Source organism: Diadema setosum, chromosome 11 (assembly GCF_964275005.1).
Source record: "Diadema setosum chromosome 11, eeDiaSeto1, whole genome shotgun sequence".
NCBI classification, from domain to species: Eukaryota; Metazoa; Echinodermata; class Echinoidea; order Diadematoida; family Diadematidae; genus Diadema; species Diadema setosum.
This window is the reverse complement of record NC_092695.1, coordinates 19092881-19158663: the sequence shown is the minus strand read 5'-3', so window position 1 is coordinate 19158663 and position 65783 is coordinate 19092881. Positions and strand designations below refer to the sequence as shown.

The 65783-nt window shown below is 41.3% G+C and overlaps 2 protein-coding genes across 2 annotated transcripts in view; one reads left to right on the top strand and one right to left on the bottom strand.

Annotated features, from left to right (window-relative positions):
* The first annotated feature begins 13410 nt into the window (after positions 1-13410).
* Positions 13411-61241, top strand: LOC140235331 (protocadherin Fat 1-like). The gene is given in 28 exon segments (XM_072315357.1): positions 13411-13428; positions 14225-14542; positions 15260-15485; positions 15987-16126; positions 16657-17146; positions 20841-22336; positions 22719-22896; positions 23708-23929; positions 24453-25082; positions 25504-25718; positions 26128-26227; positions 30174-30388; positions 31287-31431; positions 31996-33062; positions 33434-33587; positions 34030-34275; positions 34886-35275; positions 35644-35858; positions 36254-36391; positions 37204-37347; positions 37816-38821; positions 39290-39481; positions 40427-40587; positions 41193-42222; positions 42693-42940; positions 44289-45036; positions 50146-50172; positions 55594-61241. Coding segments are annotated over 28 exon segments (10788 nt in total). The 3' UTR covers positions 56223-61241.
* Positions 61242-65134: 3893 nt separating this feature from the next.
* The window catches only part of LOC140235071 (E3 ubiquitin-protein ligase RNF14-like), a 9000-nt gene continuing 8351 nt past the window's right edge, over positions 65135-65783 (bottom strand). The window contains 1 exon segment of the mRNA XM_072315108.1: positions 65135-65783. This exon segment is cut by the window's right edge and continues 441 nt beyond it. The gene's annotated coding sequence lies outside the window, so the exon portion shown is untranslated.

Genomic DNA, 65783 nt, shown 5'->3' with positions numbered 1-65783 from the left:
TGATAGGTAGGTAGATGGATAGATGTATTGATAGATAAAAAGCTGAATAGAAAGATGTATAAGAGTGATTGATATGTAGATGAATAGGCAGAAGATAAATGGAAAATAGATGATAGATATAATAGGTGCACATTGTAGGTAGATAGATAGATAGATGGAAAGATAGATAGATCTAGATAGACAAATAGGTACAGTAGATAGATAATGTTTATACTGCTTAGGACCAAAAGAAACATTTTCACTTTCTGGCCGTGTCCCCTAATGGAAGAAGACTTTAAAATGCCCAGAAACCTCTGATACAAAATCGTTAATTCTGAACATTCTGGCATCACTATGGAAATCAAAATAACAGCTATCACATTGCCCTGTGCTTGAACTTCAGAAAAGCCAAGAGACACACGCGATACAGTAGAGAAATCATTGATGTTAGACACCAGTAGTGTATTAGGGAGATATTTGTAATCCGGAATGGAAATAAAAAATTGTGGAAAACCAATCAAAGTCGAATATCACCCTGATATGTTAGGCTTAAACTCAATTCAGTCGGGATTCGTGCTAATCCCTCTGTGGTTTTCTCTGCAGACTTTTGAACAAGAATTATGCTCAGACAATCCGTTTTGTGGCAGAAAACTAGAGCAGCTCATTATGGCTGAACCCTTCTATTTATTAAAGTGTACATATTGTGCAAATATGTGACCATTTACGGTGTAGTTTGGATGCAACTGTGTGTTTTCGAAATATCAGGGCAACAGATTGTAACAACTGGTGGTTTATGACAATGAGGAACTGAGAGTGTACATGGGAAAATGACCTTTTGGTTGCATTTCTGACATTTTCATTTATCAGTCACTGACATGTTTGTTTTTAGAAGTTGGAGAGTGAAAAATGTTGCCATTGGTTTAGACATCTCCATGGAAGTTCTGTGTTTTAGAAATATTTCTGTAATGAGAAGATCAATGCTGAAACGGACAAGATTATAGAATGTTAAATGCTTGCTGTCACTTTTATGGTATGAAAACTTAGTCAAAATAAAGATCAGATGTGGATTTAACTGTGATTTAAGCAAATTGGTATTGAAAATGTTCTTCGAATTACTATGGTACCGTTGGCCGGGATGGGGATGGGAATTTAAAGGATTTGCTTCTATACATTAGAGAGATTGCCAAAATGTTCTCAACCCCCCCCCCCCCCACTCTTTAGGAGACCCAAGCCGCAATTGAATTTGGTGTGTAAATGGCTCACAGCCTATGCCAACATGTCTTGTCCACCATGTTTTGAGTTTTGCTGGTCTGACATTTCTCCCAAAGGACTATTCTCCCCCCCCCCCATGCACACACACCGGCCTCTCCCCCTTTCTTTCCCCAGTCATCCCAAAGCGACAAGTGCACTTGACTCTGTATTCTACTCTATCCCCTCACGATTGTTTTCAGAAACAGCAATGCGATTGGCTGTTAATGAAACCAAACATTAAAGTGACCCAGCCAGACACAGGGCCCTGGAGGTCCCAGGGGTCCTGGCAACCCCAAAACACCGGTAGGCAGTGGTAGTGGCCATTAAGGGTGCCCCTCAATTCCCTGTTGTCTCTTCAAGCATTTTGCAACTTTCATTGTTGTTTCTCTGCGGTTGTATTTTTGTGGGCCATAACTGATACCACCACACCTGGCCACTGGTTTCACATCTTCCCTTACTGCTGCCCTCTTCCCTTCCCCCTCTTCCCTACCCCTGCCCTACCCCGCCGTACATGTACCTCCCCCCGCCCCCCCCTTTTATTATGAAAGATTTATGAGATCTTATCATCTTTCATATCCGCCCATCTCAAGACAAGATACAGACCACCATTTTTAACAAATAATGGCTTCAAAAACATTGATGTATGCACTAGATCTGGTATATTAAGGCATATTTGTGTTGACAGCTGCACTTTTGAGAATGACATTACTGGTGCCATTTTCATTAAATAGATAGCCAAATGCAAATACTCTGCGAAAACAAAACAAAACAGAACTCTTTGAAATAGTATGCTGAATTTTTAGATTCTGTTCTCCACAAGCAATGAAAATGTTGCGAGTACCATTGAGGTACTTTTGTTTATGATCATCACTCTTTTTTATGTTTTATGCCTCTTCCCTGAAGGATGCCAGTATGTTCTTGGGTTGTCCAACCCTCCATCTGTCTGTGCAGCCCATATCTTGTTATCATCATGATTTGAGAGTAACCATCAAGTGAACATCCCTTTTTTCCTGGTTTCTGTTTAGAAATCAAAACAAAACAAACAACCCTCAGGTATTTAAATTTTTTGAGTAATTTCATAAAAAGTGGTTGTCAAAATATTTTGCGCGGAATGTAGATGATGTCGGGTTGTTTCTTTCTGTTAATATAGAATACAATGCAACCATAAGATATTTATGATCCATTGCCACACACTCTGTGGCATTCCTGTCCTTTACGCAAATTAAGAACGTAGCTCATATTAACACTAAGTCGATGAAACTTCATACATGGCCAAAGATGCCTCAATTACTTTTCACTTATTTATTGTGTCAGCAGGGAGATGAAGTGATATGTTTTTGAGAATTATTTGAAACATATCCGCAACAAAACAAGTATCTTTTCTTAATCCCCTCAGGTATGCTTGCTGTTCCCCCCCCCCCAAAAAAAAAAAGGAGAAGTCATGAAGAAGATGTCAGGAACAATGAATAAAAGAGATTCTTGTTCAGACGTCAGTTCCTGTTTCATAGCAGTGAGTTCGTTAGTCCAGGTCACTGTCTGTCAGGCTTTCTTTTGTTTGTGCCGTGTCGTGTACCCGACTGGGGATCGCGCCCGAACATCCAAAATCGCCAGAGGCCGGATCATGCCCGATGTCACACGATCCAACAACATGTTGACTGCCCCTGTCCCTCGACAGCATCTGCTTGACAAAGCGTCGCAAGCTTCGTAGTTTGTTGACGGAGGGCAGCAGGCTTTGCTCCTCTAAATATCCTCAAATCTGGTACCTCATCTCATTAAGGTGATGCTGGGTATGTGACCCCTGACCCTGGGAATTTGTTGGAAATTCCAAGGGAAATGAATGTTTCTGTTTGTGACACCAGCAGATGTTGTTCTCCATCTCTAGTCAGAAATACGAATGCCCGAATATTGTGTTGGGTGAGATTTCGAATCACAAGAGGATTGATGTATAAAGCAGAACGACGTTCAAAAAGAACAGAGAAAATTGTTCATATTACATGTACAAAATCAAGGGGTGCCAAGAGATAGTGGAAATAGAGAGAAGTGTTGTTTTGAATGCACTGAAATGACAGAGATGTACATTAATATCTCAGTTTCACATGAGAATACTCGCATTGATATAGGGCAACAAAGACAAAATGAAAATGAGCTTTCACTTTCACTTCTGACAGAGAGAGACAGACAGACAAACAGACAGACAGAAACATATAAACAGAGAAAGAGACGGAAAGAAAAAGAGGCAGATATGTAGAAAGGGGGAGACTGGTAAGACCCCAAGATTTCCATGCAGACGCTGCAACAGGGCAGCTGGCAACTGGTCGATTGGCAGGACTCACGCACACTCCCTTCAGGAATAGATCCCAACTTTTCATCTCCTTGTCATAGAAGACATGGTAGAGGGCTGACTTTTTGTTTGGGATGGGGGGAGGGGGGTGGTAGTGGGGGTTAGGGATGAGAGAGGGAGAAGATCCAGAGATGGCTTCTCATGAAAGTAAGTAGATGAGGCTTTGATGATGGACAAGTGGGACTGACAGGGGGTGTTGGAGGGGGGATGACGATGTGGACGACATGGCGCGAGATGTTGTGAAAGCTGAAAGCTGAGGTGGTGTTCGGTCGTAAATGTCCGCTTGAATGAAGCCATGCAGATTCGTCACGACTCCGGAGGGAAGACCCCCTCTGAAACTTTCTTCTCCCTGCACAGCGACGTGGAGGCCATGGTTGGGGGTGGGGGGTTGTTGGTTAAAACGGCCAAGGCACAGATGGTGCCTTCGGGGAGAAATAACTTATGATGAATACAATGCTAGAGTCAAATTGGGATCCATGTTCGTAGATTTAGGGCACTCTCCGGTCTTGGTCTGCACCTCGTGTTTTGGCATTTGCTGTCAAGCATTACCCTTCTTCGCTTAATCTTATGTGCCACCAGTCCAGAGGGAAGAGGATAAAGGCTGAGGGGCATCCATCGAAAATACCCCTGGAGGACCACCTCCACCACAAAATTATGTCTGTGAGGGGTAATTGTGCCAGCAAATATTTTGGTATATTCCTGTCACTGATGGAAGTCTGATGCTCGTTTGAAGATACTAGCTCCTGTCATCAATTCTGTGTATTGCAGCTCTCGGAGGGGTATGCCATGTAGAACCTTGTCAGGTTGATGTGCTTGAGCAAATGTTTTTTTGGGGGAGGCAGGGGAATCGTGCAGGTCACGCCGTGTTTGGAAATTTCAGGGACATTTGCAACAATCAAGTGCACATGCATGTATAATGTGTGTATCTGTGCACAGTTGGTCATCAATCACGGAGTGCGACTCCACAGCGGATTCTTGTCTGTTCCTAGCTGTGCCTTCTAGGACATCTTTTTGAAAGAGTTCCTGGTACCTCCTTTATTCTCTGTTTCTTGGGCATGCAGGAATCTTGTAGGATTGGATTGGTCCACCAGGGGCAAACGGGTGAGGAACAAGTGTATTTGGGATGGCTCAGGTTTGAGTAATTCGGACATTTCTGCAGTCTTGTTGTGGTTGCACAAAAAGACAAAGAGAATTCTCCATGGAATTTCTCTGTGAGGGGTAGTTTTTCCAGTTTTGGTTTTGTCTTAAAGGCATAAAGAACTAGAGATTGGCACTTAGCTTCTTTTTCCTCCCTTCCCCCCCCCCCCCCCCTGTCATTTTTATATTCTCATTGTCAGTGTGTTTTGCTATGCATTTTGGATTTCTCCGCTCTCCTGCTCTGCTTTTGCACCTGTGCAATTTTCCTAGCTCCTTCAGTCGCTTTAAGCCATTTGCTCAGCCCGTGTTTCTATTCATCCACTTTTGGATCTCGCCCGCTCAATCCAAATAGCCTGATTGACAATATGCGTGCAATCTGTAAACTTCTCTAGATGGAAAGGCAGCCGTGTCTGTGTGGGCTGGAACAGGTTGCAGCATGCTTCTTCAAACAGCACTCTCCTTTGCAGGCCGATAATTCGTAACCAAAACAAAACGTAATGATTTTGAGGTGGGTTTTTTTTTTTTTTTTCCAGAGGTTTGAAATTTACCAAAAGAAGGAAAGAAAAATGTTTTGCTCCTGCCCAGAAGGTTGGTTCTATCTGAAGCCTTATGCTCGCGGAAAGGTTCCTGCACTTTTTCGTCCCCATGCAGTAGTGGGCCTAATGCAATCTTAAGTGGCACGGATGCAATCTAGTGTGTGTATACCGTTGCTCGCTGCATGCCTAATTTCTCGGCAGGGGTTTTGGTTCTGCTGCAAGATTTAAGGGTGGTTAGATGCCGAGGAAATATACAGCGGTATGGAGACAGTGTTGGGGGATAATCTCGCGTGGCCTTGTCTCAGCAGGGGGAGGATTCACACCAGAAAATTTATCAGTTTGTAAGCTCTCTTGGAAGGTTGGGGGTGGGAGTGTAGGTGGGGAATATGATTTAAGAACAGACATGACTCATACAGCTGCCTCGAAATATTGTTATGGAAGCAGGTATAAACACAGGAGAGGAAAATCATGACAAATTCATGGAAGCAGATACTGGTGCATATGTCTGAGACACTTTTGTGCATTGTGTAAATCCAGATTGATGCGTTTTGATTCCAAAATTGACAACCTGACACATTAGTGCACAAAATTAGATGTGGCAGATTTATTGTATACATGAATAGTTCCATAAACGAGCATGGAATTTTTACAATTGCAGTTGGACCGTGACCTCTGAAATATGTGTTAGTACTATCTGTATTGGTCAGCATTATATACTGTAAAATGAGGAATGTTTGCGTGCATTTTAATTTCGCAAATTTTGCGAGCGCCAAGATTCGCGAAATTAAGATGCACGCCAAAGTTCTCGTCTACACTATATGCATTGAATGCCAGTGGCAATTCGGGAAAGTTTCATGCCGCAAAAAAGGCCACCAGCTCCAATTCGCAAAAATGTCATGCCGCAAACATATCATGTTTGACAGTAAGTGTATTGCATACCTGTGCACTACTTTCTAAGAGCACAAAAGGTAGGTACATACACGTAATTCTTGATGTGTAACCATGTCCTGCCCAAGCCCCAGTGTGATTGCAGCGGCCTAGTTGCCTAGATTTTATGTCCGACTTGTGCCTGTGGTCTGCATCAGATGCAAGGGTTGTTAGCACTGCATTGTTCCACTTCTGAAGAGCAGAACTAGGGCGACAGGTCTAGCAAAACAATTTTTTTTTTCAAAGTTTCTGTTCTGTTCTGTTTTGTTTTGTTATTGAATACCGTCGTACAAAGACATGTTAGTCCTACATTGGACTGCCAAGGAAGTACTCATCCTAAATTGTAACTATCCATCCCACCTGGTCTGTTGTGTGTGGTTGGGACCAGGTATGGCAGTGATTCTAAACCCTCCTGCCGAGTTGTGCTCTAGTTACCCCAGACAGCATGCTGCGGCCACTTTCAGTCCCCGCTCCAATGCCTCCAATATGTACTCTCTGTCTCCCACCCTCACATGGATCCTGTTTGTTGATATATATATTGTTAATAATGTTCTGACACCACATCGTCGGCTTAGAACCAGAATGGCTTTATCACAATTTTGTTGGGGGAGGGGGTAAGTTATTGGAATCATGTTGAAGAGCTCAATCTCCTCCACATTATGGTGTCAATTTTAAATTATGTTCATTTGCAGTCAAATGTTAAAAATCAAAACCACATGGACACTAGTTTACCCTATATCTTGAGCATTGCTTGTAAATCTACCCATTCTTGATTAACCCGTTGAGGACGAGTCCCGAGTATACTCGAGCAAGTGTCTATGGGAAATGTCTGTTGTATCAAAATCAGCCCATCCTCAACGGGTTAATTAAACTTTATATTTCATGAAAATTTATCCTTTTCTTGTCATTTATGCTCAAATCTTAGAATGCGATAGCACCCTTTTGGTTCTCACCTGACGACATGAAAAAGTGGCGCAAAACAGTTTTTCCCCCAGCAACATTGTCATTACTTTTGCTGTGTACAGCGAGCGACGAGCCAGCTGCCTTTATATTTGTTCACTCCTTGGTCAGACCATGGACCTAGTTGTAGGTCCATGGTCAGACTTTCCTTATCCTTGCCTTGTCCTAGCTTCCTTGCTCTGGAAATGCTGCACTCGCTCGCTCTCTGCGATATAAAGGTAGTCGCCCTCCCTCCGCCACAATGCAAAATTGCTTGTCACTGTTTCACTCAATCTGCTTGACGCATCCGTGATTATTCTGTCCATGTGCCCTTCCCCCACAAAGGATATTTCAATTTGGAGATCATTCGTATGGGGGGGGGGTGTTTTTTTGTTTTTTGTTGCAAATGCAGTTTGATTCTAATTGCTTGTGACATGTAGAAGCTCTTGTATAATCAAGGAGGTACTAGGCAAGTCCTAGCTGTACCTTCGTGGTATAGTCTTCGTTGTTCACACATAGAAATGATTTCATTTTGTTCTGGGTGTGTATATTAAGAAATTGATATGGAAGTAGAGTTTGATAAGTGTGTTCCCCACTTAGGAAGCTCTTTCCTGTCAAGTCCACTTGTAACATTCACGCTTATTGATGGGTTTACATCTGGATTCATGTCGCCAAAGCTGATTCTTCAGAGGTGTAGCAAGTAAGTGTCAGTCCCTGCACCCAAGATCTCACTATTTAATCTGACATGTAGCTGGAAAGACAGTATTTCTTGAGTATTATCTCAGGATTATCTAAAAAATGTATATGTATGTAAAAAAAAAAAAAGTTAGTGATGAAACGGTCTTTCAGCATCAATTGCGACACCACCAGTGAATGCAAAAATTTTTATGTTTGATTCATGGCTAAATAATTTGACTAGTCAGCGTTAAGTATCCATACTTTGCACGGAACATACATTATGTAATGATGTAATTCCTTCAAAATTCAAATGATACTCATACACAAGTTGATTTAATTTTATTGTTCATAATAAACTCAGAAACATGAATCTTACTTTTGGAGAAACTCATGTCAAAAGTTATTGGCAAACTGTCTTGATTGTTTTTTTGGTTTTTTTTTCTAATATTTTAGAATTGAAAAGGTGTACTGAAAATGTGTCTATCTCAATATGTTCAGGTCCTGTAAGTATTACAGTCAGTATCCAAGAACCAAAACTCAGAAACACTAACTTTTATTTTGCCATAATGAATTGGTTATTTCATGACTGTCATGGTTAGCAGTGGACTTAAAACTTGCTCAAACACTTCAATGAATAGTTCTTCATGGATATATTAGAAAAGGGGAAAATGGATTTTCAGTGAGGCAGAAAGTGTATTTTTCTCTCATGGTGGTAAACAAGGTGTAAATTTGCTCAACATATCCTGTGAGTTAATTATGAATTACTCTTTTTGTTTGCATGTCCATGCGATTCAGCAAACAAGGGCCCCATAATGAGCAGAGTTTTAGCCGTGATGTAATTAGGATTGTAAATTGGACCTAGAATGAGAAGTAACTGCATTAGCAGGCCCGCACACTCCCCCCTAATCACCACATAACAAAATTAACATTAGCATTTCACAGTAGGTTTGTATATTATTTCGTCCGGCGGCTAGCAACATTGTGCAGCGCCACCGCCAGAGCACGAGGTCTCAACGTCACTGTTGATACCAGCGTCAATGCGTCAGAAACTTTTGGAGCAATCTTGGCTCATCTAGCCTGGAGTCAGGCAGTCTCTGAGCCACTTATACCTCTCCATAACTAATTTGTTGCAGTTTGTTTGTTTGTTTGTTTGTTTGTTTGTTTGCTTCATTGTGGCTGTAGTGGTGGTTTGTTGTTGTTTTGTTTTGGTGGCCTCTGTCCGGCCTACAGCGGGTCCGTCACTCTGTAGAGAGGGCCTTATGACTGCCGAGTGCCTTGCGAAGACCGAGTGGGCAATTATCCAATCTTGTCTCTATGAAAACTCTCGCCTCACGGGAGAACAACCAGATCTATCGTCAATGATGAGGGAGAGGGAGACCTGATCTGGAGTAAAGATGCATCCACTATTCCAGCCAGAAATAGAGTGGACTCCTCAATCTTATTTCCATGGTAGACCAGTGCATTTCTCCATTGTCGCCAGTTGCATGAATGCAACGGAAATGGAAACGGGCTTTTTTTCTTTCTTTTTCGATTGACGAATGTCTGGCAAGTGACCCTGACCTTGTTGAGTCTTCTCTTATTTCTAAAGTCTTGATGTAGGTACATTACACCACGAAAATGCCTGGCAAGCTTGCCTTGTATGCACAGAACGAAGACACTCTCTTACTGGTGATGTACCACCTCTTTCTCACCCCTAAGCCGCATCCCTCTCCCTACTGCCTCTCATCTCAGTTTGAACCCATCCTAACCCCCATCTCTCCTCCCTCAAGAGGATGAGCAATTTGTCAGCTAACTGTCTGGTGTGTGTGTATGCAACATTGACATTGATCAACTACAGTAACCTTGCAACGTGGTGAAGGAATCACACGTCCGTATTATGGATGGTGGAGGGAAGGGGAGGGGGTCTGAGTGTGTGAGACTAGGCTTAAAGGGACTGTACAGTACTGGTTGAGGTAGGGTTTCATGTTTTGAACATTCCTAAGTGAGATAATGAAAAGCCTCTTATGAAATATGAAAGAGCATGTAATTTTAAGAAGGATTCAACGTTTATTTGATGAAAATTGGTTTTCAAATGGCTGAGATATCCCAAAAAGTGCTAATAATAAAAGGCGACATGCCCCAACTTTATTAGTATCTCTTTGTTTCACTTTGTTTTTGGATATCTCAGCCATTTCAAAACCGATTTTCATCGAATAAACTTTTGATACCCTTTAGAATTGCATGCTCCTTGACATCTCATAGAGTGGTTTCTGAATATCTCACAAAATGTTAAAAGCTAAATCTTCACCTCGACCAGAACTGTACACACCCTTTAAGTTTGTGTGATGCAAGTGACTGTTTATCAAGCTGCCACTGTGGGTTTACGTCTCCCGCCGACCCGGACGACAAGGAAACATCATCCGAGCTGCATCTTGGTGTCTCATTAAGCGGTCATCACAAGGAAAGGCGAGTCGTCCGCCAGCGCTTCGACTGCGGGAGAACGGCACGCCGCGGCGACCAGTCACGAATGACTGGCCCTCGAAACATAGATCGAATGTCTCTCATAGCTCTTGTCATGCTGCCGGTACGCTTCAAAGAAACCGAAGACTATGCATCCCCATTACATTCCCTGAATGATCCTAACCAGAGTCGACTGGCAGGTTTCACATTACGCCGACTAACATGAAGACGTCAAACTACATTCTAGGGTGCATGATCTGGCCAGCAATGATCACAAAATAACTCGGGTGTCTAATTTCTGAAGAAAGATCTAAATGATGGCATTGAAAATGGCAATATCACCAAGTTCATTTTACTTTTTTGTAGAATGATAGGTTTTGTCAGTAAATTTGATGTCTTAGGACATCACATAGATAGTGTATCATGCTGTGGCATCAGATAGCTACAGTAGATTGTATGGTAGGAACTTTAATGACAAATTAAGGAAGGAAATTGAGAAGACCCATAAAATTTATATAGAAATTCAAATGTAAAGTGCACTGTGACTCCAAATTTAAGATGACAGTTAGAAATCACTGGTGTAGAGTTTCATAGATTCAATATATGAATTCTTAGAAGTTTCATTAAATCAAGATATGAAAAGATGAAGTTATGGAATTTCTGGTATGGTTGCACACAATATCAGTGAACAATAATGATGGTTGCAGCCACATATGCAAATTAAATGAGGTGGTGATGTCATGGCCATGCAGCTCTCTCATTGGTTGAACACAAAAATTTCACAAAATCATATTTTGGGGAAGATAACTCAGAAACTCCATTCCCTCCACCTCTAAAAGACAGCAGTGCTCAATTTCTACCACATATGATATGATGACATGTGCAGCCAACATAATTTTTTGCATACATGTACCAGGTAATTCAATTTCAGAAAAGGGCATTCAATGAAGATTTGAATGCAGGTCTGTTGGAGAGTTATCGAGTGATTATATCATCATCACCTCATGATTTACACTGATGTCTGGGAGCAAAATCACTGTCTCATGAAAGCACATCAAACTTTAAATTGCCATAATTTTCTTATCTTATGTTTGATTTCTTCAGATTCACTTTGAATTAGAGCCACCTTGAACACAATGTGAACATTGCACTCTACAAGGAAATTTGAGTAGCAGTAACAATTGTATCGAATGAAATAGCCGTTAGATCAAAGATACAGTGTGAAGATTTTGGAGGGGGCAAAACAGACAAATATTGCAAAGATTTTAATCATTTGAGTGGGAATGAATCACCCCAAATCTAGTTTCATGTATGCGCCATTGAGGGGGCAGCGTGGTTGCTAAACTCTGAAGTTTCGAAAATAATATCCCGACTTGTGGTTTGTTAAATGTCACTGGTGTCATATCTTAAATTGAATAAAATGTCACTCATTATGTTTTCTTGCATTCTTGGGAACAATGATAAATGCTTGTGTACATTTGCAAGATTTAATGTTTGATAGAGCTTGTTTTTGTTTTGCTTTTGTTTTGTTTCTGTTCTTTGAAATATGACTTGTCAAATACTTAGGGATGGCTTGAATATTAGTGCATAAATCCTTACAGGGAGGGGCATGTTGATCTTGCGTCATCTCATGGAGATCACAAATACCTGAGGAGACAACCTCTTTTTCCTGGCAGTTGTGCATGGTGGATGTTGCCAAAGCAATTTACACGGTTTTTTTTTTGTTTTTTTTGTTTTTTTTTTTGGGGGGGGGAACATCCAAGGCCCTAGTGTCCCACTATTTCCGAAAGTGGCATCAAAATCAAGGGTAAAAGGATTTTGGAATCTGGAACTCCAATTTGGGCAGAGGTGGAAGCAAGAGGAAAACATTGTAGACTCATTTGTATCTTGTTGTCTGGATTTTTTTTTCTGTTTTTTCTGTGTTTTTTCGTACAGGTTTTGTTGCGGGGTTTTTCTTCCCCTCCTAAACTGCTCAGTTCTTAAAATTTGTGGTCTAAGTTTGTGTTGACTGTTTTCAAGGAGGCTGCTAGTGCCTGATATGCTTATTTTCCAGCAATTGTCTGTAGACCAAAAGGAGAGACAGAGGTAATGGCTTTCATGTCTGGCTTTGTGGATTGCTTCCTATCTTACTTAAAGTGCAGACAAATGAAGTGCCAGCACTTGGCATTCTATAAAGTACCATCTGCACAGATGGCTATGAACTTCCACAATGTTTTCTAACTCCTTTTTTCATTCTGGTAAAATCAGATATTTTCTGTTCCTTGTGTATGTGTGTTTGTTTGTTTGTTTGTTTGTTTGTTTTTGTTCTGGTGGATTCAAAGTGAACCAATTTGTCTAGTAGAACCCTAGTGGTCTAGTAGGCCCAAGATGCAACACATACAAAGTGTATGCACAAAACTACTGATGAATGACCTTACTGGGGCATTAGGAGTCATAGCACCTCTTTTTATATTGTGATCTAAAATATGCAGTAGGCCTATATGAAAGTCTCGACACATGGATTCCAGTAATTGCATATGAAAAAATTTCTTCTGTAGAGGCATTACTCTGTTATCATATCATCCATACTGAAAAAGATCTGAACAAAAGTAATGGTGCAATATGGTAAAGTGCAAACAAGGCAGAACCCCCCCCCCCCCTCCTCTCGAAAACCCCAAAACTGAAACCACTGGGAGGAAGCATCGCACAGACTCTTGGTGGCATGTGGGTGGCAGAGATAGCAGTGTTTACGGAAAGTTTGCTCCAAATTATCACCAAGTCGTACTGACAGGAATATCACTCAAGCATCGTCTGGACTGCTTGGGAGATTTTTTTTTTTTTTTTTTTTTTAATGTGGATGGAGAGAAGACAGTCCACATCGAATGGCACATAGAGAGATTAAAAATGGATAGATAGGAGATAGAAGAAGTGGGGGCGCAGTGGCATAATGGATAAGACTCCCGACTCCCGAACGGAGGACCGCGAGTTCGAATCCCGCCCAGTGCTTACATCCTTGGACAAGATGTTTTTACCCACAATGTCCCTCTGGACCCAGGTGTATAAATGGGTACCTGGCAACGCTAGGGTAATAATGATAGCAGGGCCCTCTGGTAGAGCAGTGGCAACACTGAAGAGGCTACCCTGGGTAAATAAGACCTTATTATTATTATTATTAGATAGAGATATAGATTGATAGAGAGAACGATGAGGAGAGGAAGACAGGTAAACAGAAAAGCAGAAATAGAGATTGAGAGACTTATATTAATGGAGGAGAGAGAGAGAAGAGGAGGAGGAGAAAGGAGTTAAGGATGATAGAAATTGAGAGGGAAAAGGGGGAGGGGGCAAATGAAAGCAAGGCATGTCTAAGTTGTGTACGGATGATGACATTAGAGCATGTGTTCTCTTTGCGATAACAATTGGGAGGAGCCTTGGGATTGTATGGTCTTTCTATTAACTTGTGCCACCCACGACCTCAGTAATATTACTTTTCAAAATCTAGTCTGCAGATTCATGATTTTAGGAATACTGACGTTAGTGCCCACACTGGTCTTGCCATATTTTGGAAAGTGCATCATTGATCCTCTGCTAGCTATTACTGCTTTGTCGTTTCCGGCTCATCATTAAAATGAGTTTTGTCCTGATGAAGCTCGTGAAAGCCTTGTTATATTGATGTCAGTTTTACATGTATGTATTTTTTTTTTCTTGGTCATTACTTTTATCCAAGTTATTCTGAAGGCTTTTGCTACATACAGATAATTAATAAACATCAGACAAAAGACAGGAAATGAACTGGAATGAAATTGTTTTCATGAAGTTTTCTGATTCTCACTCTTTTCTTCCAATGTCAATTTCCTCCTCTGCTCTCCCCTTTGTAGGATCTCCTGTTGTCAAACAGCAGTCCTTTCAAGGACTACATACACGTGGTGTTACTGCAAACCTGTCTTCCTCATTTATTTCACCATGCAAACTTTCGAACAACACAAAATTTTTAATGATTGTCAATCCTTCCCGTTCCCAGGTCCAGATATCTGACAACGGACAGCCACCGCTGAAGTCCATCGCAAAGGTGGCCATTGCTATCGAGGATGAGAATGACAACGACCCCCTCTTCGTCGACGGCAAGAGCATCACGGTGCGGGTGCCGGCCATTGAGGCGCCCGACGAACGATACTTCATCTACCGCATGATGGCCACCGACAAGGACGTAGGGTCCAATGCCCAGCTCAGCTTCTTTCTGCGGGGTGGCAACACGGGGTCGCGCTTCTACATCGACGCCACCACCGGCGAGGTGACATGCAGCAAGACGCTGTCACCCGGGGAGGACTACGTTCTCCAGGTGAGACAGCACCGAGCATACTGTTTGTCTACTCCGACTGATTTGTTTTAGATATCATCTGATCACACATGGATTCACACTTACTTGCATATGAAGAGAATGATTATAAAACAGGTTTGATAAGCGCCATCTATAGACATTTAAAAGTAAGTCCAAGAGCAAAGTAAAGCCTTTCCGGTGATACCTTACTTGTTACATAGCAAGAAATATTCTTGAAGTAATGATTGAAAAAACGGCATCCATTGAATTATTACCTTTTCTGTTTGTAAACTGCTATAATCGTAAATATCTCATTTTAAATAGAATGGAGGTAAATTCTTTTGCAGTGAAACTTTTCGTATATATGCATGTTTGCATCTGTCAACCAGTTTGTATACAGAAGTGTACATGGGTGGTTAGAACAAGAAATTAATTCTTGTTCTCGTTTAGTGGGCCTAGGGGCAATATTCCCTAACCTCAGGCATGGCTCCCCCCCCCCCCCCATGTACCTTAGATAAAGTACGTTTCAAGGGCATCAAACACGGTTGGAGAAAGAGATCATGGTCTTTGTGGCAAGGTTAGAATCTTTTTTAGCTGTGGAATAGAAATGAGGGTTGGAAAGCATGGCAAAGATGGCTTGTTTACAGCCAACCAGTAGCCCATAGAAGTTTGCATTGAGAGAAATTTCTTTCTATTCCCTCTGTTAATGCACACATTCTTTCCCCCTTACCATTGCAGATTGAAGTCAAGGACAATGGTCCCATCGAAAGGCAGTTCAGCCTGACCCGGCTTGCTATCTATGTCGTCGCGGCACAGGAGCCGTCCCCACACGCGCCCATCTTCGACCTCTTCGACGACGGCGACTCGGAAATCAACATCCCGGAGAACGATCCTGTTGGGGAGTTCCTTCTGCTGGCGTCGGCCATAGACTACGACAACGATGAGCTGAGATATACCATTCAAGGTAAAGACAATCTGAGTTAGATCGAACACAATGACTTTTATGAGTGTCACATGCTGCCAGTCTTTCTGTCAGGACTGTATTGTGTAACTCTACGTTTAGTAGCCTATCTACAGAAATTTGAATAGACCCAATTTCATTTAATAAAAAAAAATATGTTATTGTAACAACAGCGTTTATTACTCTCAGTAAAAATACATTGAGCAGTTCTGGTGAAAGTGCCAAGTGTAACATTGTTCAGAAATGATTTGAGAATGGGCCATTGTAAAGTTTGACTTCTTGACAGTGTGCTCACCTTTCAGAATTCAGTTCAAATGCATTTTTGCATATTTTACAGAAGAAATGTATGAACCAGTTTGTCTCATGATATGCTCTTTTGTGCACATCATCCCCAGTAAGAGGTAGCTCAAACACTGATCAATGAGAGGGCATTTTGCTTGCCTGTATGTTTGTTTGTTTATGGTTTGTTTTTAATGAATGTGATGAATCTATGATAATTTTCAGGCGGTAACGATGATGGAGCATTCTTCCTGGATCCTGGAACGGGTAGCCTGTACATCGCCGAGCCCCTCGACAGCGAGACCAAGTCGACCTATGATCTCGTCATCGAAGTCTCAGATGGGTTCAACTCAGATACACTTCCGGTAAGTGCTGGATTTTCTACCTCGGACTAACGGCAGATGAAATGGCTCTTGGGGAAAGAATAGAATGGCAGCAGAGAGGATGATGATGAAGGGTTGTTACAATGATTAAAACAAGGGGGATATAAGTCTTGGTTGATTTTGATGAGATTACAGGAAATATTACCAATACAAGGAAGACCAAACAAACAATCAACTAAAAGGAAATTAGTGCCAATGGATTATTTGCATATACCTATGAGGTGATATAAAAAAGAAAAAGGTCACCAGAACTGTACATCGGTGCAGCTATGTAGCATGCCAAGCTTATTTTGTAGTAAATCCAATATTTGATGAAAATGAACTTTCAGCAATCGATATTTACTGAATGCAACAGCACTTTTCACAACCTTTTTAGTATGTCTTTATCAAGCCATGACAGTTTGGGACATGGATGACAGAGGCATTACAGAATTCTGTGAGTTAGCAAGTGAAGATGTGCTTTTTCAGAGCTGGCTAAAATCTCACAGCTAGAAGTGTTGTGCTCTCTCCAGGTCCACATCAATGTGATCGACATCAATGACAACCCGCCCGTCCTGGAGCAAGAGGTGTACGAGGTGGACATCCCCGAGAACACCCACGTCGGCACGCCCCTCCTGCAGGTGGTGGCCACCGACCGCGACGCCACCGACCGCATCTTCTACACCCTGCCCACCGCGACGGCCGACCCGGCCAGCCGCTACAAGTTCCGCATCGACACATCCAGTGGCGTCATCGTCCTCAATGAGAGCCTGGACCACGAGTCGCAGCGCCGCCATGTGCTGACTGTGGAGGTCAAGGACTACAACCTGGGGGTCCACCGCACCTATGCCCGGGTGGTGGTCAACGTCCTGGACTCCAATGACCACATGCCGGAGTTCAGCGCGGAGAGCTACGAGGGCAAGGTCTACGAGACAGCGGCCGTGGGCACCAGGGTGGTGGACGTGTACGCGTTCGACAGAGACCAGGGATCAAACGCAGAGCTGACTTACTCCATCGTTCAAGGTGTCAAAAAAAAATTTCAAGAAGAAAAGATGGCTGTTTACTCTTGTGTAACCCCTGTGTGATCACTTTTTGACTATCAACACTTTCTCTCTCTGACATTCTTGTACACTCTGGGCTTCTCTGTTGGTTCTATGTGGTTCCTTCACATGATCTATTTTGTGTGTATGTTCTCCTCTTGTTCTTATAGTTTTTCTGTGCTGCTTGTTTTTTTCTTTTGTTGCTCTGTCTGTTTATAAGGGCTGGTGTTACTGTTCCTCCTTTTCCAAATGGAGAACACTTCAAAATGGCATATCTGCATATAGTCATCTTTTATTCTCTTTGGGGAAGCTTGTGAGCAGTTGAGTGTAGGATACTTCATTATGGAGTGCCATAGTTTTGATATTGAAACTGATGCTGTAGTGATGCCAAATTCATGGAGACAATTCAAATCATGTGGGAATTGTGGCATTCTATCACCTTTTGCAAAAGTGCATGTCTTCATCAAAATGACACCATTTTCTTTATCTGCCGTTTGCACATGAAAAAACAACTTGAGCTACATTGTACCTACTTCAATGCCGATTTAGTCAATGACTCAAGAATGATTTCAAGGGGCTCATTCCTTCTTGAATATTGCTCACACAGGTTGTCGAACACAAAGTGCTGTATCATCCACCTGATATTCTTTCAGCTTCTTTGAAAGAATATTTTTTTAAAACACCTGTGACTTTATCATATTCTTTCCTTTGATGTGATCTTTCATCACATATGCACTTTCACAACATCAAAAGTATTAAGCTCCAGTTTCATATGCACCTGTTAGATAAGACATTGCACCTTTGGCAGGTGCTAACATCTTGAAATGAAGAAGTCACATTTAGTGTCCATTTTCCCACCTCAGAGCAAGCCAACGTTTTTTTGGGATCCATGCAGATCGCTTCATTGTTCACAAATCTGTCATACCTTACCAAAAGCAAACAAGATCTAGATGAGTATGAATATTGCATGCATGCTTTCAAGAAATCTATGATAACGTCCATCCATTTGTTTGTGTGTGTGTGTGTGATTGTTTTGGAGGTGGTGCTGTAGTAGATATATGGTTCAATCGTGTCAGAGATTGTGTTCAAGCAGTGTGATGTGTGCAGTTTATTTCTTGCGCCCTACTCCAAATATTGTTTTCAGTTAAGTTTTTTAGGTGTTCACCGTCATTTTGTAGGGCATAACTGCAGAGATTGTGAATTTTTGTACGTGGTAAAAAGTACTAAAGGACACATAAGTCTTCCCATTTGATGCCTTATTCAATATTGATCAAATCCTACTTTTGTTTGCCCCCACCCCCATCCTCTCCCTTGGTTTTACCACCAACCCTTCCCCCTTTTGTCCTCTGGTGATTTTTTTGTTTTTTTCTTATCCAGTCATTCGGCACGATGCGCAAAGAGGTTGGCTGACATCTTTGGTTGTATTTGGATTCTTGTTGCATTCTGCCCCGCCAGTGTCAAATAACCACTTACCAAACTTGCGGCATGCCTGCACTGTAGGGCTGACCATTAGTCCAATAACCAGTCATGTTGAATTTGTTTACGTCAAATATGATTTTGGCCTCTTGGGAAAGGAAGAGCAAAGAGTTATTTCTTTATTATTTAGAATAAAAAGAAAAACACAAATTCAATTTTATTAATTTGTGTCTTTCATTTACATTTTTACTGTATGTGGCAATAACCAGTACTGTTTCACCACATTAATGGACATGACTGATTTTTTTAATTATTATTGCTAGTTGGTCATATGCATGTTGATAATGCTTGCCTTGACCCGAATAGGCATGGAGAGAATTGTGCCTTTTTTAATGCCAGATACCCATATTGCATGTTAGAAATGATGCCCCGAGAAACTTGTAGTAACCTATCTAAAGATGTTGTAATGAGACAAGGGAGGTGTAAAGGTTAGGGACCCAATGTTTGTTTGTTTTTTCAATTGTTATTGCAACAACACAAATACTACCAAAATGAAAAACAAAACAAAAGGAAGTATTACAATAGTGTGATTATTTATTTGTCCCTCGAATTAGAATGTAACATGAGCTGCTTTTGCAAGCACTGCTGAAACAGTCAAAGCCTCTAAGAAAAAAAGAGATAATAGTTCAATATGAGGGAGACATTTGTGTGGAATGTCATGGAGTCTGGTGCATGATACTTTTATTCTTCATTAGCTGAGGAAACGTGGAAGCCAAGAATGGAAGATGTTTGTCAAAAATGTTTAAAACTTCTGTCTCAAGGTTTTTGAGTAATTTTATTAGGTGGCAGTTCCAAATATTTCATAAAGCATAAATGGAAAAGGAGGAGTTCTCATTTGCTTGTCGAAGCTGTTTGAGCAGTTTATTTTCAAATTTGCCTTGATTCACTTTGTGCGCCAATTTGCATTTTTGTTAATGGCTTAAATTGAGCGGAAATTGAGAAAGCGTGCAAATTAGGGCATTCACCTTCTAGTATACAGTTTTCAAAAGATGGTAGAGTAGAATAACACATTTGCTTGCGCTCTGATCGATGGACAGAAAATCTGCTACGAGAGTCCTTGATAATTACTGCATTCAAATTAATCTTGCATGGCAGCTACCGGCATCTGTCCAGCCACTAAAAACTGACGCAGTTCCAAAGCAGCATGCTGTCTCTGATAAATTAAGCAACCAAAGCAGAGAGTGACACCATCTAGCAGCTAAAACTGAACCTGGAAAGCAGCATGCCATTTTCATTCAGTATTGCAAAGGAAGCAGAGTATGAGAGTGAAAAGAAGATATTCAAATATACTGTAACCTGGGCCCTATTACATAAAAAGATGCAATCAAACATAAGTCAGGAATTAGCCAATCACTATCAGAATTGAGTATTCAGAGACATACACTGTATGTTTGATTTTCTGACGTAGGTGCGATCTCAACTTTTATGCAACACGGGCCCTGTGTACACTGTGCACCCATCTACCGTATACATTGTATTCATGTCTAGATTCTGCAATATTCATATTATGCTAGTATTTCAAGTGTAATGTACACACACACATGCTATAACCTTCCTTTTAACTTCATGTAGTGTTGCATGTCTAGAGCCTCATTTTCTCCTGAACAGCTGCACCACCGTTGGGAATATTGCCCTCAGTCATGAAGTATTGCAAGATGTATTTAAAAATGTATGACCCATATGGATATTGAGGAAGTTACTCCTTTCTATGTGTATCATATACGTCATTCATTCTGTAGTATTCAGAAGTCAAGTAATAGACTCATATCTCTATCCATATGTTAGTGTGTTCTTGCTGGCATTTACATCATATACGTGTATATAGCCATTGTCTCGGTTGTGTGCCATATTTGGATGAATATACATATTGTATGTGTGTATGTTGGAGTTAAACTATTAGTTGATGTTTTGGTAAAGTTTCAACATTCTATGAATCTTTGTGGGTATGCCTTCAGTAATCACTGCCAGTCATTAAAGTAGATAGAATATATTTTTAAAAATTTTCTATTTTTACTATCTCATCTTGACTGTCACATTCTCCTAAAAAGAATATGAATCCAACTTAAAGATGTTAGGAACATGAAGTATGAATAGATATAATTATTAATATAAGTAAATATAACACATTTATGTGTTTTTTGTAAAGTTTAGCTGACTGGATGTTAGGGCAATGTTGACATTTTGATTGGTTTGTCTCTCAGGAAACACTGGTCAGGCCTTTGATATTGATCCAATCCTTGGGACTGTGACTGTGGGTCATGAGCTGAACATAGAGGAGGAGGCCCAGTACTCCCTTGTGGTGCGGGCCACTGACCATGGGGAGCAGCCGCTCAGCAACGTCTGCTTTGTCAACGTGTCCGTCACACTGTCCAACAACGCCCCTCCACGATTCCGCGAGCTGGAGTACATCGCCGAGGTGCTGGAGAACCGGCCAGGCAACCAGTTTGTGATGCAGATCTCAACCCTGAGCCGCTCCTCGGTCTACTACGAGATCACCAAGGGCAACGAGGCGGGACGCTTCAGCATCAATCCTAACTCAGGCATTGTCACGGCGATGGAGCCCCTTGACTATGAAGATATCACCATGTACAATTTGACGGTTCAAGCGACCAATATGGTGGGTCTGCGCACAAACGCTTGCATGGTAATCCACGTTCAGGACGTCAACGACAATGCACCTCAGTTCACTTCATCTGAGTACATTGGCAGCATCTCTGAGTCGGCCTCTCTGCAGAGCGTTGTCCTAGACAGTGACAATCATCCACTTGTCATCAGCGCTCTCGACGAGGACTCGGGCCATAATGCACATTTGGTGTATGAGATCATTGAGAGAGATGCTCAGATGTACTTCAGCATTGACGAGAGTACTGGTGCCATCCGCACCAAGATGTCCCTTGATCACGAGAACATCCCAGAGTTTGAGTTCACCGTCCAGGTTCATGACACTGGTAGTCCACAGATGATGGCGGAGAAGCCTGCCAGGGTCAGGATCACCATCATCGACATCAATGACTCACAGCCGCGCTTCATTCAGGAGATCTTTGAGGCAACCCTCCTCCTGCCGACGTACACGGGAGTGTTTGTCCTGAAAGTCACTGCAGTAGATGAAGATGAAGTCAGCTTGTCTCAGCTTGAATACTCCATCCACGAAGGGGACCGCACTGGGCGTTTCAGCATCAACGCCCAGTCTGGCGACATTTTCGTTGCCAATGGCACCGACTTGGGCACGGAGTATGACATCACTGTCCGTGTCAGTGACGGCCTCAACTTCAACGACGCCCAGGTCCGTGTCCACATTGCCTCTCGACCGACGTCCAGCCTCCGTTTTCCGGCCAACGAGTGCTATGCCATCATCCGGGAGAACTCGAGCACGGTCCATGACGTTGCTGTCCTCTCCGTCATCGGCAACACCCTCAATGAGCCCCTCCACTACTCCATCCTCAACCCGTCTCCCATGTTTTCCATCCGGCCCACCTCGGGCATCGTGCGCAACACCGGCATCCCCTTCGACCGTGAGCTCCAGGACAGCTACCACATCGTCGTCGAGGCCAGGGATTCCCGCACCCCGCCCCGGGTGGCTCACATCATCGTCAACGTGGAGATCCTGGATGTGAACGACAACACCCCCATCTTCGTGCACCACCAGTATGACGCCATCGTGCAGGTGGATGCTGGTGTCGGGGAACAAGTGAGACAGGTGTGTGAAATATTTTCTTTGACATTCCCCTCTCTGACATGGTCAGTCCACAATCTGTTGGTCAAACATTTATGTTTGATATTGATCTATTTTTCTTCATGATCAGCCTAGGCATCACTTCTGTTGAGACTTCGCTTGTTTGTTGATTTAGGAAAACAGAGACCCATATTGCTCAATGTAATAGCGTATATTTGTTCACATTATATGAGAAGATAAAAACAGCCACACCCAAATTTTTGTGTGTAATAAAGAAGGACATAATGTAAATAAGTATCATATAATGTTGAAATGCACCTGCGTATAATGAATGAAATGGTATTGTGTTCCCCACATGATTTCAGTCGGAAGAGGACTCACAATATGTTTGTTCACATTCATTCAGGTAACCGCGATTGACCGAGACATCGGCAAGAATGGGGAGGTGCAGTACACTCTGGTGGAAGGGGGCGAAGGTCACTTTGCCATCGACTCCAGCACGGGTGTCATTGTCGTGAGGGAGAGGCTTGGCGCTAACTCGCAGAACAAGAACTTCACACTCAAGATCAAGGCCAGTGACAAAGGTGAGTGAGGATATTTCGATCAGAATGAACGATTTAATGCCCAGTCAAGGATTTATTGAGTACCAAAGTGATAACGTCACTCTTTTGTTATAGCTTGGGTTGGGACCAGGTCTGTGTATAAGCACTTGAGCCACGCGAGGTTGTTTTGGACCAGTTTCCATGGCTATGATATCACACTTTGGTACTCGATTATGTAGTGTGAGAAGTATTGTGAAGTTGCAATGTATGTGTGGGGAAACTTTGCCAATACAAGTACAGAAAAAAAATCAAAATCTGATCAAAGTGTAATTACATCAAGATATGATAAAGCTGGAATGGTTACTGGAATGTTGAGACTGAAATTCTTTCAAAATGCAAAGCACAACTTTTATTTGCGCAATTTACCATGCGAGCGAAATTTAAGGCAATTCAGCGATATGATATTTGCTTGCCAAATCTTTCGACAGCCTTGTGGGTGATACTTTATCTTCTTATGCACACATTAATCACTGAAGAGGTGATTTTAAGACAGGTTGGCAGGTAGTCCCAACCTGCAAAGTCTCATCAATTCTGCAGGAGACTCTGAAAAATTGATGATTTCTTCAAGTCCTGACAATACATTATAAAACTTTCCATGACATTGGAATCGTTGTTGCCTGTTAAAATACATGTAGCATGCAAGTATCTGCATGAAAGCTCTATGGAAATCTCTTCAATACCTCTTCAAAATCTCCATAGTAGCTCTGTAGAATCTTGCTGATTTTGATGTTGCAAAATGTTGGCCGCTCTGATAATCTAATCTCTTTCACTGCCCCTCTCTCCCTGAACGCAGGCAAGCCCAATCACAGTGTGGTGGTGGACGTGCCCATCACCGTGCGCAACAAGGCCATGCCCGTGTTTGAGGAGCAGTACTACCGGGCCAGCATCCCAGAGGACCTCGAGCTGCACTCGGCAGTCAAGCAGATCCAAGCCATCTCGCCCCATGGCAGGGACCTCATCTACAGCATCGGGGAGGGAGATCCATTCAACCAGTTTGACATCAATCCTTCCACAGGTAACATCACCATCGTGACTTACTTTGGAGTTTTTATTTTTCCTTAATCTCTCAATGTGTATGTGGCTGACATTGATGTGTATCAAAAAATGTGCTTGATTCAGAATATAAGTACAGAGAGTGGGCAACTCCAGTCTTGTACAGTCATCCAAACTTCTCTGTATTTTTTAAGCATTGGTGAGTTTAAAGACACAGTAGCATGGGGATACCATAGAGTGTGAAGATTGGCCTGACTCCGATATCTTTGAGAACCCTGTAACAAATTGTGTACAGCTTCATCACTGACCTCTGTGAGGTGTAAGGTCACACACAGCCGCAGAATCTTAGCTGGAGTCAACTGTTACTGATGAGTGTATGCTTCAATGCACATGTTCGCTGACCAATGCCATTCATGATTTTCAAATGTACCCTGGTGGGCAGCAAATAGATCAAGCCACCCATGAATCCCCACCCTGGGGGGCTAAGATACAAGAGAAACTTCTTGGAACAAGAGTGTAAATATATCTCTCTTTGGTCTTTTCAGGTGTGATAAATCTGATTGGAGCTGTGGACTATGAGACTCAGAACCAATACAGTCTGCAGGTCTTGGCCAGTGATACCCTGACTGGGGCATCTGCCATGGTGACTGTCGACATTGACATCACCGACGTCAACGATGTGGCTCCGAGCTTCAACCAGAAGATCTACCAGGCAGTGCTCTCCGAGGCTGTGGCTGTGGGATCCACTGTTCTCCAGGTCAGCAGTACTGACCAGGACTCGCCCGAGAACAGCGATGTGCGCTACCAAATCGTCCAGACAGACAACCGCACCAGCTTCTTCCACATCGCGGCAAACAGCGGGCTCATTCTCACCTCCCACGTGCTGGACTACGAGGAGCGCAGGACGCACGACTTCCTCGTCGTGGCGACGGACAGCGGTATGCCGCCGCTGCAGAGTGAGACGCACGTCAGCATCCAGGTCACGGACATGAATGACAACCCGCCACACTTCGTCAGCCGCGACTACTACTGCGCCATCAGCGAGCTGGCCGAGCGGGGTGCCTTTGTCACGGCCGTCTCGGCGATTGACCCGGACATCAGCGATGTGGACAAGCTGACGTATTCCATCGTGACAGGCAACGAAGACATGACCTTTGTCATCAACAAAAAGACAGGTAGGACAATTTTGTTACCTTTGTGTTCCTATCTTTTTAACCCATCAAATCTTGGGGAGAATTTCGCTGAAGAAATTATCATCTTCTTCACATTAAATTGGCAATCCAGAAATCTAGATCGAATAAGAGTAGATTTTGTTTATTATTTTGTAAAATGGGAGATTAAAGAAAGTTCTATGTGTACTTACCCACAGAGAAAGCTCTTCACGAAGGAGACAACAAAATCCCATAGAGTGAGTTACCTCATCTGTGTTTCCTCAATGTCAAAGTGTGCTTAGAATTTTCACTGCTTGTTGATGATATGTATTATGTCTCTATATGTTTCATACCACCCTGTCATATGTTTTATATGTGTGTATATATTTCATACCACCCTGGCATATGTTTCTATTTCTGTATATGTTACACACCACTCTGTCAGGCGTCATCAACCTCTCCACCTCACACAAGCCCAACTTGGTCAACGGGCGGGGCTTCCACCAGCTCAACGTCTCCGTCTCGGATCAGGTCTTTACCAGCTCAGCCACTGTCCACGTCAACATTACGCGGGTCAACCGCCACACCCCCGTCTTCAGCCTGGACGAGTACATCACTGATTTCATGGAGAACAGCACAGCTGGTGAAGTGGTTTACCAGGTGAGCTCAAAGATTAGATGAAGATTTTCCATATGAGTAAACTTCCATGTTGAATATCAGCTGCACAGCAAAAATGGACTACTCAGAGGACATTGATTAAAAACATTGACAAGAAATTGCCATTGTCATTGCTTGATTTCCAAGCCCAACGTTTTGGCGTGATTCCCTCCTTTCACTTACACATCTTTGTAATAATAATTTGAATATGATTTTAGGAAATGAATAAATCAAATAGAATTGAAATTAAGATGATGTGCTGTTATGACCCTTGGGGTCTTTAAAACGGCATCTTGGTGACAAAGCTTGCAAAACTTCCAGGGACTGCTCTTTGTTTGATCTTGCAAACACACACACACACACACACACACAATAACCTCAAAGAATTCTTGTGCATTTGTCTTGTTTTCAGGTTATGGCTACTGATGAAGACACTGGGATCTTTGGTGAGGTGACATACTCCATCATGAGTGCCGAGGCCAGGCGTATGTTTGACATCGACAGCCAGAAAGGTACAGTTCCCATAGCATGCCCATTGAGTGTCGGATGTGATTTGTAAGATTATGACCATACTTGTGCTGGAATCTAACCACTTGTTTTTACAGCATGCCTATCACTTGATATGTGTGAATCATACAAATATATATGCATGGAGCTACTATGCCTCTTTACACTGTGTCAAGACAAATCACACGAATTGAATATTTTGAGGAGACGAAACTTTACAGGTTTTGTGAGGAGGTATTACATGAATAATTTAGGAGGGAAATGAATTAGAATGAGGAGTAATTTTGTGTTTCTCGGTATGTTGATTTTGTTTATACCTGGCTCCTATGAAGTTACAGCCTTAGTTCAGTTCATGCATCTTCTTTGGTTTAGAGGTATAAAAGAAAAAAGAAAAAAAAATGAGTTGATAGGTGCATATGATCACAAAGAGTCACATAGAAAATCATGTTACATCTTGGTAGTTCTGAACTAGAGGTATTTTGCAGACATTCTTAGTCTTTTTACAGGCTGAGATGAAATGAGTTTATGTAGATGTAACACCTATATCTACATGTATATGCCTGGATTGTGCAAGTGTACCGTAAGCTGTCGTGTAGAACTTGATGCCTTCATAACTGCCTAATAATGCTTTTAACATGCAGATATCATATCTCACCAGCTTCCCGTCAGTATCGTGATGTTTATGGTCAAGAGAAGTAAAAAGTGTTGTGGGAAAGGAGTAATAGGTGTTCCCATTAGGCTACAAATATTTCCAAGAATATGACTTGTTTCATATACTCGAAAGACCTTACAGAAGTTGCTTTATCATAAGAGGTGATCCCTATGTTGATACTGCTGCTGCGTGCATTTGCATCTTGTCCTGCAATTGTACAGCATGTTAGTTATTGCCCAGCAATGCTTTCATGGAAGTTACAGTGGCAGTGCATATGAATGCATATGAATATCATCTACTGAATTTCAATGTTTAATCTTTGTAAAAAAAAGAAGCAGAGTTGACAAATATTAAGATACTTCCAAATGCCACATAATGAGCCTTGATGAAATATTTCATCTTCTTGACTCAACGGCAAGATAATAAAGATGTTGTTTGATTTGCTCCAGTTGCTTTCTGTCATTGCACTCATCCCAAAACAACTTTTCTGGGGGATACGTTCCTGTAATTCCCTATGGCAGCTGCTTTTTCCTTACATTTTAATACCGAAGCATGACTTTCGCAAATGCCTATTTCACAGTTTGCTCAAACACATCCCAGTTTAGTGTGTAGGCAGTTAGCCAAACAAAAACATTAATCCCTTCATTTGCATGAAGCACACATCATTATAACCTTCCTTACGTGTGCGTCAAAGTTTATTCATGATTGTTCCATTTTGTATTCAGCATGGTGTAAACACATCCTCTCCAATAGTATGTTGTAAGATCCTGAAACATATTAAAGTCACGTTCACATCCCTGCATGGTCACCATTATTTGTGTTTTTCCCCCCCTGTTCCCATACCATCTCTGTTTGTAGGTGTTCTTATATCACTGATGCCAATAGATGGAGATTCACGTATGTTTGACAAAGGATGCGGAAAAAATATTTTATTTGCTTTTGGTGGCACATCACTTACACACTTGATGAAAGTTTGATTTTCACCCTTGACAAAAGTTTTGATTTTTCACCCTTTAAGTTGATTGCTGTGTATTTTTCTGTCTTTTTTTTTTTTTTTTTTGCACAGTAGCATCTTTATGATTTAAAGTCTTACTCAAGAAGGATAGATTTTGTGATGTGATGAGGCATTTTTAAATGTCATCAAAGCAGTATTGTTACATATTATTTGCCTTTCAGTTTAAATTGCTGCATGAATCAATGTGTTTATATGAGTGTTTATTTATGCATCAAATACATTTGCATCTAAATATATTCACATATATATAAGATACATATGTTTATATGCATTTGTTTATATACAGTGTACATGTATCAGATAGGTGATAGTAATGAAATGATGATGTCACACAAACTTTTGCTAGAAGTTACCTTCAATGCGTTATGCAATAAAGCAGAGAGCGTCAGTCGACAGCAATGAATATAGTGCACAGACGAGTCACATATATCATGGTTAGTACTGCAAAAGAGCTGTAATGTTCAGAAACTCAAAGCATAATACAGTCTATCAGCTCATCAAGATATGCATCATACATTGTATGTTTGGGTAATCATCTCACCACTATAGAATTTCTGTATATATGCTCTATAATTTGCCAGCTTACTTTAATTTGACACTTGCAAAGTTTGAAAAAAAAAGATGCCAAATCAAAAAAAAAAAAAAAAAAGAGAAAGCTAAAGCTAAATCTGACAGACCAAGTATAGGTCTGTTTGTTTGGTTGTTTTTTTTTTTTTTGGTTTTTTTTTTTTGGGGGGGGGGGGAGGGGACATATGAATGTTAACTACAAGTAATTAGACAGCTTGATTGTAAAAACGACAATGACAAGCAAATTTTGCTGTTAGGCCAGTGGTCACCTTCTGCTTGCTGCGAGCTTTGTGCCTACATGTAGTGGGATGCAAGCACTCCAAGCCCTGCAAGGAAAAATAATCGAGTGTGAGATGATAACGAGCCATCATGTGGTTGGCCGATGCTTCGTAGTTTGCAGTGATGTGCTTTTAATACTAAATGGAGCTGACTGTGCACACCTGTTTGTCTGTGTGCATCTGTGTGTATGAAGCTGATTCGTCAATTCTGTGGTACTGTGGTAAACATGTTGCGTATCCATGTACAGTACAGCTTGGCAGTGACGCAAGCTGTGAGATACTGGTATCACGGACACCAGATTGTTGTTGTTGTCATTGTTGTTTCTGTTGTTGTAAGTGGTCGTCTTGTTATTGTTGCTTTTATTTGTATCTGCACTTTTATGACCAGGACCCTGTTGCATAAAACTTGAGATCAGACTGACTTGAGATCAGACTGACTTGAGATCAGACTGACTTGAGATCAGACTGAAGTCAGAAAAACTGAACATATAAGTCTCTGAATACTCATTATGATTAGCTGATTAGCTCTTGGCCTACTTGTGTCACCCTCAGTCTTCCCAACCTCCACCCCCCACCCCCGCCAACACACACATTCACACACCTGGGCACAGTTTGCCACAGCTACTACTCAACATTTTGTGTGTGTGTGTAACTTTGATGTGATGGGCAGAGATAAGTTGTATTAGCATGAAGGTTTTACATGTTGGGACAATACAACACAGTTTGCATTCTGCAGCTACTGACCATTGTAAATTTTTATACTAACAATTGGAATTGAACTTAAGATTGTGTGATTGCATCTCAGTACTTACAGCAGAAAGGAAGTGCTTAAATGTTTTATAATTATATATCTTTGAGAGCAAATTTATTTTCCGGCCTTTCACTGGGGTGTCAGGATGTGATTAGTGAGGTGCCTATCACGAAAGCATCTGAATGCAGAGCATAGATATATTCAGATGTATCCAGTGTGTTCATCCAATCATTGGTTATCTCCTCGTGTTCTCACAGTATATTTGCATTCCAGATCTTATGTGTTGGAGTTGCTTTCCCACTAGATTCAAACATTTCACTTTGAGCAGGTATCTGCACTTTGTATTTAAGGGGTCCAAAAATTTGGGGGGGGGGGGGGAGATAGGATGTTGCAATAAAAATTAGGGAAAAGATAATGAGACTTGTCCCGGAGGAGAAAGAAAGTGCATTGTTCACATTGCTTCCCAGGGAATAACTTTCGAATCAAATTTGAGTAGCAATGTCAGCCGATGACAAATAATATTTCAAAAGGTGTCCTGTACGCTTCTAAGGAAGAAAACTGCTTCACAAAAGAAGTTTGTGTAGCAGTGGTATAAAAAAAAAAATGCATGGCAAATTGTGATGCGATACATACCAGGAATATCATTCCCTGCTTCCATTAAACTGATTTCATCCTGTGCTCCTCACAGGTGAGATCCGCAGCCGGACGCTCCTGGACCTGGAGTCGGTGAGTGAGCGGATGCTCCGCGTGCCCGTCATGGCGGTGGACGGGGGCGGCAAGACCGCCTACACCACAGTCCAGGTCATCCTGAACGACAGGAACGACAACCCGCCCCGCTTTGAGATGAAGGAGTACCGTGCTTTCATCGGCGCTGACGCAGAGCTGAATACCGCAGTTGTGGTGGTAAGTGGTATAAATCATGTAACATTCATTTGTTGTTGTTTTAAAGAAAGAAAGAAGAAAGAAAAAAATGGGACCCTATTCATTCATTTCATTTCAGTTCAGAGTATTCATTTCAGGTCAGAGTATTTTTACACCATGAAGTCAATGTATAAGATATTTCCATATCCTTAGCCTTCACTTCTTGGTTTATTTGTCATTGATCTGTTTATATTCATGCTTGTGTAATTTTTTGTTGGTTTTATTTGCTTTTAGATTATAGCTCCCATTGGCAGTCTTGCCTAATTTTTGCAGTTTTTCACAAAAGAAGCAAAATTGGCAGAATGGCATATGCTTGATTTTAGATAAAACCAAGGCTGAAGTTTGATAATGCTTCTTCAATGTAGTCCTTTCATTTCCATTCATTTTCTTAGCACACCTAGGGTATTTTTCAGTCACCCCACGTACAGAACCCCCTTTTTTTTCCCTTCAGAATTAAAATTGTGATCAAGCTTCTCATGTTGTTACATGTTTACCATGTGAGCAATGATTGTAAGCATTTATTTGCATTTCTTTCTTTGGTGTATTTTAGACCCCAGATTTATACATTTATGATTGATCACTGATATGGATATGTTTTCATACTCGCATTGGCAGACATGTTGTAGGAAACTCCTGTATCCAAATCTGTGATATTTTTGCTAATTTTGTTGGCAGAATGTACCCTTGCCCACATAGTGGAACAATTAAACTGCCATTATTCACCATACCTTATGCATGGCAAGTAATTTGTCATACTCCATCACTGTATTGTAATGCTGATAGAGCTACGACTATATGTGAATTCTGTCGATTGCAATTTTCAATGTGCATGGTGTGGTGACCAAACTGGATTAAACCTGCGCTGCCTTCCAATTTGCAGGTGGCTGCCACTGATGGTGACTCTGGCAGCAATTCCCTCCTGACGTACTCCTTCACCAACGGGACAGACACCGCCACCTCTGACCTGTTCCAGATCGACACAAAGACTGGGACCATTTCCACAAAGGAATCTCTTCAAGGAGAAGGTAAATGCTATGGCTGATATTGTGATACCAGTGTGGAAGACAGAGACAAATCACAAATTGCTGTGTTCTTTTCAAGGAAATTCAACTTTAATTTGCAAGATGCATGATCTCACTGCACATTGAGGTGTCAGTCCAGATCATCTGTTCCAGACCCTCCATAGCAAGCTCTTCGTCATCTTTTTATCAGAAGATTTGAAGTACTGGTAAATGACTTTTGTTAGATTTCATTTGGAGCTCAGTTTTATGTAATTTCATCAGAACTTTTCCTGTCCCATTCATAGAGGTGTGCATGATGATTGAACAACAAGAACAAAAATAAGCTCAGTGAAAGTTTATGTTTCACCGTCTGTCACCATTTACCAAGTTTATAATGGGATGAAGAACAGACAGGAACACAAAAGGGAAGTTGTTAGCAGTAAATATCAAGGTATTCAATAAACCTGGCACTCCAGGGATCTCCGAATAACTCACTACTAGATTGTTATGTTTTTCATCAACATTGGTTCAATTTGTCATATTGTAGTATTGTCCTAGTGACGTGAGGCTTATTTTTCTGTGCTGCAGAGGGATCCACCTTCCGGTTCTTTGTCATGGCCGAGGACGGAGGGAACCCTTCGCTGAGCTGGGTGACCGCTGCTGAGATCTACGTCATGTCTTCAGACGATGAGCAGCCGGTCTTCGATGATGAGTGGAACCCGCCCACCATCGACGTCGCCGAAGATGTGCCTGTGGGCACCTTCCTCGCATCCTTCAACGCGCACAGCAACACCTCGGTCACGTACTCGCTGGTGCCGGGTAACGACAAGCACACCAACGAGCCAACACGCTTTTCCATAGACGAGCAGGGCAACCTGACCCTTGTCAGTGCTCTGGACTTTGAGTCCGTGGCGTGGTATAAGCTGATTGTCAAGGCAACCACAGCAACTGAACCGCCCATAGCCGCCTACTCTACCATCCTTGTTACCGTGACTGATGTGAACGACAATGTACCCATCTTTGAGGATACCTCTTATGACTTGAAGGTTCCAGAGGACACACCAGTGGATGAGCCCATCCTGAGGGTAGTGGCCATGGATGCGGACTCCGACCCCAACAGTCAGGTGGTGTTCAGCCTGGGTGAAAACGATGACGATGTCTTCGAGAAGTTCAAAGTGCACGACACAACAGGTGTCGTGACCCTCCGAGAAGCCATTGACCGTGAGATGACTGTCACCTATGATGTGGTCATTCAAGCGATGGACGCTGTCGACAGCGACTTCACGGCAACGACCACTGTCCACGTGACTGTCATGGACTTCAACGACTCGCCCCCAAGATTCACCAAGAAACTGTACTCCGGAGAGGTCCTGGAGAATAGTTCCCAAGGTACTGTTGCCATCACTGTCCAGGCAATCGACAGTGACGTCGGCGCCAACGCCCGCATCGTGTACTACATCACGTCCGGTGACCCGTACAACCACTTTGCCATCGAGAGCAACTCTGGGACTATCTATGTCGCCAACCAACTGGACAGAGAAGTAAAGGATTCCTATCGTCTCAATGTAACTGCGACCGACGGCCTGTTTGCAGATACAACTCAAGTTGTGATCACTGTCACAGATATCAATGACAACTCTCCCGTATGTCTACAGGTAAGAACACGTCCCAGGAAATGCTTTATTTGCACACACTTCAGAGTTAGTGCTACTACAGACGTGTCCTGTCAAGGAGCGATGCTTGCTTGATAGGGAGATTTTCAACTATGTTGATGATCATGTCATTTTGTGTCAAGGATGTCATTGCCTAAATTGGATAAGGTGAACACTTGGTCAAAGAAAAAGAAAGCACTCCATCATGGCTAGTGATAGTAATTATTGATGTGTGATTTTAAAGCAGGTATGCATTCATTAACCAGTCACCCAGAAAGCGTTGTCTTGTAATGTGAAACTGACAGCCTAAAAACCCTCTCATTATTTTTAGACCCATCTGTTGAATTATTATGTCCCTGTTTTCCTTTTGTCAGACTCTGTACACGGAGAACATTCGGGAGAACCTGCCTGTTGGTCACTATGTTCTCCACGTCACTGCGACCGATGCTGACATTGGAAGCAATGCAGAAATCGCTTACACCCTGGAGGGAGAGGGATCAGAACTGTTCACCATCGAAAAAGATCCAGGTAAAGAAATGAATTCCATCTTCTATTTTCCTGTAACCTCATAGATTGAAGACAGTTGTGATCCTAGCTGAGCTTGCACACTTTTGATTATAACATGTAAGCGTTATTTAAAGCATACTTTGTGGAGATTGGGAAAAAAACTGGTCAGCAGAAGGGTGTATATCTCTATGGAAATGGCATAAAACCCACCTACAAAGTATACTATTCATTGAGCACATTTTTAGTGCACATATCAGAAAGAGATCCATGGTGCATTTTGAGGAAGGAGGCAAGGTTCCATTATCTATGATGTCTAAGAAAGGCAGTGCTAGAGTTGGCCGAGGATTACATGGACATGGTGTTATTGTATTACACATAGGGCTAGATGATTTTATGTATCTATTTCGAGACAATTCGAGTCTAGGGCCAATAATCAGAACATGCTTCACTTGCAATATTTCAGTTGAAGGCACCGGGATAGTGCGCACCCTGGGAGAGCTGGACTATGAGGTCAATCGCTTCTACCGATTCCGAGTCATCGCCACCGACGGAGGCGGGCTCTCGTGTTCGACTGGAATCTCTATCGGTCTCCTGGACGAGAACGACAACCCACCAGTCTTCTCTCAGCTGGTCTACAACGTCAGTGTCAGCGAGAACACGACTGTCTCTACACTGCTGACCAGGGTCCAGGCCATAGACCCAGACTCAGGTAGGAAGAGAGCACAGTAGCTCCAGATCCCTGAAACTGCAAAGCTAGATGGAAACACTTATTCTAGTTGTATCCAATTATCTTGGTCGTCCGACATTATTTGACTGTTTGGGGAAGTTCTCATGAAGGCTCATACCTCATTGTGTATCATACCAAGAAGAAAATTGAATTACATTTAAATGCTTTTCCAGATATAATGTACTGAATGAAACAGTAGTATAAATATTGTGTGAACAAAGTAAGACGTAGATGAGCAGTTCTTCCATGTTATCACAGACAAGGATGAATAATGACATATACAGTCTGTAGAGTATGTGATAGGTACAACTCTACATTTGTGATAACAGGAAGCAGCAATTCATGCTGCAAATGCACCTGATGTGGTATCACTTTCTCTTGCATACAATGTAATTACAGCAACTGAATCTTTCTTCATGTAGCCCTAGAAGCACTAATTATTCGATAGATTAACAATATGATACCTTAGAATGAATGAATAGTGAAACATTACCAAATATTATCTTAGTCCCAAACATAGACTGTGATACCATATCTCAAGCATTTAGCTCATCATGCCCTAATCCAATTCAAATTGATGACTGAAATGCAGGAGCTAACAGGCGGCATTACTTCACTGTGACTGACCATCGGGAGGAGAACGTGTTCGCTCTGGACAGCGAGTCCGGCATCCTGACGCTGGTCCAGAGCCTGGACCGGGAGAATCGCAGCCAGTACAACCTGACGCTGGTCGCCATCGATGCCCTCCTTAGCGACCTGACCTCCTCCGCCCAGCTCATCGTCAACGTCCTAGACGAGAACGACAACGAGCCTCAGTTTGAGAGCGACCTCTATAATGCCACCATATCGGAGAATGCCCCGGTTGGCAGCACGGTTGCCACCGTCCTGGCTCTCAGCCAAGATGTGGGCCTCAATGCCCAGATCACGTACCAGATCGTGTCGGGCAACGAGCACGGCAAATTCAGGATCGACAGTGACATCGGTACGTACGGGAAGAATCAAAGCGCGCTGTAAACCTGTTTGCATGACAAGTTATGAATGCCAGTCTCTATTCATAGTGTGGCCTCACATTTGAAAATTATGGTATCATACAGTTCCACATTTGTGATCATTTCTGAAGAACAATGGAAAGGAGATACCTCATTTCAAGTCTTGCATGCCTTTTTAAATAACATCACATAAATACTCGATTGAGGTTCACTTCTTGCATATAGAGAGTCCTTCTTTATGTTTCTTGCACACAGAAATGATTCTCTTCTGACTTTCTTAAATGATTCCTAGACATATTTGGCTTTGGTATATGTTATTTGCTGGTACGTTTCAACACGGACTCCATTCTTGCATTGGCAGGTGAGATCACAGTTGCAGCTGCTCTCGACTATGAGATGTCTAGCACCTACTATCTGACCGTGAAAGCATCGGACATGGGCACCAATCCGCTCTCTGACTCCACCACCATCAACATCTACATCACCGATGCCAATGACAACGCCCCACGCTTCAGCCGTGACATTTACTCCACCAACGTCAACGAGGCTGCAAGGGTTGGCGGGGATGTTGTTCAGGTGAGAACCTAGTAGGACACAGGCCTTAATGAATTGACAAATCATGCCCACAAAAACATTGATCTACATGTTTGTGCAAGATTTTTCTCTACCTTGGGGGCATGGCCCAAATGGAAACTCCAGATATTATCTCCTTTTTCGTCTAGGTCTAGACTTCCGAACAGGTTGAAATAGAAAAAAAAAAAAAATTGTGAAAAAGAAACATAAGTTGTCCAGTGCAAGCACATTGATGAAAAATCTTGTATTCGTTTTCCACTCTGATAACTTCAAAAGTTTAGCTCTTTTCCCTCTTTCAGCATATTTTTGTGTATGTGCATCACACAATCAAAATTTGATGAAATTCATGTCTATTTCAAGCCATGATCATCATATGATTTGTTTTTCCCTTGATGTAGGTGATGGCAACCGATGCTGACAGTGGGGTCAATGGGCACGTGCTCTACTCCATCATTGATGGTAACCTCTTTGACCAGTTCACCATCAACCCCAGCAACGGACTGGTCAGTTTGGCCGCAAAACTGGACAGGGAACAGGTGAGCATGACGATGAGATGAATGCAAAACAAAAATTTTAGTATTCACCTAATTTTGATATTCGCTGTTGTCAAAGATTCATTTTGAACTTTTGCCAGATTTGCTTTGAGTAGTTCACTGTTTCTTGATCCTGGTATGAAAGAGCAACCAGCCAATATAGACCTTTTTTACTCCCTGCACAATGCATGGTGCTCACTTGAATGGTAGAGCTGTGAGGTCTCTTTCCTCAAGGCAAAGTGTGGGAGAGAGACATGGGATGATAGAGTGATAACCAAAGACGCTTAACTAATAAGACACGAAAGTGCGCGCTAATCCTGTACAAAACAAATGGACAGCGCGCGGTCCTCAAGCGTATACGCACATCACCCGAGACGCGCTGCCTTGACGCTTGATAAACAACAGCAGCGGCTTCAGGGACAGCGCATCTCAGGTGATGTGTGTCTTTGCCTGAGACGCGCTGTCTTTGCAGATGTTGTTGTTGTTTATCAAGCGTTTTTGATTGTGAGATCATGTTGTTGCCAAATTTTTACCTCCACGAAATAATCCTTATTACTCTAAAATCTCGTTCTTCAAAATAATCCCCTTAATCGAAAAAAAGCTACGACTATAATTTTTAAATCTTTTTAAGATAATAAAAATACCACTACCTTTGGAAATGAGTGATGTTCCTAGGTGTACTGAGTTTGTACTTAGCTCTCTTTTGTATCGTCATGTAGGGTAGCCATTTTGTGTCCATTGTTATCGCGCGCCTTCGTATCTTATTATCTCTACTATCTTTGGTGATAACTCTGACTTTTGTGCTGGTTCTGCAGATCTCCTCCTACTCCCTCCTCGTGAGAGCCATGGACCTGGGCGAGGAACCTCAGCACACGGACGTCACCGTCAAGGTCACCATCGACGACATCAACGACAATCCGCCTTTCCTGCTCCAGCAGAACTACACCATCAGGCTTCAGGTAAACTGTTGGATCATCCTGTAATACTTTTTATCAGGCAACTACCCCCACCCTAACAAACCTTGTATATAAAGTTGGTATAAACATATGTACATATGTTTATTTCATATTTATTTTCATATGTAATGCTCTTCTTTTATACGCAGCTACAATCAGCCTAACAAAGTTGTACGTACAATTGGTATAAACCAGGATGAGATCTTCGTGCTGGCAGGAACCAGGGGTCAGATGGATCGTGGCTTAAGTGTAGCCCTGTTGTGTCAGATACACACATATCATTGAATAGTCAATATGAATGTACAATTGCATTATATCAAAAATTGAACCATTCAAACTTGTTCATTTTAGGAAATATGTTACAAAGGTCGATGATACACTTGATAGGACATACTTTGATGGTAGGCCAGATTTAGTCATGTAATATCCAGGTGTTTTAACAAACTATTTTGCTGATCATTATTCTTCCAGGAGGATACTGCAGTGGACTCTGCCTTGCTAGCGTTGAATGCCACAGATCTAGACACTCCGGCCAATGGCGCCCCATTCACGTTCCAGATTGTGCGGGGTAATGAGAACGGAGAGTTCAGCATGGCCGGAGGCAACGTGCTGCGCAACCGCATATCTTTCAACAGGGATGTGGAGTCGCAGTACAATCTGACCATCGAGGTGATGGACAGCGGCCGACCCGTGCTATCCTCGCTGGCCTTCGTCACGGTCATCGTGGTCAACCAGATGAACATGCCGCAGGTCATCTCTCCGCTGACCATCACCATCAGCTCCTTCTTGGACACCTTCCCCGGCGGCTACATCGGAGAGGTCACCGCCACGGACAAAGATCCCTACGACATCCTCACATTCGGCGTTGTCAGTGACAACCTCTTCCGCATCGGGGAGAAGGACGGGCACATCATCGCAATGCCTGACCTGGATGAGGGCTACTACCCAGTCAACATCAGCGTCAGTGACGGGCATTTCACCGTTTACGCCAATGTCCAAGTGACCGTGCAGCAGCTAGACCAGGCCATGCTGAACAACAGCGTCACTGTCACTTTCGCGGACACGACGCCCGTGGACTTCCTCCCCAACCAGGCTATCTTCAAGTACACGGTCGCCAACCAGTTGCTCGCCCTTCCCGAGGACGTCATCGTCATCACCATCCACGAGTCGGCGGAGAACCGGGCCAACACGGACGTTGTCTTTGCCATCCAGCGCAGGAGGCAGCGCGGCAATTACCTCAAGCCGAAACAGATCCAGCGGCAAATGGGCGACCTGAGCAACGCCTTGAATGATCGCATGAAGCTGGAGGTGGTCTCTTGGGTCAGCGACATGTGCAAGCCTCAGTCCTGCGAGTTGCACTATGCCTGCGAGACTACAGTCACTGTGAATTACTCCACCGTTTCCACCTTCTCCACCCCTGACAAGAGCTTTGTGTCTTCCAGACATCACCGTGACTATGTTTGCATCTGTCAAACAGGTATGAACCGTTAACCAGAGAGTAAAAATGAAACTGCTTATCAAGATTAAAACAAGTCCTTGTAACCATTTTTTGTCATTAATTTTCCATGCGAGAGTCATATCTTCTGACAACATCAAAACTCAGCACTGAGTTCTGTCTGAACTTTTTGAATGAGAGGGGAAAAGAAATTGTTGGCTTTGTATTTATAAGCATTATATCGAGTCTCAAGTCATTCTATCCTATCAACCTGTGGTGGTTTTGGACAACCAATTGAAAGTTAGTTTTAAGAAGCTATCAAACGTGTCTGGACGTAATTGGAAAGGAAATTTTCCACAACAATTTTGTGTGGAGTAGTTACTCAAATCATGAATGGTTAGCTCCTCACAATGTACAGAAGATTGAGCCTGAAATTTGTAAACTGTAATAACAGAGATATTTGATGAAGTGAATTGAGTATATTTTTTTCCTCCTGCAAAATCTCGAAAGACTCGTGTGTGAGCACTACCAAGAGACCACCATCGACCCCCAAGCCGCGGCCGACCACCATCGCTGAGCGCACCCCAGGACCCATCAAACAGCCGTGTGCCAGCAACCCATGCCATGTGAACATGCGATGCGAAGACGTGGGCAGGTCGGACTACATCTGTACCTGTCAGGACAACTCACACTCCTGCTTCCGTAAGTCTGGAGGTCTCCCACCCAGGGAATGTTCCCATGAATGGTTGAGAAGGTTGACCGTGGGTGTTAAACAGCTCTCCAGTTATACATTGGTCCTGCAGTCATGGAAAACCTGAAAGACTCGTGGACATATTTAGAAATTGTTCCTGGCCAGGAAATAAGATGAAATAATGAAATATTTACAAAATATCATTGAAAAGTCCTGCCAAATAATTTTGCATAATTTTTCCCCATTGCAGTGATATCCATAACTATATTTCACTTATCAAATTTGATGTAATAGTACATAAATATTGTGAATTATTATTATTAGTCGTAGTAGAAGTAGAAGTAGTAGTAGTAGTAGTAGTAATAGTAGTAGTAGAAATAGTAGTAGTAGTAGTAGTAGTAGTAGTAGTAGTAGTAGTAGTAGTAGTAGGAGTAGGAGTAGGAGTAGGAGTAGGAGTAGTAGTAGTAGTAATAGTAGTAGTAGAAATAGTAGTAGTAGTAGTAGTAGTAGTAGTAGTAGTAGTAGTAGTAGTAGTAGTAGTAGTAGTAGTAGTAGTAGTAGTAGTAGTAGTAGTAGGAGTAGGAGTAGGAGTAGGAGTAGGAGTAGTAGTAGTAGTAGTAGTAGTAGGAGTAGTAGTAGTAGTAGTAGTAGTAGAAGACATTTTTAAACAGTCCCATATTGTTAAATGTTATGTTGGACAAGTTATAACCATCCTAGTGATTTTTGAGAGCCTCACCTTAGTAAGAAAACCATGCTGCTGCAACCAAGATGTGTGCTCTTTTATAGTATTTAAGGCTTTGTCAGTTTTAGTTTTAGCCAACAGATTTATGTAGCGCGAGGGAAGTTTTTTTTGTTTGTTTCTTTTTCTTATGGACTTTGTAATTGCCCAGAGAGAAACTCTTTGCCCTTCACCCTACATAATAATATCCACCTGTTGCCCTTTCTTCTCTATGCAGCATCTGTGGACGAGCCCATGAGCTTCAACGGAGAGAGCTTCATCACCTACACAGCCCTGGACCTGTCCACCTCGTCCACCCAGCTGCTCACCAGCATCCGCACTGACCGATCTGACGGGATCATCATGTATGGGGCTGGCCCCGATGTCAGCGTCCTGGAGGTGTGTTGGAAGGACTCTCACTGTTTCTTCTCCTTGTTGTTTCTAATGTTTTTTTTTATCTTCATGTTTGTTTTCTTACAATTTTCTGAAGGGGGGAGGATGGGGAGCCCGAGAGATACTTAATCACAGATTATAAGGGCCACCTTGATAGTAAAATGACAAATGGCAACATAAAGGTAGTTGAGATTTTGTTTAGTTTTATTTTGTTATGATCATCTTTTTAGGGGCAGGAATGAGATACTTCATATCAACAGTTATTTGGGCAAACTTTTTCAGCTGGGTCTATGACAACATCCAGTACAAACTTGTATAAACTTTGCGTTAAATTCCATATAGAATGGTGCATTGTCATTCTTGTTATTGTTTTACATCATTGCCATACTGATCAAGTTCCAAGGCTTCGTGACTTGAAATATGTTTACTTTTTAGAGGAAGAATTCAAGGGGGGGGGGGGGGGGGGGACATGTTGCGGTTTAATTGCAAAACTGCAAAATTGCATGTACAAATATATCACAGAATATGTCAAACTGTTCTTTATCTTTCAGTGTGTCATTCTTTACAGTTTTAGTATGTTTTATGGTATTTGTTTTTCTTGTTAATATCAGATCATAGGGGGCCAACTGACGTATCGTTTTGACTGCGGCAGTGGTGAGGCAACTGTTCGCCTCACACAGAAGAAAGTCAATGATCACATGTGGCACAAGGTGTCAGTCAGAAGGGACAACAACCACGCAGTGCTGACCCTTGATGACCAGTACAGTGCAGAGGGAACAGCGCCCGGCGATAACCGGGACCTCAACCTCCAGGAAATTACCATAGGTGCGCGGCCGCCCTCTAACCGGGGCAGCCACGGCAGGATGCGTCGGGCCGTGGAGCAGGGCTTCTCGGGGTGCATGGGCGGCACCAGACTCAACGGCGAGCCCCTTCCGGTGCTGGGAGACGCCGTCTCGCCCCACAACGTCGGCAAGTGCTCGCCGAATCTCCTCCCCCACTGCCAGAACAATCCATGCAAGAATGGCGGCAGCTGCTATGACCTGGGCTACAGCTTCTCCTGCCAGTGTCCTCCCAACTGGATGGGTGACGACTGCACCGTCGCCAAAGACTGCACCTCTGCTGGTCCCGGTGCTGATGTGTCGTGCGTAGACCCAGCCATCCCCCAAATTGAGACTGGCTTCCCCATGAAGCTCATCATCATCATCATCTCCGTCATTCTGGTCATCATCGTGGTGGTGCTGGTCATTGCAGCTTGCCGCTACCACCGCAAGAAGAGGCGCTCTCGCTACCCGCCCGACGGACGGGTGGCATCCCGCACCTACGGGGAAGACTTCAAGCGCAGCAGCAAGCTCTCCGACGAGTATCCTTCAGTGACATATCCCATGAATCCCATCAACGAGCCGAGTCCGACTCCACCACCTCTACCGACTCGACCAACATCCTACACTCGCAGCAATCACAATTCTCTTAACAATCTGGACCGCGATCGCCACGACGAAATCCAGCCCTACCATGGCCAGCCAATCAGCCAACAGCCCAGCCTTCCACCAGTCCCGTCCAACTCTGCGTCAGACAGTGATTCAATCGCAAAGCCAACATGGGAATTTGATTCGCCGAGCACACACAATAGTTGCATTGATGGTGAGTTAGATTTGAAAAAAGCCAGCCACTGTGGCCTAAAATTAGAGACTTTTGTATTATTATATCCCTGACTTCACCTTTGCAAAGACATAATTTGCATAAATGATGAATCTGTAGATGAAGAAATGAACCTTCACTTTTTTCATATGAATAACTTTTGTGTTGATGAAAAAATATCCTGATCGACAGTAGAAAACAGATCATATCACTCAATATATAAATTTTCCTATACAATCATATTTCTTGCCTGTAATTTTTAACCATGTCCTTTTCATGTGCATTTTTATCTGGAGACTTTCTTTCAAGGCAGCAGGCTATTCACTTTTTTGAGATTGCTATTGAAATTGTGCATGCCACGAGTTGTCGAGTTGATGCCATGACAGTTGTGCGTATCAACCTAAGAATTGCATTCACCCTCTCCCTGACACTCCTTCCCTTCCTCACCCACCCTACCCTACCCCCCACCACAGGTCGTGACAGTAATAAGGGCCTCAGCCCCCACCCCCTGCAGCACTCTCAACCCAGCATCCTCCCCCCCATCAGGCGGAACATCCCGCCCCTCAGTATGGCCCACCCCCCGTCGGAAAGCCCCCCTGCCTACCGGCGCGTGGCGCACCCTCAGACCGACATGGTGTCCATGAGCTCCGTTAACACAGAGGACGAGGATGGACTTCGAGGTAGGAAGACCACCCTCCCACCCCCCTTTGACTAGTCCCTTGTTTTCTTCACTTGGACTAATATTTTTGTATCATTCCGTTCCAATTCAGTGCACAAACACTCCACTTAACCTAAGAGAATTGATGAAAATCTCTGTTTTGAGACATTAAGTACTCATCTTGTCAGGGTGTCAGAGTTGTGTCGGTTTTATTCGGCAATGGTTCAGGATGCTGATAGTGATTTGGCCTGCAGGCATCTGGTTAGGTTGAATTAATTAATCAAAAGCATTACGCTGAAGCTTAAACTGTTGCTGTTTTCTGTAAAGTATATTTCACTAGACTATTTTAATTAGAATTCACAATACCTTCAGGGGACTTTTACCATAAATTTACCTCATATGAATGTCTATTAAGCAACATTTTGATATTTAATTAAAACAAAGTTTAGAACTGCATGTATTTACCTAACACATTGAAAAGTAACTACAGGACATTTCTTAAAACCCTCTTGAAAAGCCATAGTGTTTATGATTTAGTATAACATTGACAAAGTAAGACATGAAACAGTGAACAAGACGTTATGTTTTTGTAGGATTTCACTGTCAGTCAAAAGTGGAAAGAAGTGCTGAAAGGCACACAGTGTCGTTTCAGAAATGATAAAATCTTTGTAAAACTTGGAACATAGTTTCATGTGTTAAAAACTCTTGCTCCACCACACGTTTTTATTGGGGAGGGTTTGTTGTGAAAAATAACAAATGTTATTCAGTTTAGAATTAAAGGAATTGTTTTCAAATCAAAAATAGATTTTCGGTTGAATAAAAATATGATTCTGTGTAGCTGGTGTCTGAAAGGACTTTTTTTTTTTCAATGCACAGAGTCCGTATGAATCAGCTCTTAGAATCTTCCTACGAATAAAACTTTAGAGAAACAGAGACATATATGCACGACTTATGCACTGATTGGATGAAATAACATTTGTATTAACATCATTTATATATATTATGCATCTCATATCTACCTCATAAAACACTTCTTCCTAAAGTCACGGTTTGAGTCCATCCATATTCCTTACACTCATTCCTTGGTAAATCAAGCATGGGATTGTGACTGACTTGATACTCATCAATGGGTCTGAGGATTTCCACAATAATCTGCACCACTAACCATCTCTCTTTTCTCTCATCTGTCGTCATTAATCGCATTTCTCTCCCATCTTTGTATTTTTTTCCCCTTTATTCAACATTTCTTGCTTGCATGATGGAATGGGGTTAACATGAATTTCTGCAAAAAAAAAAATCAAAAAAACAACAACAATCAACTGGTCATTGCTTTACACGTTGTCCTCCTGAAGTGAAACCTAGCAATAAGACCAAAGTGTCATCTGTCTCGGCCGCGCCCAAAGGGGACAAGGCAAAAGTGGTCACAAAGGCGGTAATTAACGGAGAAGATGGCAAGGACCCGAGCAGTCGTGAGCAGGTGAGCGAAGACAACGACACGGACGCATCCGACGATGCGCACAACACCAGCAAAGAGGGCGAGATCATCGGACTGAACGACCTCGAGCAAATGGCCGCTCTGGCCTCCAAGAGGAACTCCACGTTCTCCATGGAGGAAGAGTGTTCCTCCAAGCGTAACTCGCAGAATTCGGCAGATGACGACGCCCCACCCGCCCCGGCACCCAGTGTCAAGTGTGTGCGCTTCAACATGAAGCCAGAGATCAACCAATTTGAGGTGCTCAGCTCGCAGTCGGAGGCGCCCACAGATTCAGAGAGTGAGCGGTCCTACGCTGAAGCCTTGAGTCTCATGGAGAGGAGTCACCCGGACGGACACTGCAATGGCCACAGAAGCGGTGGGCCCATGGAGGTGGAACAGGATCCTGTGGACTTGAACACCAACGTGGACCCCACCGAGTTTGGTGTCGACGGTCCCGTGCTCGTTGTCGCCGACGTCAGCTGCCAGACTGATGATGAACTTGACGACGATGACGACGAACCGGGCGAGACAGAACCGTTTCTGTCGCCAGGGAGCCCTCTAGAGACGACGACAGAGTTCCATGACACACACCAGACAGTGTACATTCACCGATCACCTCAAGGTTCTCCCCAAGACGATGAGGACGTCTGTAACATGCATGACGCCCAGTCTCAAGTTCCACACAGTATGTCAAACTTTGACTGGGGCAACACGCATTGCTCGCATGTTTGCATGACTCATGCTGTTTCTGTGGTTTCGTTCAGAACACTTTTCTGTTGAACCAGTGATTCCTTTTGGAGGAGTAGCCATTTCCCGTCTCCCCCACTCTGTAGAATGTTCTGTCAAATGTGTTTAGTTCATTTCAGTTGTCATGGTCCTTGTTTATGTCAGGTTATCACAAACACTGCACCAGGAAAAACAGACAAGAGTGCACAACACCAGATCAAAATGAATCAGATGTTGTTTGTATTTCATTCCTGTGTTTTGTTTTGTTTTTGCACTATTGATCCTATCTTCTTCATTAATTGTGTTTGTCTGTTTGTTTGTTTGTAAGTGTAGTTTAAAAAAAAAAAGAAGGTCGGCAAATTTTCTTCAGGCAAGTTTGTCTGTTTTGTTGGCATCAGAGTTTTGTATCTGTGCAGGTAGATCGTTCATTTCCTTTGTTGTACAGAGTTTGATGTTTTGAAGGTCCTTTTTTGTTATTGTTAGCACCTTTTGTTTTGTTTTTTCCTGCTAGAGAGCACTTACAGCTGCACATCATTTTCATTAGATTTAATGTTTGGTGTAGCTAGACCCAACATTAGGTTATAGTATTAACCAACAGTTTTGCAAGAGTCATGGGCATATAGAAACACGCGGGAGAGAATATGAACACCGACATAATGATAGGTAAGATGAAAGGTTAAGTAATGATGTATAAAGGCCCTGTGAGAAGTTGCTTTGAGGGGCATTTTTTTGTTTCTGAACATCACTTCTGTGAATTTTTCAGGAATAATCTGGGGAATAGAAGTAGGCAGGCACAAAACGTCATACACGGTAGCTGTCTGTTCTCGGCATTTTAAATTCTTCGTGAGTGTCCTTTGCCGAGATGTTTCCTGTTTAGGCATTTGTGTTTGTTGGAAGTAGGGGTGTGTTTGGTCAATGGATATATGTGCCTGTACCACTCTAATGTCATGGTGTTTGAGTGCTTCAGTTGTAAATCAAACTGTTATTTTAAACTTTTGCATGACAGTTGATGTGGAAGTCCACTTTACTCCGTAAATCATTTGCTATTTATGTACAAACCACCTACTTGATATACATGATTTTCATACCTTTACTGTTGTTTTGATATTGTTCATGAGATCTTTTACCATTTAATTCAATTTTCCATTCACTCCAGCTTGGAAGTAATTTAAAGTTGTTATGTTTATTTGCTGTTTTCTATGTACATCAAGATTTTACCTTGGAATGCATTGGTTGCTTAAGCTTGAATAGAGTACTTGAACTTGAATATACTTTGCTCATACTTAAAGTATCGTTGTTGGTATATCCCCCCCCCCCCCATTAGAAATAAGAGTTTGCAGTGGAGGGCCGATTCTAAGGGCAACAGGAATGATAGTGTAAATTGTGTGAGGGTTTGTGGGAATAGATGGTGTTATACGTAAACAGAGAGGTGGGGGACCCACCTTTATGGTGTTATTTGTGAATATGTTTTTAGATGGTCTGCGTTTAGAAGGCATGGGGATCCAGGCGTGCCCCTGGTGTGTGTGTTGTTTTTGTCATCTCAACTGCCTCTTAAGTGGGTGAATGAGAAGAGTAGAACTTTCAGATTTGTATTTCCTCTTTCAGTCAATTCTTGAGACTTTTCTCCAAAGCTTCTCTTCCCTTTCATCTTTCTCTCTGTCTTGTGCTCTCTCTTTCTCTTTAGGTAATGTCTTTTTCATTCCTCTACCCTTTTCTATAATTTACTGAAGTTATTTTTATTTGTCTTGCATTCATACTTCTGATTGTTCCGAGATATTGTAAAATTACCCACATCTTGCACTATGATTATCTCAGTCAGTTACATGTAGATCAGTGAGAACACATGTAGGAACAAATGTCCAAGATTTATGGAAAATGTACTAGTATTCTATTTTTTTTTTCTAATCATTAACAAAAGAAATGTATGTTTGAAACCTTATTTACATCGATGTAGGGTAATTTTTCAATCCGTTGCAATAAAAACAACTTGAAGCAAAAATTAGATTAATATGAATATGTGAAACCTAATAAACAGTATATTCGCATCAAGTTCAGTTAACAGACTTCATAATATTACACCAGTAGAGATTTAAAGACCTTGCATGTTCGTGCTTGTTTTTTGAAACTGTCGCGTGTATACTGTAGTTGATATGCTGGTATATTCAGCAAATTAGTTGTGATTTGAAGGTACCAGGCATACTGTAAGTTGAATGAACCTTCCTGTAGTTTTCCTCTAATTTTCAGTTTTATGGTATTTGTCTTTTTGTTATTTCCAAACCCTTTTGCCATAACCTCTTCATCCTTTTGATCATTTTATGAGAGTGTGACATGCTATATATATCGGTGTTTTTATTCCCTTCTTAATTATATCTTCCTTTTGTTTCATGATATCCATGAGAATACTGGTTTCCATTCAGCATATATATATGGGGATGTGCCCCCCCCCCCCCTCTTTCTCAGCTCTTAATAAACTTAAAAGTTTGGTGTGAATCCCTCTTCATCCAACCCACTAAACACCGACGACAGACCATGTCAGTTATACATGACCTCCATATTCCCAGACTGAATGCCCATTGCTGTACTCAAGCAGTAACTACCACCCCCTCCCCCCCCCCCTCCAAATGTTGTAATCATCCATAATCTGACAAACTCCCATTTCTTGAATTGCATTCCAGATCGTCCGTCCACTTCAGCGCAGTATTTGTGTAAGTCTGGCTACCTGTTAGTGCTGAATAGACATCCGGCCGTGAGCGCTGCCATGCTATATTTTGCGTTGCATCACCATGATTTTATTCCAATAGGCATTGGGGCAGGCAATCTATGCACACTTCTGCTGCGTTGCAAATTTTTCTCGGCTCTGATAATATGTAAATCTTTCATCTCCAGTCACATACTGGATACCGGTACTTCAATCTGAGGTACATTCTGCAAGTCTTAGCAGTAAGCCCTCTTCCTATTTGATTTTCTCTCTCTGTTTATCTATGTACATTTCTCTCTCTCTCTCTCTGTTTTATCCATCTATTTCTATCTATCTCTATCTATCTCTACTTTAATATCTATCAATCTATCTCTACCTACCTTTCCATATGTCTCTACCTATCTGTGTATTTCTACTTGTATTTATCTATCTATTGCTACCTACCTATCTTTCTGTATTTATCTATCAATCTATCTTTACCTTTCTATCTATCTATCTATCTATCTATCTATCTATCTATCTATCTATTTATATCTTCCTATCCATCTATCTCTGCATATCTATCTATCTCTACTTTTCTATCTATTTATCTATCTATCTCTACTTATCTACTATATCTTTCTCTTTCTCACCGCTGCACAATGTGTAGCATTCTCTCTCTATCTCTTTCTGTCTGTCTGCTGCGCAATGTGTAGCCTTGTCATGGAGAGTTGCATCCATTTGCAGGCCTCTTTCGTCTCTCATTTCAGCTGGTACATTTCAGTTTACAAGTGATAGTAGAAGTAATCCAGTTCCTCCCGGGATGTGGCAGTTGGTTGCTAGGGGCAACTGTCAATTAACTTGAGAGATATGAGGGGGTGATGCACTTCAGGTAGCCAGACTTCTGTCACAAACATTTTGCGATCTGTTTTCGTAGAGTAGCAGCTGGCATAAGCGTAGTATATTCTTAATCTAAATGCCCATGCCATATTAAAGGAAAAGTTAGTTAGAATGCATTTAATAACATTTGTAGAATTATGAATATTTTGTGATATGCTGAGAATCTGAAGGGTAAACATCCTCATCTAGGTTTTGATGTGATGCATTTTACACAGATGTCTAGATAAAGAAAAAGAAAGATTAAAAAAAAAATCTCCTCAGAATACCGTTTTATGAAAGGAAAAGAGGGATGGTTTGTATGCCACCATGTGGCAGATTTGAGCTTGTTTCCAGCGGGAGTTTCCTGAAATCACTTCTTGCAATGAAAAAAATAATGGTTTCTCCCAACAAATCAGTGGCAAAGCTTATCACATCTTTGTGAAAGATGATATCTTGTGGTATAGCTTAGAATCACTGAAAGGATTACATTATCATTATTCTCACTGTGTGTCCATCGAGTTTCCCCCCACCCCCTTTTCAAACCAGTACTCTGTTTGTGTACGTGTTTGTATCTTTTGCTAGTATGTCTTCATTTCCTAGACCAGCATGCCTCTAACTACTCTCATTTAATAATTACATGCCCGTATACCAGTTTGGCATTCATGTACTGTTGAGGGAAAATTACCTGTGTGACTAGTTCGGACCTATTATTTGACAGTACCCGTGTGTGACATATACACCAATATTTATCATGTGTGATATCATGTGCATGATGTAAGCCATGAATCTGTGATTATTATTTATAATATCACGCAGTTATTTTTTTTTTTTTTTAGTTAAATAAACATTTGGTAAACATTGAGTCGATGATTGACTTTTGTAAGAGTACAAGGCCTACATGTACTCATTTTTTATTTCGATTATTGTTTTTCCACCCCATGCAACCACCATGGCTGTTTGCAATCTTTCAGTTGGCAAGTTGTATTGATTAACATGTACACTGCTCGGGGGGTATATTTGTTGTTTTTGTTCATTTAGCCTGTGGATACCATTCATTTCTCATTTCGTTGCAATCCTGCATGGGTGTGGAATGCAGGAACACTGTCCAAATCTTTTTCGTTACCCCCCATCTCCCATTGGAGATATGGTGGTGACTGAATAGGGGATTTGAAAACAAAGATGGAAGATAACAAAATTAAAAGAGCCCAGACGTAGATTCTCTCTCTCTCTCTATTTTTCCTCTCGCAAATTGGTTGGCAAGGCACTGATCCTGCTTGTGGCATTGGGCACACTGATGCATATTCTTTCAGCTGTTATTATATATATGTGTTTTATGTATTATGATTTCTTGCAACCTTTGACTATCTGTGACAGTAAACTATGTTGTATGTAGACGATTTTATTCTTTTCTCTGTGTTTTGACGTATCCCGTCTCCTTGCCTTCGAGTCTTTACTTCCTAGCCTCCCTTTTTTATTTTTCATCTCTCGTGTGTTGTGTCTACCTTTTTACAGCTCTTGGTCTGCTGCGTGGAAAGAAAGGTATTTTTTTTGCTCGTTACGTTTCCTGTCTTGACAGCATATACTACATGTACTCACCTCGATAAGGAGTGATGTTCTCTCTCTGTACATATATATTTATGCATATTGTGGTATACACATCATTGGCACTTCATGGTTACCATGACAACACAAATGACTCTCTCTCAACACACGTATGTCCTCGTACAGTTTTTTTCGATGTGAAATGTTCCAAAGTGTAGCAGCGAAATGATTTGAGCAGAGATTTATGTATTACATAGATGAATGATTTGAATAAGTTTGAATCATATTTCTGACTTCCTGAAATTGTCCCCCAAGGGATGATAAGATCGGTGGAGAATTTTTTTTTTTTTTTTTTTTTTTTTTAGTTCAAAAACTCAAAAGATGTTGCTGACATATGCCAGCAATAATCATAGTATCACAGTAATCACTTTATATTGGTAGCAAATTTTTCTAACCAAACATTCAAGAAATCTTTAAAAATATAAGGAAAGAGGAAGATATATATATTTTTTTTTTATCAACAATATATCAGTTGTGATACTGCAGAGTTGAATTAAAAGAAAGAGAGAAATGAGTAGTGAGCATTAAGCACAAGTTGGTACAATATCAGTAGACATTTGATGAGGAATGAATCATTAAAAAATAAAATAAAAGGAAAGAAAACAGAAATGACATGCTCACCAAACACAAAACTGACACAAAATCAGAAATTCATATACACAACGTAATGCCTTCCCACACAGATTTCTGTCTTTTTACTCTCACATCTTTTCTTCCATTTTTTGACACATACTGTAATCCGAATCACTCTTCAGGTTAAGAACATTATTGTGTGATATTATACATTAAGTTTGGGTGTATTTATCTCATTATTCTTAATATCACCATGTATTATTATTCTTTCTCTTCTGTCCATTCCCCTTGTTTAATGCACACAGAAACACACACACACACACACACACACACACACACGCACACTGATGCACACACATACAGGATTGCCTTCAAATAGTAGACCTTCGGAGAAAGACATAATGTTCCACACATATAATGTAATGGATCTTATACACTTACAGCCCACTTTAATGTGCATGCGGACCACATATCGGAGGAAAGAAAGTGAACCCATTATAGGGCTGCATTTTGCATTATTCTCTTCAGCCTGATACACCACCCTATTGATCAATCAAGAACATCCATGGTTTAGTCTGTTGTCAGCTGAGAACCAGAAGGGCTTTATCACAATTTTTTGGGGGTATTGAGTTATTGGCATCATGTTGTAGAGCTCGATCTCCTCTACATTATGGTGTCAGTTTTACATTAATTTCATTTTCAGTAAAATGTTCACAATTAAAACCACAAAAGCACTATTTTACCATATACGTGTATTTGGAACAATACTTATAAATCTACCCACTTTTGATTTAATAAACTTTTTATTTCACAAAAATGGATTGTTTCATTTTTATTTAAACCTAAATGGTAGAACACGATAGCACCCCTCTGATTCTCAGCTGACAATATGTCCACTTTCAGCAGGTGTGCATTCCCTGAACGGCCACATTTGAAGGCACATACAAATATGAACACAAACACACACGCACGCACACGTACATCCCCACATTGCTGACCTTGCTATTGATACACCTTGTGTCCAATTATTGTTTCTTCCTCTTGAGTCTCCTTCTGCTCCTCCCTATCTTCACCCTCTTTCCTCTTATTTCCTTCTCCTCATCCTCATCCATTTCCTCATCTCTTCCTTTCCTCCTCCTCATCTTCATCTTCTTTCCTCTCTCCCCTCTTCCTTCTCCTCTGCCTCTTACCTCTTCTCTTTATTCCTACCCTCCACCATTCTGAGAAACACCTCCTCATGCTTCTTCTTCTTCCCCTTGTTTTCCTCCTCATTTTCCTCCTCCTCCTGTTCTACTATCTATTCCTCCAGTTTTTCCTGTACCTCCTTCCACTCACCTCCATCACCACTTTTAATTCAACTTCCATTTCCTCCTCCTCCTCCTCCTCTTTCTCCTTCTCTTCCTCTTTCTCCTCCTCCTCCTTCTCCAACTCCTCCTCCTCTTCCTCCTTCTCCAACTCCTCCTTCTCCAACTCCTCCTCCTCCTCCTCCTCCTCCTCCTCCTCCTCTTCCTCTTCCTCTTCCTCCTCCTCATCTTTTTCCTTCTATTGCTCTTCCTCCTCCTCTTCCTCCTCCTCTTCCTCCTCCTCCTCCTCCTCATCCTCCTCCTCCTCCTCATTCTTCTATACTTTATCTGCATTCTTCGTTCTCTCTGGTCCTTGGTGCCTCCATGTTTGAGTTTGTTGTGACACACATGACACACACAACTACAGATTTTTGACTTGTTGCCAACATCACATGTGGAAAACGCAATATAATTTCATGTTGAAAAAAAAAATGCACATGTATATTATGTATATTATATGTGTGTGTCATCCATCTACATACTTCCAATAGATATTTATATGGATATCATGTTTTATCTTACTCCAAGATATAACAACTGTATCTAACCAACCAGTATCAACAAGACTCTTATCACAGTGAATGACCTTTACCTGTGAACTTAACATTCTTTCTGTATCCGAGTCTCTTGCCATCTAATCTCTTGTCCTGTATATTATATTTTGTGACTGTGCCCAAATGATCATGTAATATTAGTATGACATGAAATTGTTGACCGTGGTCGTTTCATTGCAAGACACGATGCAAGCTGTACCTTGCCCGTCTTGATTTTCGTATGCATGCATGCCTGTTTATAAGTCAGATTGCTGGCGTACATTAAATTAAATTCATTTCAGTAGTAATATTTTGTTCAGTGCATGTCACTTAATTTTGCCATTGAGTATTTTCAGAATGTATCTTATGCTCTATGACACTGATTTTGTTTCCTCCATTTGTTTTTTTCCGGCGTTAATTTGTTCAAAGATTAATTTGTTCCGTTCTTCCTCTCTCTCTTTCTCTCGTTCTCTCAAAACGCGATGCACGATAGATTGACGAAATTTTCAGACAAAAGTAGGCACAGAGCATTTAAGGTTAGGTCACACGACGATTTCAGTGGCTTTGATTGGTTCGTTTTCTCGCATCCGTTTTGGTCCTCCTCCCTTTACTGGCCACAGATTATTACGTGGAGGTGTTTTTAGACTGTGACATAGCATTACATGTATACATGTGTGTGTTATGGATGTACGGTGTATTCTCTTATGTAAGCCCTTGTCACACGAACATTTATATATGATATCAAGTTTACCATGTGAAATTTTTCGGAATCTGTAGCTCTAGGCATCCCGTTTTGTTGTGGTTGTTGTTGGCAGTTTGGTATTGCGCCTCCAGCAAACATTTTTCCATCGTACCCTTTGGCCGTACATGGTTTTTGTATTCTCTGGGCCCATCCTCGGCCCATATTTTTATCCATCCTCGTGCCCTGCAAAGTATATACCTATACATATACTATTTGACTATTTGTACATGAAGATACATTTTTTGAAACCATGCTTCCGATTTCTGGATTGACAACAGGATGCTTCATCAAAATTGGGATTTACAAGTTGTTTATACAAATGAAAAGTTCTGTCATGTGTTGGTTTTACACTGGAATTTAGATTGAAGAAAGCAACATTGTTGTAGGTTGTTTGTCTGTTTTTTTTTTTTTGTTTTTTTTTTCCTCTCTCTCTCTTCTGCCTTGGCCGTACTTCTTTGCATGAAGCATCGTCCGTTTTCCGTTCTGCTAATGGGCGTTAACGTACACGTGAATGACTCGCTCAAAAAACAGTCATCTCATGATTGTGCCATTTGCATGACCATCAAATTATCTTCTGATATTCCCGTAACTGTCCCATTTCTCGTGACACACAGTGACAGGCTTAAATACACAGCACTTTCCCAAATTTTGCCATCTGTATGGAGTTCAGAACCAGTTTCTGTTTTTCAATGCTCTGTGACCGCAGACGATCTTTTTTATTTCTGTAAAAAATTTTTTTAGAAGAGTCCCAAGTGAGAATGAACACACCAATGGAGTGATTTGTATACATTTATTATGAATACCTAATGACAGCATAAAATGTCTCATGCTGACTCTTATTCCTGTGAAGTAACACTTGACTCGCCAAGTTCTAATAAAACAACATTTGGGATAAGAGTAGCACTGTTAACATCCCCCCAGCACACACAAGCACTGTAAACTTGATCCTCTCTTCTTTCTAATCAAGTGTGAGTGTTTAATTCAGACAACTGCATTTGAATTCCTAGGCTTGCCAGCTAGGACTTTATAAAGCAAATTTATGTGGATTACCAAAATATCATGATGGGTACCCTTCTTCACCCCTGGCCCTGCCCCTACTTCATTCACAAGAAACACGTGGGATTTGGAGTGTCTATTCTTCCAGTAACTGTACAGATTATTTTCATTTGTGTTACCAAAGTTGATGAGATATTTCGGTTACTGAAGGAAACGTGATGACGTATATCTCTTATATTTTTCTGCGCTGAGTAATGTCTATGTCCTTCAAATTTTGCAGGGTTATGCCACGAAGTGTGGCAGAGCTATTAAAGAAAAGACAAAGTAAGATACAATGAAACAGAGAAGAGAATTGTAACTGTTGCCCGTGCATATACTTTTTTGTTTGTTTGTTTCCTGTTCTTGATATGAGAAGTGACCATCTGCATGAAGCTTGCATTGCATCTATATGTTTTACTACTAATCCTGCCCCGTTTTTCCGTACATGGGCTATGCCAGTGTCGAGTTCTCATCGTTAAACCCGACATTTTGTCCACATTCTTTGTGAAGGTCAGATGCTGACCAGCTTATGTCTGCCCAAGCAATGTTCTCTCTGTTATTAGTTTGCCAACATTGACCCATTCTAGAGCATGTTGGCTGAAATGAATATTTTTTTTTTTTTTCATTTTCGTGTTTGATTGCTCTTTTTTTTTCACCTATGCATTTTTGTCAGTACATTTTTGCATGTCCAAAGTTCACGATGCATCTTTCTTGGACTTGCTGTAATTGCATACAGAAAATGTGCAATGGCAAATGACAGTAAAAGACTTGACAGCATAAACCCATACACCTCAGATACATATGCTCTCAGATATTTCAAGCCACATATAGGAGAGAAAATACATATATGCAGGAATTAAGACTGAAGTTTTCAAATATGACGCAAACAAATTGAAGTCTTGTGAAGGAATTCTCATGTATGTCCGTTTTACGATATGAATTCCCATTTCCATTGCGTGTGTCTCCTCTACGGCACGCAACTTTGTAGTGTTAGTGGTAGACAAGACGGCTTGTATATTGTTGCATTGATCTGCATGGGCTTAAATGCTATGATGCTTTTTGTTGTGAATGGGTAGGTGTCTTAACCCGCTGACTCTCACAAAGTTTTGGCCCCCTGTGCTTTGCCCTACAGGATACAACTGGGACTGTAGCGACTGGATGCAGCTCCCAGAAGGCTTCCAAAGCATCCCTGAGAGACCTCCTAGACACCCGCGAGACAGCCCCACCAACATCTCCACAAACACCTCCAACGTGGACAACGACGACGAGGACGACTACGAGACGGAAGACGACGACGAGTATGTGGGCGGCGACGACACGGACTACCCGCCCGAGAATGAGGACATGCCGTGCGCACGGGCCACCCGCGAGTTCCGGCAGCAGCTGGCCAACTACCCGCCGCCGATGGAGGACTACGAGAGCCTGCCGCTAGAGGCGTACCAGATCAATGCCAGTCACTACTTGCCAGCGCACAGCATTAGCACCTCCGAGATCCCGCCCGACTACGACAACGGCTCCCCGGACCAGTCGTCCATGTCGTGTGCGGCCCCACCACGCCATCTGCCGCTCCGGGCGGCCAACTACCAGCGGCCGATCAGCGATATCTCGCAAGACGCCCTCTCCATGTCCATGTACACGTCGACCAACGCCTCCTGCTCCGACGTGTCGGGCATGTGCGAACCGGACAGTGAGATAAACCTCAGCGAGTATGGGGAGATTGAGGAATGTTTGACAAACTTGCAGACGAGCACGGACGTATAGTCGCACCCCCCATTCCAACCCTCTCTCCGATGCGTACGGTAGATTTATGTCTAAGTCTCCCTCAATCATACTGTTGATGCCGGACCACGGAATTAAGTAAACTAAGCCGATTACTCGTCTCAATATGTTTCTGTGCCGAGAAGGCAGGCGTTCTAAAGACCAATATGCAGATGTTGATCCATGCAGAAAGAAGTCGCATCCAGTGTGAATAGTGTGTGGATCGCTTGCTTCATTGTCGTGTACATTTCTGGATTCTTCAAATTGGACTTCTGCACAAATCCAGAGCAGCAGGGCTTGCAAGGAGGGTGGGGGGTCATGTCTTTTGTGTGAAATGTACTGTGCTCTGTACAAAAGCATGTCAATGGAGCAACACTCTACTGTAGTAAGGCTGGGTTCACTCGTAAAATGCGAGATTACCAACTGCTTCAAGTCTGCATCTGGTATCTCACATTTGTGTATGCATATATATATTTATATACATGAATAGATAAATATATATATATATATATTGTTTCTCATTGCTTGTTATGTACTATTGATGATATGTGTATGCTAGTTAAAACTCATAAGATGCTATGCCATGTTGTGGAATCGTATCATTTCAGTGGAAAGAAGAAAAAAAAAAGGCTGTATAAATTTCTGTGCTTGATATCTATTCTTGATATATGAGAGGTATTTTTAAACTATCAAAACTGTTATTGAGAGAAGTACATGTTTTTGAGTCTGTTCTAGTGTACAACAAAGGAAGTATTACTGGAAAAAAAAAGTAGCATCTAGTTTGTAAGATTTGTGATTACTGGTAGGGAAAATATTTGAAAAAAAAAAGTCATTGAGATTGATAGGGTGCAGTTTGAAAGTCTTTGTATCAATTAGGATTGTGATGACATTCACATTATGTTAAGACAAAATGTACATTGTAATTTTCCAAACATGTATGCTCTTCACTGAAAGGGTTGTTTGTCTATGTGTGGTGGACACTTATTGCATGAGTTGAGAGTGCTTGTGCTGTCTCCAGTTTTATATCCACAGTAGCTTTTTACAACAAACTTTTGACTCTTTCCCAGTTTTATCATGTCTTAATAGAAACCCTTTTATAAAGTGTTCTCATGCAGTCACCGTATTGTGTGAGTGGATGCGTGTGTGTGTGTGCGCATGCAGGTGTGTGTGGGTGTTTGCAACTGTGTGGGTGTGTGGTCGTAATAAGCTGTCAGTACGGATAATGTCGCACGATGAAGTCACTGCGTGATGGCACTCTTAAGACAGCTGCTTTCCAGTGAAATGAAAGCAATATATTGTATTTTGTTCTTTTTTCATCGTGGTTTCAGGATTGAGAATACTGAACCACCCACTGCTATGTGTATATATTTGCCAACAAGTGTGATCTACGGCGGATCAAAACTTCTTAATGTAGTGCTCTAAGCCTTGTGTGTTCTTTATCATGGTGTTATCCTCTGTCAGGAAAGATATATGCTTTGTTTTGTTTCAAATCTTGTTATTTTACTCTTTTAATTTATGCAACAACCAAAAAAAAAAAAAAGGAAAATGACAATCGTGGTGCGCTGACAGAAATAAGAAATTAATTGAATGGTCGCTATGTAGGTGATTGGATGGAATTGTGGGGTCTTAGAGCTTTGTTATATCTCCTTGAAGACAAGTGTAATATGATATAGCTTGATTACAGAGGGAAGTGATGGAATTTTGTTTGGTTCCAAGATGGCTTAAATGCCAGTATTTCCCCCTCCCTTGTTTTGTGTAAGATGGAAATAACCTTGAGGGAATCTGTATTCATCGAACATCACTCGCCAAACCTTGAAATGAGGATGAACAACTTCTTGTACTTAAAACCTTGGAGTAGGATGTAGGTTACAATTTTTTTGAGAAACACTTCAATTATGTATGTAGCCCCTGTTGGCAAATGACTCCTTGAAGAAAGTCAGTCAGTTAGATGATTGACCGTCACGACTTGCCCACTTGTGGAAAAAAAAAAAGTATTCCTTGATCCTTGTAAGTTTTTATTTTCGTAGATCTGAGATCAGATTGCCGTCAGTGCATCACTCATAATGAAAACCTGTGTATTTTCTATTTCAAATTGGGAGCATATATATATTTTTTTTTCTAGCTTCACAATTGGACGTGTATGGTTTATCATGTGTTGGCATGACTGACATAATTTAAGAAGAGCTTTACTGTCAAGGTGTTTCTTATAGAGCTAGCTTTTTTTTTTTGTTTGTTTATTGTTTTCTTTTGAATGAAAGCATCTTGTATTCAGCAAATTGCAGAAACTTTTTTAAATCAATTTTGATACCAGTATTCAGCTGATCATGCATTTGATAGAGCAGACCAGGTTCAACGAGTCCTGTTACGATATTGCAGAAACATTTTTCAGAATGAGTGGTACCATTTGGTAGCTGAACAGATTTTCATTGTGTGTTGAAAATATACACACCAGGGACTTTATGCGTAATGCTGGTGGTAAGAGCAAGAGAGAAAGAAAAAAAAAATGATGCAAAAAACAGAACTTAGGCAATTACTGTGTTCAGAAGTCAGCACATGTTGTCAAGGAGATCCCTGGCATATTTTATGTCCAGGGAGGGGAAAATGGAGGGGGAGGGAGAATGTGTATGATTTAATGTGTTCCCAGTGTTTCCCGAGATTAAATGTGTGCTGTTTCGTTCCTGCAATGATAGCCTTCCAAATCAGCATTCTTCAGCACTCCAGGGAACCACCGGGGTGGGGCGAGATGAATTTTTGATGTCTGGGGTCACTCGGGGAAATGTGATGGGGAAGCGTTTGGATCACCTGGGGGGGCATGCGCCGGGGATGTGATGATAGATTGGTCCAGTTGCAGTATACAAGCAATAAACATGATATGATCAATGGGAGCTGCACAAAATTAATCATTGATATGCAATTAATTTATGTTACTGGTTTGGTGTGAATATCAGGTGAATGCATTTTTTTTTTCCAAATACTGTTTTTTGTTGTAATGCTTCCCTCATTTCTACAAAATATCTTCCATTTCCCTGATCAAGTTAGTCTCGTCCCTTCAGTAGAGTGGAATGGACTTTTGGAAAAAGAAAAAAAAAAGATAGTTATTTTCCCCCTCAAGTGAGTCTAGACTCTTCATTTTTTATAGCGCCTGGTTTCGGGACCAAAAATGACTTCCGGAAAACAAATGAGACCCAGACTGTTACCTCATCTAGTCCCATGTACTGACATTCGTGGGTCTCCTGAGACCAACTTGCACCAGTTTTGCGGGCACCACATCATTTGTACCGTTTGTGATTATATTCCAGCTGAGATGAAAGAGTGTTCTTCCTGTTCTGAGAAAATTGAAGACAATGTGGTCATAGTATAAAAGGTGAATTGGGGAGCTCGCCATCCACTAGACATCCCCAGAGTAAGCACAATGCCTCATCGCAAGTCTACCGTTGCTCGGAAGTATTCATTAGAGAAAAGTATTCATCAAGACGTTTTCCTGTATATCCATAGCTTCCTCCGTAGTTGTGGTTTTGCACCAAGATTTTTGTCCGTTTCTCTTTTCATTTTTCAACATGGCCTACCATTTAGGCCAAGAATATGTGTGTCTAGAAGAAATTGCACCCACTTTTTTTTTTCCTTTTTTCTGTGACAATACTTTTTCTTCTTCCGCGCAAGAATGGCAAAAAATGTATTCCAGTGTAGCTAGTTGCACAATAGCAGCAGGAAAAAAAAAAATGATTTACTATCAGTCCGACTCCAGAATCATAGCTTTAATGAGGCATTCTTTGTGTGTACACTGTGTGTGAAGCAAAGGTTTACATGGACTGATTTTTCTGTTTATATTTGTTTTTCAGCATTCTTTTTTTTTCACACACATTTCATTCAGGTGATTGAAATTTCTGTAAAGAAAATGTTTTGTTATATCCTTGCTTAGGAAACGGTGGCATTGACATGATTATTTTCATCTCTGCTGCCTCTATCCTTGCTCTCTTTTCTTGCTAGTGTGATATTTCTTGCAATGTCAGTAAAAATAAGATTTTGCATCTCCTCCAAATGAAATACATCGTATTTCCACACTCAAAAAAGTGAAATTCACCAAAGCATTTCAGTGTTTGTTTCTGTGTTGTGGCCTGTTAAAAATGATTGATTTGTGAAAGAAAATGGAATATTTGCAATAGTACTCAAATTTTAGGCTGTCTTTTATCTCATATTTAAGCATATTTATGCATCACTTTTAAGATGCAGATAGGTCAGATTCATTAGATTCATTTGTGTATTTGAAAGCAATGTGTTTCTCCTGTATATTGCAACAGTACTTTCAGCATTAGAATTTCTGCTCTGTACAATGTCCATTAAGGTTTACCTGTGTTCCAACTGTAGACAGGATGGTACATTTTATGTTACGAGACTATCCCTTTTTTTTTCTATGGTGTATAGTACCCAACACATCATGTGAAAGTGATTTGTACATGCAAAATGTTGATACAACCTCAAGCAACATATTTTTGCAGTTTTAAAGATATCCTTTGCACAAGCTAAGGCTTATTTTAGTCACGTACATAAGGAGTGTTGTTTGGGTTCTTTTTTCCCCCCTTTTATCATTTGTGCTACTGTCGCATGCATTATCCTCTGTATACAGTATGTTCATTTAACTTATCTTTCCATTCTGTCAAATCTTTGAAATATGCACAGAATTAAAGAAAAAAAAATCAGACATTTCATAGCCTTTCTTATGAGTACCTTAATTTATTCTGTATTTTTTTGCCTTGTCTAGCTTTTATGTAATTTTGAGTGAAACACAATCATTGTTATTTTGTAAGTTGGTACATAGTTTAACAGTGAAGAAAAAAAAAAATCATGTAATGCATTATGTTTCATTTGTTATGCATCTGCTTTGTTGTCGTTTTTTCCTGTAATTTTGAAATATCGCCAAAATTTGTTTGTATTGTTCTTGCTTTTTTTTTTCTCTAAAGCACATCTGTACTTTTGTTTCAGGAGTGAAGGTGTCTTGATTAAATACCATACTGTGTAAACGTACCACTGTGTCTGTTCATTGGCGTTTTCAGCTGTCCTTGTTATGTGTTGTTTTTCTTGCTAGGTAGTATGTGTACACTGGGGTGTTGGTGTCTTTATTGTGAGCATGGTGTATATTGTGGTGCTGCTGTTGTGTGAATGGATAAATGTAGAAGATATATTATGTTCATGTAAATGTACATGTTTTCTGCACCAGGAATTTGGTCTAAGATTTGCAGAATTTGTCAGAGATTGGTATTATAATACACAATGAACGTTGTTCTACACCAAAGTTCTATTTGATAACTGTATCTTGCGACCATTCAAGACATTAAGAAACAAACCTGTCTCACATTCATATGTATCAAAGAGTCTGAATGTTTGTACAAGGTGTTAGAAAAAACATTCCCGACTTTTGAAAACTATATATCAGATAACACTGTCATTGATATGAGTAATAGCTGAATAGTGTACAATTTAGTTGGAGGTGATATGAATATGAAAGCATTAAATCAGTTTCATTAAATCCACGATTAACATTAAAGTTAGGTTCCAGATTTTGGTCAAATTTTAACCCTCTGTACAAAATTGAACTTACACAGGAGCCAATTATGTGTAAGTGAGTGTGTGCTAAATATGCCCTGAAACAATGGACATGATCACCACCTTTTCAGAACTCTGCTGACTAGGCTTCTGGTCTCTTGCTCCAAGGCACATGAATGCTTTATCAATAATTCATGATCAGCTTAATTGCCCTGGGCACTGCTAGTCTGAATTCATGGTAAAGAGTATCAGGCATACACATGAAAAAAGTAAGCACATGTTTCCATGTGCTTGGATTCACTACATTTCAGGATGGATAAAGACTAAAGAATAAAGAATAAAGACACAGCATTCAAACCCTGGCCATTGTCTGGGTGTTAATAACACACTCCCATACACACCAATTGACCCCTGTGCAAAGATAAAGTTTTGTATGGAGGGTTGAAAATAGAGCCAAATCTGAACCCTAACTTACAAATTAATCTTGCATGTAATGAAACTGATTTATGCTTTCAGTTTCAAATTACCTCCAACAAAATTGTACACTATTCAGCTATTGCTCACATCAATGTCGGTGTTATCTGATATACAGTTTTTTATCAAAAGGGGGAATTTTTTTTTTTTTTTTTTTTTGTACCACCTAGTATATGTGTGTCTGTGTCTGTATGTGTGCAAGTGATGGAGAGACAGAAATTTAGAGAGAGATAGAGAGAGAATATCTAAAGAAAATGGAAATGTCTCATTAGGAATGACAAACAAAATGAAATACATGTACCATTGAAATTATCAGTTCTGAGTTTCATTGTTTATTTAACACATTTTAGATTTGATCTTTAATATACATGTAATGTAAATTTATAGATATGCAACTATAAAATTATCACCTTTAAACACATTTACAAAAGAAAATGTTCATTGCCATATTTTGTCAGTAATGAAAGATCAATGAGATGTCAGTTGCGGAAGTTAAGAAACTCTTGCATGGGGCACCGTAGCAGTTTGTGGAGGCTGTCGTAAAGAGCCATGCGCAGTTTTCACTTAAAAAGGCTGTCAAATTCGTCCATGGCATATGACTTGTGAAGTCCAATCACAAGGAAACTAACATTTTATTGATTGATTTCTATGTTGCAGCTTTTGACAAACCTACTGTGGGGGGGGGGGGGGGGGGAGGGAGGTGAGGCTGATGTATGAACAGTCAAAGGAGAGCCTGAAATAACAAGACCATCTGCTGAGCAGCACAAGCCTTGACGCATAACTAATTAACAGTAGTCTTGTTATTTCATTCGGGTTTTTGACCACTCATCCCTGTAGCTCTGTCCTCGACTCCCCCCTTTCTAGACTCCAACTGCGACAAGAGTATACTAAGCAGCTGGAGTGCTGGGAAGCATATTCATGGTGAACCCATGATTTTCTCACTGCTCGCCCTGCCCTGAGATGGAATTGGCAGGAATTTTGCCACACACTATCCCAACATCTTCAGAATACATCTCATCTGAAAAAAAAATAAAAATCACCAACAAATAAATGAAGGAATCAATAAATATATATAAATGGTTGAATTAATAAACAAACTGAAGAATAAGTGGGGTTTTTACCCCCCCCCCCCCCAAAAAAAAAAAAAAAAAAAAAAGGAAAAAGAAAAGAGAGAAATCCTTGATTAAGAAATCATATGCTTGATGTAACAGATCAATTCCCTGGTGCTGCGACAAGAAATGCTGAGTGGACATAGAATTTCAGTCCAATGATCATCCAGTGATACCACTGTCATGACCTTACAGTAAACCATAACACTGGGGGGGGGGGGGGGAGGAATTCTTTCAATTGGAAGGTTACTGTTTGATCACTAATCCAAACATGAGACTTCAAACAAAAAGACAGGAAAAGCTTAGATGCAAAGCATCACCGCAGCTCTTCAGAACTTAGAAAGTCATCACACTCTATCTCTATCTTCTGGTTCTCACAAAACAATTCTAGGACCTCCCTGCTTGTGGAATTCTCATTGCCCAATTGAGATACATGCAATACCAAACTATCACCATAAAAAATCTTTGGAATTCCCCTGATGTTGATGTTTGTGTGTTGGCAGCCCTGCATGATGTTCACTTTTGGGATCACATGCGATCATCTTCAACAAGATGAAACAAAAACCTTTACATTACTAAAATTATTTTTTTTTTAAAGGAAAGAAAATAAAGATATATTTTTAATCATCACTGTCAAGGCATAGACAGCTCAGCATACAGTAAAAGTGGAAATTTTCACGGTGCTGAAATTTTCGCGCAACCGCAAGCTAGTGCAAAAATAAAAGCACACAAATATTTTCGTGTGCGCTATGTTCCAGTTGTTTATGTCTTGATTCCGAGGAATTAAAAACATGCAATTCTCTTCTTACGTGGCCAAACCCAAAAAATTAGTCGTGCAAAAGTATCCACTTTTACAGTAAAATATACCAGAACTTAATATACTGTACGAGCTGAAATTTTCGCGTACAGATATTTTTCGCGAATTGCTACTAGGAGGACATTGGCGCGTGTTGTTAATTTCGTGGTTGCGCCGGTCTAACTGAAAGTAACTATTTGCGTGTTGTTATTTTCGCGGTTCAAAGGCGATTCGCGAAATTCGCGAAAATAAAACCACCGCGAAAATTTCAGCTCGTACATTATCACATCATGTTTTCTGAGTGTGTGAATGGGTTACAAAAAAAAATGGCAACATCTCTCTTTAAAGACAAAGATACTCTTACAACATGGCTACTTTGGATTAAAGTACAATAAAAAAGCTTGTAATCGAGAATGGAGAGGTAACAAACATAGTCTAAAGTATATAATAAACCTCAGGATAATTTATATCATCTGTAAATCATATTTCAGCAATTCTTTGAGACCATTAAAAGTGTAATCTTTGTCATAGTAAAAGTTTGTCAAACTCCCCATATGGGCAATTCTATTTGTGCATGACATATCGGTAAAATGACACTTTCATGAGAAAAAACAAAACAATGTACTAATCGGTAAATATGAAATATAGTTTCATGTACTCTCTTTGGCAGAAAAGACCATTATTCCATGATCTTTGGATATAGAAATAGCAATGACTAACAGTAAAAGCAAAAATGAAGCCACAACCTTGTCCTTGAGCATTACCTTGTTAGACTGACTTATGAATCTCATCCATAAATCATTCTATGACTCATAAAAAAACACAGATGCGACTTTAATAAAAACCTGCCAATACATCCTAGGAAAAGTGGCTCAATGACAACTACGAGGCAAGAAAGTGTGTGCCTAAATGAAGAGAATCTTTCCATCAATAAAACACAGAGAGGGGGGGGGGGGGGTGGGTGTAAAACAATGTGATAATGAAAGAAATTATTGCAACGACAATACAGGATCACAGATATCCATAAGTTTGATGGCTAAAACGCACCTGATTGTAATGATCATGATTCCTGGGGGGATTAGTGGGACTAGAAGAATGTTGCCATTGTTCAGCAGTCAATTATTGTTATTCAAATTATTCATTTATTTCCTATCAAAGGATGGGGAAAGAGAATTCTGTTGAACAAAAAAATGAAATAATAATAACATGTATAAGGGGAATATAAATATACATATGCAACCTGCAGAGTGTTTGACTGTGTGGCACACACAGCTATGACAGCTTGCTATACAAGCAGAAGGCAATGCGAAGTGAAGCTTGAGGACAGAAAAATACTTTGCATGGTGATTTTCTGGACATTCTGTTTACTGCACTGCACTTATGCCCCATAAAGATGGCCATATCTGATATTACACAGCACTGATAGCATCTAGCCACATTTTGGACGCACTTGCGCCCATCCCTGTCGATGCTGGCAAAACATCATTATCACGGACACATTCCTGCACAGTGACAATAACATCAACCTCGTTTTCTTCCGCCTGACGTGATCATCACGCAAGTTCTTGATGTGCCTGCTCTTCATGTCACACAATGCCAGAGGCTACAGAAGACGGAGACTTCACCATGCCACTCTGACATAAT